At 44.8% G+C, this 72089-nt stretch overlaps 1 protein-coding gene across 1 annotated transcript; it reads right to left on the bottom strand.

The window, feature by feature from the left end:
* Window positions 1–32932: 32932 nt before the first annotated feature.
* Window positions 32933–41766, bottom strand: mul1 (mitochondrial E3 ubiquitin protein ligase 1; the record flags this gene model as incomplete). The annotated part of the gene is made up of 4 exons (XM_084339620.1): window positions 32933–34082; window positions 36099–36219; window positions 37947–38034; window positions 41647–41766. The coding sequence occupies 4 exons, from the start codon at window positions 41764–41766 to the stop codon at window positions 33326–33328; spliced, it is 1086 nt and encodes a 361-aa protein (XP_084195746.1). The 3' UTR covers window positions 32933–33325.
* Between the last annotated feature and the right edge of the window lie 30323 nt (window positions 41767–72089).

The following is a 72089-nucleotide window of genomic DNA, read 5'->3' as shown; positions in this document are numbered from 1 at the left end:
TAACGTTCCTTGTGTTCATCTAGCACCCTGTGTCCCTCAGTTCCACCCACCTTGCCCTGGAGGGCTGCTGCCCCGGCCTGGCTCCTGTGCTCCAGCATGGGTGAGATCACTGTCCACTGGTTGGTTTCAGGCTCGTAGCGCTCTGCGGTGTTCAGTTGCACGTGTCCGTCGTGCCCTCCCATGGCGTAGATACAGCCGTCCAACGCGACCACGCTGAGCCCACAGCGGCGTGAGTGCATGGGAGCCGCCTGCAGCCAGCTGTGAGTGACGGGGTTGAACCTGCGCACACTGTTCAAATACTGTATGCGGTTTCTGCCACCGACGCAGTAGACCAGACCGTGGAGATAAGCGGTGCCGTGGCAGGCCCGGGGACTCTCCGGCGTCTCCGCCTCAACGCTCACCTCCATCCATCCACCGGCTCGGATATCGTAAGCCTCCATGTCATTGTTCATACATACATTGTTCCAGCCTCCGATGGCCAATAGGACCTCCTGGGGCAGGCGTGGGCGCGTCAGGGGGTTTGGGAGCCTGTCGGAGCCAGGGGGGTTCAGGACGCTGAGGATGAGGGCCCTGCAGTCGTGGCTGTCCCTCACCACAGGGTTGTTCTGGACGTTGTTCAGCAAGTAGTCAGGCCTCATCAAGCCCATGCGAACCTGGGAAGAGACAAGCAGACAGCGGGTACAACTTAGACATCGGTTGTAGACGGTTTCTGTCGCTAGGGAACAGTTTGGACCCAAATGTTTGAGAACCACTGTACTAGGGAACCTAGTGTTGTTTTAATGTAATGCACAGTAATACAGTTACAGTTACCTTGGGCAGCAGCAAAGGGATGTGTGTTTTACGCTCCTCGCGGGAGTGGTCGATCCAACGGAGGACGGCCTCGAACACCGTCTCCTCGCTCTTCACGTTCAGGTCATCCCTCTCGATGATGTCCACCAGTTGCTGCAGGGACAGCTCCACAAACTCCTGTGAGACATGCAACATCTCCTCAAAGTGGCACACGGTGAAGAGATGGGCCTTGCGCCTCAGTTCAGGGCAGTAGTAGATGTCCGCAAACCTCCAGAAGCCGACACAGTTTTCCAGAGACAGCTGGCCTTCTAGGAAGTCAGAGCACGCTCGTACTATGCCAGTGACGCGAAGCTGGTCTGCAGCCACCAGAAGCTCTTCCACGTTCTCTGCTGTCACCAGCACAAAGCGTGTGTAGGAGTACTCTATGATGAGCTGCATCATACCCGGGGACACCCCAGGGATTGTGTAGACTGTTTTCTCTGAGTCGCTCCAGCGAGTGAAGAGGGCTCTGTGGGACGCAGAGTATAGAGATATCTGATGAGTAAACAGTAAGCAACATTCTGTCCTGTGTAGTAATATATTTTCACTGTAGAAGTATAGGGTCTTAGCACAGTAGAAGTATAGTGTCTTTTTACAGTAGAAGTACAGTATAGTATCTTTTTACAGTAGAAGTACAGTATAGTATATGTTTACATTAGAAGTACAGTATACGTACAGTATAGTATATGTTTACAGTAGAAGTACAGTATAGTATCTGTTTACAGTATAAGAACAGTATAGTATATCTTTACAGTAGAAGTACAGTATAGTATCTTTTTACAGTAGAAGTACAGTATAGTATCTGTTTACAGTAGAAGTACAGTATATTATCTGTTTACAGTAGAAGTACAGTATATGATCTGTTTACAGTAGAAGTACAGTATAGTATCTGTTTACAGTAGAAGTACAGTATAGTATCGTTTTACAGTAGAAGTACAGTATAGTATCTTTTTACAGTAGAAGTACAGTATAGTATCTGTTTACAGTAAAAGTACAGTATGGTATCTGTTTACTAACCAAGCTAACCTGAACCAAGCTAACCTGAACCAAGCTAAACTTACCTGAAATAGTCACTGCAGTCACACAGGAGGGCCTTGTGGGCATTCAACTCAGTGCTGTTGACTTTAATAACCACATCACAGAGCCTTCCCTCCAGACGCAGCTCATTAAGGATTGTACAGGACATTGTTTCCTTTTCCATGTGGGGATTTTTAAATTGTATCTACAGAATATATTCAAGCTTACAGACAAGTAGCCGGACACAATCTGAGAATTGTTGAATATATACTGTAGACAAATGTTCTAGAATGTTCTATTATGACGTCATATTGTGACATCACAAATGTTCTAGAATGTTTGATTATGACACCATACTGTGACATCACAAATGTTCTAGAATGTTTGATTATGACATCATACTGTGACATCACAAATGTTCTAGAATGTTTGATTATGACATCATACTGTGACATCACAAATGTTCTAGAATGTTTGATTATGACATCATACTGTGACATCACAACGGAACATGTTTGAGAGCCATTTGAATCATTTAAATAATATGTTGACATTAAAAAAGAACAAATAAAATGATAAAAAAAACTACATAAAACAATGATACAAATTATAATAAAATATCTAAGTAAAATGGATAAAAATAAAGAAAAATAAGACAATGAAATAAAGATAATAATTCATTTAAAAGCTATTTTAAAAAGGTAAGTTTTGAGCAGTGCCAACCGAGTCTGCTGTCCTAACAGAAAAGTGTCTTTCAAGGATAAGTGAGCTCCTGCACTGATTATTATAGTTCAATATTCAATTATTTGATCACCAAAAACCACTAAAAAGCATAAAAAGGCCCCTCCCCGCCCAAAAAGGGCCCCCAAAAATAGCACAGGCCCAGTGCCCTTTTCAGCCTTTGAGCACCTGCCCCTCTAAAGTCCTGTGCACGTCCCTGGCTGTGAGTGTGAGTCTTTCACCTTTTACATCCTGTATCTAGCGTTGGCATGGATCGATTGGTTAGATCGCTAGCATGGCTTAACAAATGCAAATATATTGCTGTAGTAGTCGGCCCCGTTGTTCTGACCAGGATTACGTTCCTTTCTGCTTCGGGTCTGCGTGTTTGTCATGAGGTCGTCGGCGAACAGGTCTATACAGGTGATTAAACTGGGAATCAAATATATAAATTAGTACTACTTAGCAGTGTTGCAGTCGAGTCACTACATCTCCAGTCGAGAGTCCCCCGTGTTCGAGTCCGAGTCACCAAAGAAGAGCCCGAGTCGAGTCCGAGTCGAGTCTCCATTACCCCTAGTCCAAGTCCGAGTCCGAGTCATGGAGGTTGAGTCCACTCCACTCTAGCGGTCAAAGAGCTGACCTACAAATAAAAAAGGTCCACGTTAAACATAAATGACACAGCGGTCACCGTTTCAAAGGGAGTTTATTTACTTTGTGACACAGCAGCCGAACAAACGCACCAGCCATCTATATCTTATGGTAAATGATTAGGGCCTATTACCAAAAACATTTAAAAATAAATAACAATAATTTATCAATGCTCAAGTCCAAGTCGAGTCACGAGTCCTGAAGACCAGTGGACTTGAGTCCTACACCACTGCTACTGAGTAATAGTGCTAATGAGATGTAAATGGTAAATGGCTGCTTTTTTATATAGCGATTTTATCCAAAGCGCTTTACAACTTGTTCCTCACATTTGACCCGTTCACTCACACGTTCACACACCGACGGCGGAGGCGACCATGCAAGGTGCCAACCTGCTCATCGGGAGCAATTAGGGGTTAAGTGTCTTGCTCAAGGACACACGCTGCCAGAGAGGAGCGGGAATCGAACCGGGAACCTCCGGATTGCCAGACGACTGCTCTAATCGTACAGAGTTGTAGTATTAATATGTACAGTGATACAGGTATAACGACACTATGGTGGTAAGTTGTACTGGCCAGCAGTGTAACTAACTACAGCATTATTGTACATGCTATCATATATATGGGTTATATGCAGGTTCATTGATTTTATTTTGGAATCTTAAAAGAAACCTTTCCCCAGCTCTCAGTATTGGTAATCACAAACAGTTTGTTATACATATAATTGTATAATAATAATAATAATAATAATAATAATAATAATAATAATAATAATAATAATAATAATAATAATAATAATAATAACAATATTGTTGTATTGAATTGTTTTTTGTAATATGTATTGTTGTTTTTACATATCTATACGGTCGAGGGGCCGGGAAAAACAAGCATCTCACGTTTTTTTCTGAATGTATGTACACTTGAAAAAGCTGTGACAATAAAATTATCTGAATCTGAATAATAGTAATATTAATAATAATAACATATAGTTTCAAATAAAGGCAGTGACTACAGGCCCCTAAAGTGGCCCATACTGGTGGTCGACTGACTGTTCATGAACCCACACAGGGAGATATCCGCCAAAACTAGAAACATTATGCCTTACTTAAGCAAAACATTAACGTTACTTTCAATTTCATTTCAGATGACCATTTTTGGTCAAACAAAATCAAAAAGCAGAAATCCCCAAACACACCCTCCCAGACACCGTAAGTTTCCACTAATAAAACGTTCATCCACACATAACTAATAATGACAAATACAAATGTCCTCCTCTCTCAACAAGAATGCTCGTTGGCTCACTGAACAACTCCCTCACACAGGTAACTGCCATCAGGAGTGTATTGCCCCCTAGTGCTGGAGTTGGGTGTTGCATCTGGTGTGTTTCATTTACAGCTCTCCAACTTGTACATTTCCATGTAATCTCTATTCATTGTCTCTGTGTGTGTGTGTGTGTGTGTGTGTGTGTGTGTGTGTGTGTGTGTGTGTGTGTGTGTGTGTGTGCGTGTGCGTGTGTGTGTGTGTATAGGCATAGATTCAGGGGGGGTTGCACGGGACTATTGATGCCCCCCTAATTATTGAGAAGAGGTACATTTGTCTCCCTCTTATTGGATAAAAATGAAGGGGGTCATAAATATTATCCTTCTTACCTGTAACTATATATTAACCAACAATTTCAGACACCCCTACAGGACCGTACCATCAGACAGACACCCCTACAGGACCGTACCATCAGACAGACACCCCTACAGGACCGTACCATCAGACAGACACCCCTACAGGACCGTACCATCAGACAAACACCCCTACAGGACCGTACCATCAGACAGACACCCCTACAGGACCGTACCATCAGACAGACACCCCTACAGGACCGTACCAACAGACAGACACCCCTACAGGACCGTACCATCAGACAGACACCCCTACAGGACCGTACCATCAGACAGACACCCCTACAGGACCGTACCATCAGACAGACACCCCTACAGGACCGTACCATCAGACAGACACCCCTACAGGACCGTACCATCAGACAGACACCCCTACAGGACCGTACCATCAGACAGACACCCCTACAGGACCGTACCATCAGACAAACACCCCTACAGGACCGTACCATCTCAGCCTGGCAGCCTGTCATAAAAGTGTACGAGAACGCAGGAAATAAAAGTATTTGTCGCTCAAAATGTCCTGGGGGAGTGTACCCCCCCCCCCCCCCCCCCCCCCCCTGTTGAAACCAAACCCACGCCCTCCACCACATTGAGTTGAATGGGATCAGTCATTTAATAACCCTTTCACTGCCACACGACAGCCGGTTAACCCTTTCACTGCGACAATACAGAAGGTTAGCCCTTTACTATCACACAACCGTCTGTCTGTCTGTCTGTCTGTCTGTCTGTCTGTCTGTCTGTCTGTCTGTCTGTCTGTGGGACGGGTTCGTTTCCCCGTCCCGGCGACCATTTGCCGCATGTCTTCCCTGCCTCTCCTCCCGTTCTCCCGCTCTCCCTCTATCGGTCCTGCGTGGCCAGAAAAAGCTGAAAATGCTATAAATAAAAAGTAAAAAAAAAAAAAAACTGTGTGTTTGTGTCAATCTGACATTAAAAAAAAAAAAATCCATCAAAATCAGTGTTTTTGCTAATCATTGACATATGCTAGCCTGTTTTTTTAACAATAATTTGTGATGCTATCACAAACACTGGCATTTAAAGGGTACAAATTCTAAAATGCCTCCACCCACCAGAATGCAGGAAATTAAGTCTTTGTAACACAAATTTTCCTGGTGGGGGACCCCCAGACCCCCCACTTAAAAAGTGGCCTGACTGGGGCTATATTTCGCACTATATTTCCTGGCCTGAATGATCTACCCAGTCCTATAATAGTGGGGGTCGCGGCTCTCTGACACCGTTATTTCGGGGGTCGCGGCCTGAAAACTTTGGGAACCCCTGGTCTAATCAACCCTTAGGAATCCCAGCATGTCAATATCATAATTATTCTCAGATGTCTCATGATATCCCATGTAACCCATTGTTTTTTTTTACACCACAAAAAATGAAAAGTCAGTGATACGTCACAACTCACAACTCGGGTATCATGGAACTAGCCAGAATTTACCACTCGTATTTAGGACTTGGCTGTCCCTTGGGTTTAGCCCAGGATGAGTGATAGTGTATTCTCCAGAATGAGTTAGCTTGTGGCTAGCAGGGCCGCTTGGCTTCAATCGTAGTTAGCTTGTGGCTAGCAGGGCCTCTTGGCTTCAATCGTAGTTAGCTTGTGGCTAGCAGGGCCGCTTGGCTTCAATCGTAGTTAGCTTGTGGCTAGCAGGGCCGCTTGGCTTCAATCGTAGTTAGCTTGTGGCTAGCAGGGCCGCTTGGCTTCAATCGTAGTTAGCTTGTGGCTAGCAGGGCCGCTTGGCTTCAATCGTAGTTAGCTTGTGGCTAGCAGGGCCGCTTGGCTTCAATCGTAGTTAGCTTGTGGCTAGCAGGGCTCCTTGGTTTCATTTGAAGTACTTAGCTTGTGGCTAGCAGGGCCCCTTCAAGTTTCATTATAACTCATTAGCTTGTGGCTAGCAGGGCTTCTTGGTTTCATTATAACTAATAATTAGCTTGTGGCTAGCAGGGCCCCATGGTTTCACTGAGAAATGCTAGCATTGCTAAGGCATCATTTTTATAGGACACATGTAGAAAATTTTTTTTTTTTTTTTTACAAGATATCACCGTAACTGTTAACTCTTGCATTACCCCTTGATGGTTTTCTTGACATAAATGATGAACCAGTGGTTGAGCAGAGAAGTGACTTTCTCCCAGAGGCTCCAACAGAAACCAGACGACCGCTCTACGTCCCACGCCGCTGTCGCCCCATGGATAAGACGTAGTGACGTTTGTTTTTGTTGTTTTAAACGCCTGCTATTTAACAGAAATAGCAATAATAACAAATCAATAAAATAAATGGTTTTGATTTGATGATTCAATTACAATTGGTGTCATCACTGTCAGAAGGGAAATAACAGCAGTCTGTCGCCCCCTTACTGTAACACGGGGGATCCCTACCACTTCTGTAGCCAGTGTGTGGAGAGCATCATTATGTCTGGAGACTTTTAAAGGCTCATTCACACAGGAGAGAGACCCTACCAGTGTGAGGAGAGCGTCATTATGTCTGGAGACTTTAAAGGCTCATTCACACAGGAGAGAGACCCTACCAGTGTGTGGAGAGGTTCATTATGTCTGAAGATTAAAGGCACACCCACACAATCACACAGGAGAGAGACCCTACCAGTGTCACCAGTGTGAGGAGAGCGTCATTATGTCTGGAGACTTTAAAGGCTCATTCACACAGGAGAGAGACCCTACCAGTGTGAGGAGAGCTTCATTATGTCTGGAGACTTTTAAAGTTCAGCACATTCACACATGAGAGAGACCCTACCAGTGTGAGGAGAGCGTCATTATGTCTGGAGACTTTAAAGGCTCACCCACACATTCACACAGGAGAGAGACCCTACCAGTGTGAGGAGAGCTTCATTATGTCTGGAGACTTTAAAGGCTCACCCACACATTCACACAGGAGAGAGACCCTACCAGTGTGAGGAGAGCGTCATTATGTCTGGAGGCTTTAAAGGCTCACCCACACATTCACACAGGAGAGAGACCCTACCAGTGTGAGGAGAGGTTCATTATGTCTGGAGGCTTTAAAGGCTCACCCACACATTCACACAGGAGAGAGACCCTACCAGTGTGAGGAGAGCGTCATTATGTCTGGAGGCTTTAAAGGCTCACCCACACATTCACACAGGAGAGAGACCCTACCAGTGTGAGGAGAGGTTCATTATGTCTGGAGGCTTTAAAGGCTCACCCACACATTCACACAGGAGAGAGACCCTACCAGTGTGAGGAGGTTCATTATGTCTGAAGATTAAAGGCTCACCCACACATTCACACAGGAGAGACCCTACCAGTGTCACCAGTGTGAGGAGAGCTTCAGTCAGTCTGGAGACTTGGAAACTTCACCGGCTCATTCACACAGGATGAAAGCCCTACTTTTGAGAATAATGTGATAAGCGCTTTAGGATGAAAGCAACCCTTGTTGAAGCAATATCAGTCAGTTACATTGTATATTTATTATCATTATTTATTGTATCCATAATGGTTACCTAAAAAATTGCACTTATCGTCTGACCCAGCGGCCGTGAAGTAATTTTTGTGAAGGAGTTACTACAAAACCCGAATCATGTCTTTTCAAGAATACCTGACCAGATAGTTTGCTATTATACATCGTATCAGCCCTTGTATTACGAACTCAGACAACATGTAATGTATAGAGTCGATACAGTACATATAGATGGAGCTTTAACAGCTTAGTAGGTGTAGGGGGGGGGGGGGGGGGCAACACTGGATTGTATCGGCATATTGGCAGATATTCAAGCTTGTGATATCGGTATCTGAAAGGACAGAGGAGATTGCGGTACCGTCGGGCCAGGCCCACCTCCGCCTGGAGGGAGGATCTGGAGAGACACGAGGGCCGATCTGACCGCTGACCGGAACCGCCGCGTTGGGGACCCCCCCCCCGGACCCCTGCTCCCAACGAACCAACCAGGTCAGAAGGTTCGGCTCTCGTCAAAAGAGACCTACCTCTTAAAACTACCTCCAAGAAACTCACACCCGGTTATCTCGGCCCGTATGAGATTCAGGATATAATAATCAATCCATCGGTGGTCGCTAGGCTCAAACTTCCCACCCATGTGCGGATTCATCCCTGGTTCCCCCGTCTCTTAATTAAACCCGGTGGCCACTAGCGCCTCATTCGGGAAGACACTCTGACGCCACGAGACCGCCGCCGCCATCGTCGTATATATAGGGGACAACAAACGGGTTTCTACGATCAAATGTATGCGTTGAGCTCCGTTTTTATCACATCATTTATCACATTCTTGTTCATTTCATAACCTTATATAAGACTTTCTATTTGGATTTTTGATTTTGTTATTAGTACAAAACGTAACGCGGCAGCTCTTTGGCATTGTGATGCACTGACTAAAATTACCCTCGATTGTGTTTAATTCACCGCTTTTCCGATCCATTTTCTGCACTAAATGAACCGTACACAATGTACCCGGGTGCATTTTCCCCCCAAGCCGTAGTTGCGTAGCAACAACAGACAGGAAGTTGACTTCGAGAATCCCTTCCCCAAGTCGCACGGAGTAGATCGGCTGCGATGTCTTCGACGGAGTTTCTGTTTGGGAACGAGACCGCACTGGTTCTCGAATCCCGAGTTAACTCGTGGACGGTCCACATAGTGTTAAAGTGAGTGCCCCATCAACACATCAAAACAATACCATGGGGAATTATGTCTCTATAGAACCCACTACAATATAAATATTATATTTATTAAGAAGGTTATTTATGTATTTGCATCTCAGATATTGATTGAAGAGGTGTGTTTCTATATGGGTGACATGTCCCCATACACAGGGCATACGAGGGCATTCGCATGCAGTCACCAGCTCTCCACCCAATCCAATGCCTATATGGGAGATTTCCCACAACCTGTTAAGACGGCACTCTCTTACGTTAAGACGGCACTCGCTTACGCCACCATCGCCAAAACACCAAAAGAGCATCAAATCACTGACCTCTAGGACCATCATTCAGGTCATAGTACCAGTTAGATTAGATTACATTGAAATGTATTGTCATCATACAGCATAAGTACATTACAATGAAAATAAGGGTGGCATCCAACCCCAGTGCAAATGTAACAGTAAACTGCAATAATAATATTAATATAGTGATTAAGCTGGGTATAAGATATATACATGTGTTCTACTGAGTATAATGCTAATCACATGTATGTACAGAGTTGTAATAGATTTAAATGTTTCAAAAATGTTCTTATGTACCCCAGTTGCTATTGCATGCACATATTTGTGTTTTATTACACGTATATGTACATACATACCAACTATTCGCCTGTTTTATTCTCCACCCATCCATAGCAACACTATTATCACCGACATCTAAGAAGGGGGATCCCCCCTTGAACGGCCCTTCTAAGGTTTCTCTCCTCCACATCGCCTGTGGTGCTTTTTTCCTATTGCTAGGTTTTACGTACCTTCGCTGGGGTATGTCTGGGAGTGTTGCATTTATTACTTTACATTTATTTTGGATTTCATGGTGGGTTTTTTGTTCTTGATTTATTGGGATGTTTCTTCTTGAATAGTTTAAAGAAGACTTGTCCGGCCCATGGGGACATTAACTTGTGATTTCGGGCTTTACAAATCAATTTGATTTGATTTAATATGCATTTATATGTCCAGTGATACAGGTATAAAGACACTATGGTCAGGCACTCTACTACTGGCCCCTGAGCAGCTAACACTGGAGCGGTTAAAGCTGAGGTGCCTTGCTCAAGGGCACAGCTAGCAGGCACGTGCACACATAGAGCCCAACGGGTGCACAAGCACCTGCCCTTTTGTGCCTCATAAAAAAGTGCCCTTTTTATGCCAATTATTTTTACCATATTTTCTTTTTTACCTCCATATAGAGAGAGTGATCTGCAATCTGCTTGGGTTGGGGGTGCAATTCCAGGCTCAACCATATGGATAAAAGTTCCCATATTATGAGCATTACACAAACTAAAAACGGATATTACATTACATTACACAAACTAAAAACTAGAAGAAAGAAATGCACCACCTTTGGCTGATAGTAATTTAATAATTTCTTAGGATTTCTTTTGGTCTAATAAATGTTTACGGTTCTTAGATGGATCCCCTGCTGCCTCCTCCTCCTCTTCCTCCTCTTCCTCCTCCTCCTCCTCCTCCTCCTACTCTTCCTCATCTTCCTCATCCTCCTCTTCCTCCTCTTCCCCTTCCTCCTACTCCTAATCCTCCTCTTCCTCCTCCTGCTCCTCCTCTTCCTCCTCCTCCTAATCCTCCTCTTCCTCCTCCTCCTCCTGCTCCTCCTGATCCTACTCCTGCTCCTGCTCCTCCTCCTCCTCCTCCTCCTGCTCCTCCTCCTCCTGCTCCTCCTCATCCTCCTCCTCCTGCTCCTCCTACTCCTCCTGCTCCTCCTCCTCCTCCACGGGGAGCAGCATACTGGCTCATGTTAGGCAGGCCATGTATTATGCAGCAGCTTAGGCCAATGCACTGGGTCTTCATGTCCTCGGCTACAGTCCACCTGTCGCTGCTCTGGTCGTAGCGCTCCACCTTGTTGGAGATGGCGGTGAAGTCCTTGAGGCCTCCGACCACGAAGAGCAGGTCGTCCAGCACCGCGATGCCAAAGTAGCAGCGGGGGGTGAGCATGTCGGGCAGGGCGCTCCAGGAGTCAGTCAAGGGGCTGTAGGCCTCCGCGCTACGCAGGGCGTTTACACCGTCCCGCCCTCCCACCTGAGGACAGGACACATGAGAGGAATGTTTTAGTGTGTGGTTAAGGCAGGCAGGCAGACAGACACTGTATTAATCCATTTAGGGAAATAAGGGCATCACAGAAGCATTGAAAGTCAAATGATACATATATGATGATACACTATAAAAATATCTAGTATAAAGCATTTGTCTCTGTGTGCACCTACCGCATAGACTTGACCTCCGTATGCAGCGACTCCCACTCCTCTACGCCTGCTGCTCATGGGGGCGATCAGAGTCCACTGGTCGGTGTCTGGGCTGTAGCACTCAGCTGTGCGCTGTGACCTCATCCTGTTCTCGCCACCACAGATGTAAACCTGTAATAAGAAAGAATATTCTAATTTAGTTTATATATTCCATTTGATTACATTCTACTTTAATTGTCTGTTAATGTTGATTCACCAAAGGACCCAGACACATCTTTTGTATGTGCAAGCTTACTTGGCAATAAAGACATTTATGATTTCTGATCTAACGTTCCTTGTGTTCATCTAGCACCCTGTGTCCCTCAGTTCCACCCACCTTGCCCTGGAGGGCTGCTGCCCCGGCCTGGCTCCTGTGCTCCAGCATGGGTGAGATCACTGTCCACTGGTTGGTTTCAGGCTCGTAGCGCTCTGCGGTGTTCAGTTGCACGTGTCCGTCGTGCCCTCCCATGGCGTAGATACAGCCGTCCAACGCGACCACGCTGAGCCCACAGCGGCGTGAGTGCATGGGAGCCGCCTGCAGCCAGCTGTGAGTGACGGGGTTGAACCTGCGCACACTGTTCAAATACTGTATGCGGTTTCTGCCACCGACGCAGTAGACCAGACCGTGGAGATAAGCGGTGCCGTGGCAGGCCCGGGGACTCTCCGGCGTCTCCGCCTCAACGCTCACCTCCATCCATCCACCGGCTCGGATATCGTAAGCCTCCATGTCATTGTTCATACATACATTGTTCCAGCCTCCGATGGCCAATAGGACCTCCTGGGGCAGGCGTGGGCGCGTCAGGGGGTTTGGGAGCCTGTCGGAGCCAGGGGGGTTCAGGACGCTGAGGATGAGGGCCCTGCAGTCGTGGCTGTCCCTCACCACAGGGTTGTTCTGGACGTTGTTCAGCAAGTAGTCAGGCCTCATCAAGCCCATGCGAACCTGGGAAGAGACAAGCAGACAGCGGGTACAACTTAGACATCGGTTGTAGACGGTTTCTGTCGCTAGGGAACAGTTTGGACCCAAATGTTTGAGAACCACTGTACTAGGGAACCTAGTGTTGTTTTAATGTAATGCACAGTAATACAGTTACAGTTACCTTGGGCAGCAGCAAAGGGATGTGTGTTTTACGCTCCTCGCGGGAGTGGTCGATCCAACGGAGGACGGCCTCGAACACCGTCTCCTCGCTCTTCACGTTCAGGTCATCCCTCTCGATGATGTCCACCAGTTGCTGCAGGGACAGCTCCACAAACTCCTGTGAGACATGCAACATCTCCTCAAAGTGGCACACGGTGAAGAGATGGGCCTTGCGCCTCAGTTCAGGGCAGTAGTAGATGTCCGCAAACCTCCAGAAGCCGACACAGTTTTCCAGAGACAGCTGGCCTTCTAGGAAGTCAGAGCACGCTCGTACTATGCCAGTGACGCGAAGCTGGTCTGCAGCCACCAGAAGCTCTTCCACGTTCTCTGCTGTCACCAGCACAAAGCGTGTGTAGGAGTACTCTATGATGAGCTGCATCATACCCGGGGACACCCCAGGGATTGTGTAGACTGTTTTCTCTGAGTCGCTCCAGCGAGTGAAGAGGGCTCTGTGGGACGCAGAGTATAGAGATATCTGATGAGTAAACAGTAAGCAACATTCTGTCCTGTGTAGTAATATATTTTCACTGTAGAAGTATAGGGTCTTAGCACAGTAGAAGTATAGTGTCTTTTTACAGTAGAAGTACAGTATAGTATCTTTTTACAGTAGAAGTACAGTATAGTATATGTTTACATTAGAAGTACAGTATACGTACAGTATAGTATATGTTTACAGTAGAAGTACAGTATAGTATCTGTTTACAGTATAAGAACAGTATAGTATATCTTTACTGTAGAAGTACAGTATAGTATCTTTTTACAGTAGAAGTACAGTATAGTATCTGTTTACAGTAGAAGTACAGTATATTATCTGTTTACAGTAGAAGTACAGTATATGATCTGTTTACAGTAGAAGTACAGTATAGTATCTGTTTACAGTAGAAGTACAGTATAGTATCGTTTTACAGTAGAAGTACAGTATAGTATCTTTTTACAGTAGAAGTACAGTATAGTATCTGTTTACAGTAAAAGTACAGTATGGTATCTGTTTACTAACCAAGCTAACCTGAACCAAGCTAACCTGAACCAAGCTAAACTTACCTGAAATAGTCACTGCAGTCACACAGGAGGGCCTTGTGGGCATTCAACTCAGTGCTGTTGACTTTAATAACCACATCACAGAGCCTTCCCTCCAGACGCAGCTCATTAAGGATTGTACAGGACATTGTTTCCTTTTCCATGTGGGGATTTTTAAATTGTATCTACAGAATATATTCAAGCTTACAGACAAGTAGCCGGACACAATCTGAGAATTGTTGAATATATACTGTAGACAAATGTTCTAGAATGTTCTATTATGACGTCATATTGTGACATCACAAATGTTCTAGAATGTTTGATTATGACACCATACTGTGACATCACAAATGTTCTAGAATGTTTGATTATGACATCATACTGTGACATCACAAATGTTCTAGAATGTTTGATTATGACATCATACTGTGACATCACAAATGTTCTAGAATGTTTGATTATGACATCATACTGTGACATCACAACGGAACATGTTTGAGAGCCATTTGAATCATTTAAATAATATGTTGACATTAAAAAAGAACAAATAAAATGATAAAAAAAACTACATAAAACAATGATACAAATTATAATAAAATATCTAAGTAAAATGGATAAAAATAAAGAAAAATAAGACAATGAAATAAAGATAATAATTCATTTAAAAGCTATTTTAAAAAGGTAAGTTTTGAGCAGTGCCAACCGAGTCTGCTGTCCTAACAGAAAAGTGTCTTTCAAGGATAAGTGAGCTCCTGCACTGATTATTATAGTTCAATATTCAATTATTTGATCACCAAAAACCACTAAAAAGCATAAAAAGGCCCCTCCCCGCCCAAAAAGGGCCCCCAAAAATAGCACAGGCCCAGTGCCCTTTTCAGCCTTTGAGCACCTGCCCCTCTAAAGTCCTGTGCACGTCCCTGGCTGTGAGTGTGAGTCTTTCACCTTTTACATCCTGTATCTAGCGTTGGCATGGATCGATTGGTTAGATCGCTAGCATGGCTTAACAAATGCAAATATATTGCTGTAGTAGTCGGCCCCGTTGTTCTGACCAGGATTACGTTCCTTTCTGCTTCGGGTCTGCGTGTTTGTCATGAGGTCGTCGGCGAACAGGTCTATACAGGTGATTAAACTGGGAATCAAATATATAAATTAGTACTACTTAGCAGTGTTGCAGTCGAGTCACTACATCTCCAGTCGAGAGTCCCCCGTGTTCGAGTCCGAGTCACCAAAGAAGAGCCCGAGTCGAGTCCGAGTCGAGTCTCCATTACCCCTAGTCCAAGTCCGAGTCCGAGTCATGGAGGTTGAGTCCACTCCACTCTGGCGGTCAAAGAGCTGACCTACAAATAAAAAAGGTCCACATTAAACATAAATGACACAGCGGTCACCGTTTCAAAGGGAGTTTATTTACTTTGTGACACAGCAGCCGAACAAACGCACCAGCCATCTATATCTTATGGTAAATGATTAGGGCCTATTACCAAAAACATTTAAAAATAAATAACAATAATTTATCAATGCTCAAGTCCAAGTCGAGTCACGAGTCCTGAAGACCAGTCCTGGACTTGAGTCCTACACCACTGCTACTGAGTAATAGTGCTAATGAGATGTAAATGGTAAATGGCTGCTTTTTTATATAGCGATTTTATCCAAAGCGCTTTACAACTTGTTCCTCACATTTGACCCGTTCACTCACACGTTCACACACCGACGGCGGAGGCGACCATGCAAGGTGGTGCCGACCTGCTCATCGGGAGCAATTAGGGGTTAAGTGTCTTGCTCAAGGACACACGCTGCCAGAGAGGAGCGGGAATCGAACCGGGAACCTCCGGATTGCCAGACGACTGCTCTAATCGTACAGAGTTGTAGTATTAATATGTACAGTGATACAGGTATAACGACACTATGGTGGTAAGTTGTACTGGCCAGCAGTGTAACTAACTACAGCATTATTGTACATGCTATCATATATATGGGTTATATGCAGGTTCATTGATTTTATTTTGGAATCTTAAAAGAAACCTTTCCCCAGCTCTCAGTATTGGTAATCACAAACAGTTTGTTATACATATAATTGTATAATAATAATACTAATAATACTAATAATAATAATTAATAATAATAATAATAATAATAATAATAATAATAATAATAATAATAATAATAATAATAATAATAATAATAATAATAATAATAATAATAATAATAATAATAATAATAATAATAATAATAATAATAATAATAATAATAATAATAATAATAATAATAATAATAATAATAATAATAATAATATTGTTGTATTGAATTGTTTTTTGTAATATGTATTGTTGTTTTTACATATCTATACGGTCGAGGGGCCGGGAAAAACAAGCATCTCACGTTTTTTCTGAATGTATGTACACTTGAAAAAGCTGTGACAATAAAATAATCTGAATCTGAATAACAGTAATATTAATAATAATAACATATAGTTTCAAATAAAGGCAGTGACTACAGGCCCCTAAAGTGGCCCATACTGGTGGTCGACTGACTGTTCATGAACCCACACAGGGAGATATCCGCCAAAACTAGAAACATTATGCCTTACTTAAGCAAAACATTAACGTTACTTTCAATTTCATTTCAGATGACCATTTTTGGTCAAACAAAATCAAAAAGCAGAAATCCCCAAACACACCCTCCCAGACACCGTAAGTTTCCACTAATAAAACGTTCATCCACACATAACTAATAATGACAAATACAAATGTCCTCCTCTCTCAACAAGAATGCTCGTTGGCTCACTGAACAACTCCCTCACACAGGTAACTGCCATCAGGAGTGTATTGCCCCCTAGTGCTGGAGATGGGTGTTGCATCTGGTGTGTTTCATTTACATCTCTCCAACTTGTACATTTCCATGTAATCTCTATTCATTGTCTCTCTGTGTGTGTGTGTGTGTGTGTGTGTGTGTGTGTGTGTGTGTGTGTGTGTGTGTGTGTGTGTGTGTGTGTGTGTGTGTGTGTGTGTGTGTGTGTGTGTGTGTGTGTGTGTGTGTGTGTATAGGCATAGATTCAGGGGGGGTTGCACGGGACTATTGATGCCCCCCTCATTATTGAGAAGAGGTACATTTGTCTCCTTCTTATTGGATAAAAATGAAGGGGGTCATAAATATTATCCTTCTTACCTGTAACTATATATTAACCAACAATTTCAGACACCCCTACAGGACCGTACCATCAGACAGACACCCCTACAGGACCGTACCATCAGACCTACACCCCTACAGGACCGTACCATCAGACAGACACCCCTACAGGACCGTACCATCAGACAGACACACCCCTACAGGACCGTACCATCAGACAGACACACCCCTACAGGACCGTACCATCAGACAGACACCCCTACAGGACCGTACCATCAGACAGACACCCCTACAGGACCGTACCATCAGACAGACACCCCTACAGGACCGTACCATCAGGCAGACACCCCTACAGGACCGTACCATCAGACAGACACCCCTACAGGACCGTACCATCAGACCTACACCCCTACAGGACCGTACCATCAGACAGACACCCCTACAGGACCGTACCATCAGACAGACACCCCTACAGGACCGTACCATCAGACAGACACCCCTACAGGACCGTACCATCAGACAAACACCCCTACAGGACCGTACCATCTCAGCCTGGCAGCCTGTCATAAAAGTGTACGAGAACGCAGGAAATAAAAGTATTTGTCGCTCAAAATGTCCTGGGGGAGTGTGCCCCCCCCCCCCTGTTGAAACCAAACCCACGCCCTCCACCACATTGAGTTGAATGGGATCAGTCATTTAATAACCCTTTCACTGCCACACGACAGCCGGTTAACCCTTTCACTGCGACAATACAGAAGGTTAGCCCTTTACTATCACACAACCGTCTGTCTGTCTGTCTGTCTGTCTGTCTGTCTGTCTGTCTGTCTGTCTGTCTGTCTGTCTGTCTGTCTGTCTGTCTGTCTGTCTGTCTGTGGGACGGGTTCGTTTCCTTGTCCCGGCGACCATTTGCCGCATGTCTTCCCTGCCTCTCCTCCCGTTCTCCCGCTCTCCCTCTATCGGTCCTGCGTGGCCAGAAAAAGCTGAAAAAAAAACTGTGTGTTTGTGTCAATCTGACATTACAAAAAAACAAAAAATCCATCAAAATCAGTGTTTTTGCTAATCATTGACATATGCTAGCCTGTTTTTTTAACAATAATTTGTGATGCCATCACAAACACTGGCATTTAAAGGGTACAAATTCTAAAATGCCTCCACCCACCAGAATGCAGGAAATTAAGTCTTTGTAACACAAATTTTCCTGGTGGGGGACCCCCAGACCCCCCACTTAAAAAGTGGCCTGACTGGGGCTATATTTCGCACTATATTTCCTGGCCTGAATGATCTCCCCAGTCCTATAATAGTGGGGGTCGCGGCTCTCTGACACCGTTATTTCGGGGGTCGCGGCCTGAAAACTTTGGGAACCCCTGGTCTAATCAACCCTTAGGAATCCCAGCATGTCAATATCATAATTATTCTCAGATGTCTCATGATATCCCATGTAACCCATTGTTTTTTTTTACACCACAAAAAATGAAAAGTCAGTGATACGTCACAACTCACAACTCGGGTATCATGGAACTAGCCAGAATTTACCACTCGTATTTAGGACTTGGCTGTCCCTTGGGTTTAGCCCAGGATGAGTGATAGTGTATTCTCCAGAATGAGTTAGCTTGTGGCTAGCAGGGCCGCTTGGCTTCAATCGTAGTTAGCTTGTGGCTAGCAGGGCCTCTTGGCTTCAATCGTAGTTAGCTTGTGGCTAGCAGGGCCGCTTGGCTTCAATCGTAGTTAGCTTGTGGCTAGCAGGGCCGCTTGGCTTCAAACGTAGTTAGCTTGTGGCTAGCAGGGCCGCTTGGCTTCAATCATAGTTAGCTTGTGGCTAGCAGGGCCGCTTGGCTTCAATCATAGTTAGCTTGTGGCTAGCAGGGCCGCTTGGCTTCAATCGTAGTTAGCTTGTGGCTAGCAGGGCCTTTTGGCTTCAATCATAGTTAGCTTGTGGCTAGCAGGGCCGCTTGGCTTCAATCGTAGTTAGCTTGTGGCTAGCAGGGCAGCTTGGCTTCAATCGTAGTTAGCTTGTGGCTAGCAGGGCCGCTTGGCTTCAATCGTAGTTAGCTTGTGGCTAGCAGGGCTCCTTGGTTTCATTTGAAGTACTTAGCTTGTGGCTAGCAGGGCCCCTTCAAGTTTCATTATAACTCATTAGCTTGTGGCTAGCAGGGCCTCTTGGCTTCAAACGTAGTTAGCTTGTGGCTAGCAGGGCCGCTTGGCTTCAATCGTAGTTAGCTTGTGGCTAGCAGGGCCGCTTGGCTTCAATCGTAGTTAGCTTGTGGCTAGCAGGGCCGCTTGGCTTCAAACGTAGTTAGCTTGTGGCTAGCAGGGCCGCTTGGCTTCAATCGTAGTTAGCTTGTGGCTAGCAGGGCCGCTTGGCTTCAATCGTAGTTAGCTTGTGGCTAGCAGGGCCGCTTCAAGTTTCATTATAACTCATTAGCTTGTGGCTAGCAGGGCTTCTTGGTTTCATTATAACTAATAATTAGCTTGTGGCTAGCAGGGCCCCATGGTTTCACTGAGAAATGCTAGCATTGCTAAGGCATCATTTTTATAGGACACATGTAGAAACGTTTTTTTTTTTTTTTACAAGATATCACCATAACTGTTAACTCTTGCATTACCCCTTGATGGTTTTCTTGACATAAATGATGAACCAGTGGTTGAGCAGAGAACGTGACTTTCTCTTAGAGGCTCCAACAGAAACCAGACGACCGCTCTACCTCCCAAGCCACTGTCGCCCCATAGATAAGACGTAGTGACTTTGTTTTTGTTGTTTTAAACGCCTGCTATTTAACAGAAATAGCAATAATAACAATCAATAAAATAAATGGTGTTGATTTGATGATTCAATTACAATTGGTGTCATCACTGTCAGAAGGGAAATAACAGCAGTCTGTCGCCCCCTTACTGTAACACGGGAGATAATCCCTACCACTCCTGTAGCCAGTGTGAGGAGAGCGTCATTATGTCTGGAGGCTTTTAAAGGCTCACCCACACAGGAGAGAGACCCTACCAGTGTGAGGAGAGGTTCATTATGTCTGAAGATTAAAGGCACACCCACACAATCAAACAGGAGAGAGACCCTACCAGTGTCACCAGTGTGAGGAGAGCGTCATTATGTCTGGAGACTTTAAAGGCTCATTCACACAGGAGAGAGACCCTACCAGTGTGAGGAGAGCTTCATTATGTCTGGAGACTTTAAAGGCTCACCCACACATTCACACAGGAGAGAGACCCTACCAGTGTGAGGAGAGGTTCATTATGTCTGGAGGCTTTAAAGGCTCACCCACACATTCACACAGGAGAGAGACCCTACCAGTGTCACCAGTGTGAGAAGAGCTTCAGTCAGTCTGGAGACTTGGAAACTTCACCAGCTCATTCACACAGGATGAAAGCCCTACTTTTGAGAATAATGTGATAAGCGCTTTAGGATGAAAGCAACCCTTGTTGAAGCAATATCAGTCAGTTACATTGTATATTTATTATCATTATTTATTGTATCCATAATGGTTACCTAAAAAAAATTGCACTTATCGTCTGACCCAGCGGCCGTGAAGTAATTTTTGTGAAGGAGTTACTACAAAACCCGAATCATGTCTTTTCAAGAATACCTGACCAGATAGTTTGCAGATATTATACATCGTATCAGCCCTTGTATTACGAACTCAGACAACATATAATGTATAGAGTCGATACAGTACATATAGATGGAGCTTTAACAGCTTAGTAGGTGAAGGTCGGGGGGGGGGCAACACTGGATTGTATCGGCATATTGGCAGATATTCAAGCTTGTGATATCGGTATCTGAAAGGACAGAGGAGATTGCGGTACCGTCGGGCCGGAGGGAGGATCTGGAGAGACACGAGGGCCGCTCTGACCGCTGACCGGAACCGCCGCGTTGGGGGCCGCTAACCGGACCCCTGCCCCCAACTAACCAACCAGGTCAGCAGGTTCGGCTCTCGGCAAAAGAGACCTACCTCTTAAAACTACCTCCAAGAAACTCACACCCGGTTATCTCGGCCCGTATGAGATATCAGGATATAATAATCAATCCGTCGGTGGTCGCTGGGCTCAAACTTCTTCCCACCCATGTGCGGATTCATCCCTGGTTCCCCCGTCTCTTAATTAAACCCGGTGGCCACTAGCGCCTCATTCGGGAAGACACTCTGACGCCACGAGACCGCCGCCGCCATCGTCGTATATATAGGAGACAACAAACGGGTTTCTACGATCAAATGTATGCGTTGAGCTCCGTTTTTATTACATCATTTATCACATTCTTGTTCATTTCATAACCTTATATAAGACTTTCTATTTGGATTTTTTGATTTTGTTATTAGTACAAAACGTAACACAGCAGCTCTTTGGCATTGTGATGCACTGACTTTATTGTGTTTAATTCACCGCTTTTCCAATCCATTTTCTGCACTAAATGAACCGTACACACAATGTACCCGGGTGCATTTTCCCCCCAAGCCGTAGTTGCGTAGCAACAACAGACAGGAAGTTAAGATAAGATAAGATAAGATATTCCTTTATTGATCCCCTTGGGGAAATTCAGGCATCATAGCAGCATGGGGGGGAGGGGGGGGTACAGGTAGTAAAAACAACACAGGCAGTGTAAACAATTTGGTCAATTTGGTCAATATAATTTACTATCTGACTAAAATGAAGAAAATATTCACATTATTCGCATAAGGTGCAGTATGCATAAGGTAGTGTTATAATTTACTATCTACTGAGTATACATTATTCACAGTATCACAGTATCACAGTATCGACATAGGGTGCAGTAAGCCTAAGGTAGTGTAGGTTGTCCTCCTTGGGTTCCTATAAGACCCAGGTCAATGTCTTGTAGCAGTCGCTGCCCCCTGTTGTGGAGCCTGGAGGCTGGTAGTCGCTGCCCACTGTTGTGGAGCCTGATGGCCGCTGGTATGAAGGACTGTCCGAGGCGGTTAGTTGAGTGTCGGGGGGGAATGAGTCTGTGGCTGAACGAGCTTCTCATCTTGACTAGCTCGTCGTAGAGGGGGTGGTAGGGGTTCTCCATGATGGCAGCCAGCTTCCTTATCATCCCCCTCTCTGCCATCACCTCAAGTCTAGGTAGCTCGACTCCCACCACGGAGCTAGCCTTCCTCACCAGCTTGTTCAGTTTGTTGGTGTCCCTTGAGTTGATGTAGCCTCCCCAGCATGCCACAGCATAGAAGAGGATGCTGGCCACAACAGACTGGTAAAAAGACTGCAGCAGTCTGTTGCACACATTGAAGGACCTGAGTCTCCTCAGGAAGAACAGCCTGCTCTGTCCCTTCCTGTAGAGGGCCTCTGTATTATCCGACCAGTCCAGTTTATTGTTCAGGTGTACCCCAAGGAACTTATATGAGTCCACCATCTCCACATCCACCCCTCGGATGGAGATGGGAATCGGGGGGGGGCCTGACTTCGAGAATCCCTTCCCCAAGTCGCATGGAGTAGATCGGCTGCGATGTCTTCGACGGAGTTTCTGTTTGGGGAACGAGACCGCACTGGTTTTCAGTACACTGCAGCGTTACCCATTCAGGCAGGTGGCATTAGGGAACGGCCATCCCTGTGTTCTGTGGGGTGTAGTGGTCAAGTCAAGTCAAGTCAAGAGTTTTATTTGTCACGGCATACAAGTATACAATGAAATGCGGGTGGTCTTGCCCGCAACGATGTGCAATACAGTGGTACAAGATATAATAGAATCCAATAAAAACAACATTGTGCAATAAACAGGTAACAGGTAACATGGTGTGACATCTCGGTATCTGTACATAAAAAATATTTACAGAGCATATAGGACATGCTAGGTAGCTTTGGTAGTGCAATGCACTGTTACTGTTGTTATACTAATTTAAAGTGGCCTTTCCTTTTGGCCATAAGTGGGCGTGTGCAGCATGAGTATGTGCTTGCTCATGTTAAAGTGGCTGCTAGTGTGTGAGCGTGCACAGCGTGCGTGTCGTGTGTGTGCTCATGTGTGCTTGTGTGTGGATAGTTCAGTGTTCTGTGGCACTCAATGTTCATTGTTCAAGGCTCTGATGGCCTGGGGGAAGAAGCTGAGCCGAAGCCTCTCTGTCCTAGTGGCTGGGGTTCGCAGGCGTCTGCCTGACCTCAGCAGCTGGAACAGGCTGTTATTGGGGTGGTGGGGGTCTTTCATTATTCTGCAGGCTCTGGATTAGCACATCTTGTTGTATAGAACCTGCAGGGGAGGTAGTGCCATACCCGTGGTACGCTCGGCTGAGCGCACCACTCTCTGTAGGGCCTTCTTGTCCTGTGCCGTGCTGTTTCCATACCAGGCAGTGATGTTTCCGGTCAAGATGCTCTCTACAGCTCCTGAGTAGAAGGACTGGAGTATCTTCCCCGATACTCTGAACTTCCTTAACTGTCTCAGGTGGTAGAGGCGCTGCTTCGCCTTCTTTACTACTGTGTCTATGTGTGTTGTCCATGTCAGATCCTCTGAGATGTGGACCCCCAGGTACTTAAAGCTGCTCACCCTGTCCACGGTAGCCCCGTTGATCATCAGTGGTGTGTGTGTCTCCTGCTGTCCTCTCCTATAATCCACGATCAGCTCCTTGGTTTTACCAATGTTCAGGAGCAGGCTGTTGTCCTGGCACCAGCGTTCCAGTACCTCAACCTCCTCCCGGTAGGCCTTCTCGTCGTTGTCCGAGATCAGCCCCACCACCACCGTGTCGTCTGCGAACTTCACTATGGAGTTGGAGCTGAACTTGGCCACACAGTCGTGTGTGTATAGTGAATACAGCAGGGGGCTCAGAACACAGCCCTGGGGGGACCCGATGCTCAGGGTGATGGTGTTGGAGGTCTGACCCCCCACCCTGACCGCCTGGGGTCTCTCACTCAGAAAGTCCAGTACCCAGGCGCTCAGGGCGGAGCTCAGACGCAGACCGATCAGCTTGTCCACCAGTCTGGTGGGGACTATGGTGTTGAACGCTGAGCTGTAGTCAATGAACAACAGTCTCACATAGCCCCCCTTCTGACGGTCCAGGTGAGAGAGGGTGCTGTGCAGTACTTGGGAGACCGCATCGTCAGTGGACCTGTTTGGCCTGTATGCAAATTGCATAGGGTCCATATCGCTGGGGAGGAAGGGAAAATAAATGTGATCCTTGACCAGCCTCTCGAAACATTTCATGGCCACAGAGGTGAGTGCCACCGGTCTGTAGTCATTGAGACCTGCTGGGGAGGGTTTCTTTGGTACCGGGATAATGGTAGACATCTTGAAGCAGGCAGGGACCACTGACTCCTTCGGGGATCGATTAAATATGGTGGTGAACACAGGGGCTAGCTGGTTAGCACAGGACTTGAGTATGCGTCCTGTTATTCCATCTGGGCCAGCCGCCTTCCTGGTGTTCACCTGCATAAATGCTCTTCTCACACTGTGTACCGTCAATGAGAGAGCGTCCCCGCCCCCCCCCGCGGATGCCCCCCCCCCTCCACAACAGCCGGCGCACCAGTGACGTCACTAGCCATTGGGCTAGCAGTGCCACTGTTTGCACCAAACCGCGCGTAGAAGGTGTTGAGCTGGTCCGCAAGGGAGGCGTTGTCGCTCCCCATTGAGGGGGCGCTGACTTTGTAGTCAGTTATAGCCCTCAGTCCCTGCCATAATCCTCTTGTGTCATTCTGTGCCATTTGTGCCTCCATCTTGTCGGCATACGTCCTCTTAGCAGTTTTAACAGCCTTGCGCAGAGTGTAGACTGTTGTCTTGTACTCTTCCATGTTTCCTGACTCTCTGCCCAGGTTATAAGCAGTGGTGCGAGAGTTCAGGGCTGCTCTGATAGTACTGTCCACCCATGGTTTCTGGTTTGGGAACACTGTCGCCTTCTTTGTGGGGACAATACTATCAGTATTGTTATGAATGACACCACAGCGTCTGTGAACTCGCTGACGTCACTGGTGCTCCTCTCGAACATTCCCCAGTCGGCGACGTCTAGTGCGTCCTGAAGCGTGGCCTCTGATTGGTTGTCCCATTTTTTTACCTCACGTGGTCCTGAGGGAACATGGGCCTGATGGGGGGGGGGGGATGTCTTAGAAATGGGCAGGGGTGTAAAGTACTTCAATTAGAATGTTAGAATTAATTTTAGAATGATGAAATCAGTGTGACTGTACTCCTATACTATACTATTTGTATTGGGAAAAGATACAGACACATTAGCTGTTTTTTTTTTTTTTTTTTTTTTATTAGCGATTTTAATTCATATTTCATCAATCTAGTCTCACGTAAGTGCTGCAAACTATCTCTGAGCTCCATTGGGAAAATACCGCCCCCTATCGTCTCTCCCTGTTGTACTGCACCCCATTGGATTAGACCGAATGAAAGACATGGGGGGGGGGATCCAGTTTCCTCATTTTACTTCTCCGGCAAGCCATCCGAAGAGATCCAAGTCATTGCCGAGCCGCAAAACAGCGTGGAATACATATTTCCAGTACCCAGCGCTGAATAAATAAACGCGATCGATATTTGGAATGGCGATCAGGAATTGGAATAATCTTTTTGGAAAACATCTGATCTGAGGTAACTAAGGAATCTATTTGACCAGTCTTAGGATAATCAGAGCTGTTTTCACAGAGATATCAACGTGTGCCATATGCGTGTGTGCGCTGATCAGGAAATGAGAGAATAGATTTTTCAGCCCGCTTCTCTAGCATGCATAATAAGTACACATATACTATCGATAATCTAGCGTTTATTTGAAAACGATTCATAAATAGGTCGAAAAATTACAACGTTTTTTTGTGTATGCCAGAATATTCCAGTAAAGGCCGTTTATCATAGAATCTTTATATTTTCCTGAAACTTTCAAGAAAACAAGGGTTTTTCAAAAATGGTATAAAACGGAAATGAACTGATTAAAAAACAATCCGTTTCGACAATGTTGACTGCAAACAAGTCATTGATAAGCGACGGCCAGATTAGACACATAGCCATAATTTAAGACATAGTTTATGCGTTCACAACGCTATCATTGAAGTGGGTGCTGGCATTCAACCATGTTTTGAGACAGGGACCCGTGGCATCCAAAGTGTTAACATGGGAGCGAAAGGGAAGCGCTGATCGGCCCTAACGTTAGTTCGGCCAGAGAAACATACTAATAAAAATTGTTGGACCTGCGAGATTTGTACTTTGTAGGTCTGCATTTTAAATGTAAGGAGTAAAAAGTATGTTTTTTTTTTCTGAAATGTACTTAATACTTAAGTACTGTTTTTGGGGATTTGTACTTTACTCAAGTATTATTAGGTTTGTATACTTGTACTTTTACTCAATTACATTTTAGAGAAAAAAAACATACTTTTTACTCCTTACATTTAAAATGCAGACCTACAAAGTACAAAGTACAAATTTCGCAGGTCCAACTATTTTAATTAGTACATTTGTTTCTCTGGCCGAACTAAGGTTAACGCTATTAATCCTGCGGCCGTGCTTTATTTAAGACTAGAAAGCGGGGATCATTGATTGAAGCGCTGATCGCCCCTAACGTTAGTTCGGCCAGAGAAACATACTAATAAAAATTGTTGGACCTGCGAGATTTGTACTTTGTATTGTAGGTCTGCATTTTAAATGTAAGGAGTAAAAAGTATGTATTTTTTATGGAAGCAAATGAGTGACAAGTATTTGAATTTTATCAGACACCGAATTTATAGCATTGAAAATAATTACTTTGAAAACATGTATCTGAATTTTTTCAGACACCGAATTTATAGCATTGAAAATAATTACTTTGAAAATCATGTATCTGAATTGTTTTGCTCCAAATGTACCTATGTGAAATACAAATTCAGTGTTTAAAATTCAATGTAAAAAATTCGAATGCATATATAAGAGAATATATACATACGGTGGGGAGGAGACTGTCTATTATATGTATATTTCTCTCCCACCCACCCACCCCCTCCTAATGTACAGTCTCCTCCCCACTGTATGTATATATTCTCTCCCCACCGTATGTATATATTCTCTCCCCACTGTATGTATATTTCTCAGAAGTATATTGAACCTCTGTTAATATTTGAATACTTAAATATGTGTATCTGTGATATACACAATCAAATTAAGTGTTTTATATTTTATCTATATATGGTTCCCCCTTATTTTTACTTGTATTCCCCTTTTATACTCGGTATCTCTCTTTAGTACTCTGTTTAGTACTCTCTTTATTACTCTGTTTAGTCATTGTTTAGTACTATTTGTAGTACTCTGTTTAGTTCTCTGTATAGTACTTGTTTTATATTGTTTAATACTCCATTTAGTATTCTGTATAGTATTATGTATAGTACTTAGTACTCTGTTTAGTACTGTCTAGTCATCTGTATAGCGCCGTGCTCTGTGGCTCTGCAGCTGGAGGGGTGTAGAATGCAGGGGGGGAGGGGGCTGTAAGCTGAGTGGGCGTGTTCTTTGTCATTCGCCACCAATCCTCGCAGGCGGACGCAGCCTCATCTACATATGTCCCAGACTTCCTCTCCAGTCCTTCAGCGTGAAGCTCGTGGTTGACGGTATATCTTCATGGTCTCTTTGTCGAAGCTTCGGCTAGACATATACTAAAATTGGAACGACACACATCAGCATGGCCGCCCCCCCCCGTTTATTTAACAGATTGCAGAATGGGTACAATACAGTACGGCTCAATACACACAATTGTTAAGGGGATGCAGACCAGAGAAAGACTTTCGTCTTGTTTACATCAGGGTCCCCCATTTTCAATTCATCAGGACATTTATGACATACTCAATATACAGATATAAAAATCTAATCTAAACTAATTATGACATACATATATGCAGTACTGTTACATTTATTGCATTGTATTTGTACAGCCAGTGAATGAATGAATGAATGAAAACTTTATTTAACAGATTGCAGAATGGGTACAATACAGTACGGCTCAATACATACAATTGTTAAGGGGATGCAGACCTGAGAAAGACGTTTGTCTTGTTTCCATCAGGGTCCCCCATTTTCAATTCATATAGACATATATGACATACATGACATACAGATAGTCAGTACTGCTACATCTATACATTTATGACATACCAGATTTGCAAATACAGTACTGTTTGTGATACAGAAGGAGTCAAGAAAAGGGAGTATATACATTTGACGTAGAAACTGTACATTGGAGGTTGGGTGGGGGGGGTTGGGTACATTGGGATATTGACAACCATACTGGGTAATTTACATTGGAGGTGGTTGGGGGGGGGGGGGGGGCGGGGGGCATACTGTATAAACAAGTAACACTGTACATTGAGGGGGGGGGGGAGGAGACACTGTTCAAACAAACACAATTGTACATTGAACTATTGACAAAACCATACTAGGTAAATGACTGTACATTGGAGGGGGTTGGAATGATTGGGTTAGGATATTTACAGGGGCCAGTGTTGAATTGCAGTCTCCCGTAGGTGTCCCTTGAGAGAGGTTTTGAAAGTGGGTAGTGATCCACATTCCTTTACAGCTTTGGGTAGGGCGTTCCACATTGATGTGGCATAATTGCGAAACGTGTTTAGTCCCTTATTTGAGCCGAATCTGGGTTTGACATGATTTGTGGAGCTCCCTCTGGTGTTGTGATCGTGGTATTCACTGACCTTTGGGAAGTATTTTGACATGTACATGGGTACCTTGGTCGTGTAGTGTATCTTGTAGACCAGGCCCATTGCAAGTTGTTGTACTCTGTCGTCTACTCTAAGCCATCCTAGGTTGTCGAAGTGGGCAGGGGTGAGGTGGGTTCTAGGAGTAAGGTCAAGCAGTAGTCTGACCAGTTTGTTTTGAGATGTTTGTAATTTTGTTTTTAGCGCCTTTGAGGTGCTTTGGTACCATGAGGTGCAAGCATAGTCGTAGTACCCCTGAATGAGTGCTCCTGCCAGAGTCTTCAGGGTGTTCTTGTTTACCAGAGAGGAGATCCGGTACAAGAATCGAGTTCGTTGGTTGACTTTTTTTATTACATTGGTAATAAACAGTAACTATACTTTTGCTCACACAATATCTTGAATGAATGAGTTTATTTATTTCGAACATAAATTGAAAATAAATAATAATAAAAAACATATTTGCATATCTTGTATGTCACAAATGTAACAGTACTGCATATATGTATCTCATAAATGTCATGATTAGTTTAGATTAGATTATTGAGTATGTCATAAATGTCATTATGAATTGAAAATGGGGGACCCTGAATGAACCCGCCCATACCCATGCTGATTGGTCCTTAAATCCCCATCAATGGAAAATGAACCCGCCCATACCCATGCTGATTGGTCCTTGTGCAAGACTAGAAAGCGGGGATCTTTGATTAAACACCTGCTATCAGAAGAACAGACGGTCAGAGTGACGAGCTACAGAAGATGGCCACAAACGATAGTATGAGTGATGAAGAGGACGGAACGGAACATGTCATTGCCCCAGAATAAAAATAATGACTTTTTAGTACTTAAGTACATTTAAAAGTAGAAACTTTTTAAATTTGACTCAAGTGTGTTTTTAGCCAGATACTCTGACTTTTACTTGAGTAGGATTTTGAGACGGTACCCGTACTTTCACTTAAGTATAATTTCTGGGTACTTCTTACACCCCTGGAAATGAGGGTACATAGGACTGTGGGAACAGGGATGACCCCATTTGCAGTAAGGTAGGGGTGGACGGTATAAACGGTATTAATTTGCTCTACGGTATGGATTTTGACTATACCGTGTAACCGGTAGGGCAGCTCTAAAATAGCAATGACGTCATGTAACCACAGCGCGACTATTTCAATCGCATTTGCCCCTAAAAATAGATAGAATTAGTCATAGATAATAGATATGTGCAAACTGGAAAAAGTTATTTAGGAGGCTTCGCGCAGTGGGCGTGTCAACACGCAATTGTCATTTCATAATAAACACATATCACCGCGGCGCACAGCAAGTTTCAATTTCAGTTCCTGGCATTTTTAACCAGTGGAGAAAGGTAAGATATTTCCCTATCGTTTTTCTTATATGAATTATTCTACGTTAATAAAACATACCTGGTGATCAACTACAGTTTGCTGTAAACATTACGATATGTGTGTAGTGTTCTGATAACGACGGCAGCAGCGGGAGGACGGCTGCAGCAGTGGATTTGCGAATAGCATGCAGCTGCAGAGCCGCAGAGCCAGGGGCTCTGTCAGGTCTGGTCACAGGCCCGTCAAACAGCGCCCCCCCACCCTTGCGCCGTTCTGACCCCCATCGTCTCTAAGCATTTTGTGTGTCAATTTGTTGACACATGTGTCAATTTGTTGACACAATTGTCAATTCTTAAAGCTGAGGATGAGTGGCACCTTTGTCTCAATTCTTATTCAATTCAATTCGCTCTGCGGCTCTGCAGCTACATATGCTTCTAGCAAAATCCAGCCCCGCTGTTTGCAATGGGAGCAGGAGTCTGGACTCGGGACTTATTTTATTTGGAATATAATGACTTTATACGCAAAAGTAGCCTAGTTTTAAGTTAAAATATTATAAATCTACATGCCTTGAGGATGTCATTCTTTATATAGCCTGCCTATCAGGCAAAAAAAATTATTCTAACAGAAACACTGATACCGTGATATATACCGTTACCGTCTATGCTTCAAATTATACCGTGATATAATTTTTAGACCATACCGTCCACCCCGCAAGGCAAGTTTATTTTAGGATATCACAAAACGGCACATTTCAAATGTCATCGTGACCGAGTAGCAGGTTAACCGTCTGTAGTGTGGTAGTAAAAGGGTTAACCTTCTGTCGTGTGGCAGTGAAAGGGGTTAACGTGCTGTCGTGTGGCAGTGAAATTGTTAACCTTCTGTCATGTGGCAGTGAAAGGGTTAACGTGCTGTCGTGTGGCAGTGAAAGGGTTAACCTTCTGCATTGTCACAGTGAAAGGGTTAACCCTTTGGTAGTGTGGTAGTGAAAGGGTTAAAGCAGTATTGAGGCCAGCTTAGAAACCAACACATCATTGTCTAACATGCGATTTCTCTGCTCCTGTTCCACTGTGTGTGTGTGTGTGTGCGTGTGCGTGCGTGTGCGTGCGTGACTGACCTGCGTGATCACATGGCTTTGTTTAGAAAGCTTGGTATTTATTTATTTTACATTTATTTTGGATTTCATGGTGGGCGTTTGTTCTTGATTTATTGTTTAAAGAAGACTTGTCCGGCCCATGGGGACATTACCGTGTGATTTTGGGCTTTTTACAAATACATTGATTTTTTTTTATCCACTTTTTCTCCCATTTTCTATATTTTCTCCCATCCCAATTTTCGTATCATCCAATTCAACCCTCCCCTGTCACGGACGCTGTTTCTTGCCTCCCACAAGCCGGCTGCAATGTGGACTAAGTCATACATAGCACAAGTCCCCTCCGGTACTCGAGGTAACAGCAGTCGCATCTTTTCACCTGCGCAGCTCGATCTCAGTGGCGAGGAGTAACGCGTGGGAGGCTCACGCTGCCCCCGACACTTCCTGATTCTACTGCGCAGGCGCACCAACCGACCTGTAGGAGTCGCTGTCCACAACGCCCGATCCCCACCCATCAGTTTCCCACCCCCTAATACGGCCAATGTGTATTAGTGCGGACGACCAGCTAAACTGAAAGCAAATGTGGAGCGCTGGGCTCGAACAGCCGAGCCCAGCGTCTCCAGATTTCGTGGCGAGCGCCTTGCCCACTACGCCACGTAGCCGCCCCTTTACAAATACATTGATTTGATTTAGTTCATTTGTGAATTGGCAACGTCGTGAACCATAACTGATCCTGAAAATACAAACTGCAACAAAAGCAACAATCTCACTTTCGATTTGGACGGTTTCAAATGAGCGTAAAAGTGCTGTAGAGAAAAAGTGCTGTAGAGAAAAAGTGCTGTAGAGAAAGAGTGCTGTAGAGAAAAAGTGCTGTAGAGAAAAAGTGCTGTAGAGAAAGAGTGCTGTAGAGAGAGTGCTGTAGAGAAAGAGTGCTGTAGAGAAAGAGTGCTGTAGAGAAAGAGTGCTGTAGAGAAAGAGTGCTGTAGAGAAAGAGTGCTGTAGAGAGAGTGCTGTAGAGAGAGTGCTGTAGAGAAAGAGTGCTGTAGAGAGAGTGCTGTAGAGAAAGAGTGCTGTAGAGAGAGTGCTGTAGAGAAAGAGTGCTGTAGAGAGAGTGCTGTAGAGAAAGAGTGCTGTAGAGAGAGTGCTGTAGAGAAAGAGTGCTGTAGAGAAAGAGTGCTGTAGAGAAAGAGTGCTGTAGAGAAAGAGCAAACGTTGGGACGTTGGTGCAGCAAGAAAAGTGTATTTGGGTCGTAAAGGTTTCGAGCTGAACACTGAAAATCAAAAAACACCAAATTGCAAAGGGAAATGATAGACTTATGTTTCAACTGGACAACATGATCATCCTGAACGGACCCACGTTTGTTTTCTGTCGCAGTGTTTTATTGATTTTTTATTTTTTTCCCTCCTTTTTTCCTCCGATTTTCTCCCATCCCAATGTTAGTCGTTATGCCAATTCCCAATCCCCTTCCTGGTCGCTGCGCACTCTACCCCCCACAGTCGGTCTGGGAGAGTGGAGGCTATCACGTGCTTCCTCCGACACACGTCCAGCCAATCAACCGCTTCTTTTCACCTGGCAGCGCGGACTCTCACTGAGAGGGCGTAGCGTGTGGAAGGATCACACTATCCCACTTAGATCCTATCCGCGCTGAGCAGGCGCCCCGACCGAACTGTAGGAGTCGCTGTTTACAACGACCCGGACCCACCCCGCCAGCTTCTCCCACCCTCTAATACAGCCAATTGTATTAGTGTGAACGGCCAACCAAGCTGGTGACAACGCCGGAGCTGTGAGCTGGATTCGAACAGGCGAATCCAGCCGCTCCGGGGTTGGTGACGAACGCAATCTCTGCTACGCCACCTGACCGCCCCTCTGTCGCAGACAGTGTTTTGATAATATCTATATATTTGTAGTTTTGTCAGCGAAGGGAATCGTTTCTAAGGTTATCATTTCATAATAAGAAGAAAAAAAACTGTCCTCAGGGAGAAATTGGATTCCTGGAAGCTAGAAAGCGACCTGAAAAGTTACTATATAATATATAATTAAATACATATAATAGAACTGACAGGAAATAATAAACTTGAGTCCAAGCTGTCGCCCCTAGCAACACAAATTCCCGGGAAGCCGTCTCTAGATACACATCACGGCTTTTCCGGCTTTTTCCAGTGACTGTAGAAAATAACGGTAACATCTCGTCCGTTTCCATAACGACTGTCCGTTCGCTGAAGACCAGTGACGCCACACGGCACGTCAGCTGTTATAAAGCGGCACCATCCGGTCTATAACCGCCCTGCAGATGGGGCACCTCTTGGGCTCCGGCAGGGCGTGGTAGCACCCGGCGCAGGTGACCACGTGGCCGCACTCCAGGAAGACGCAGGAGCGCTCGCGGCTCAGGCACACGGCGCAGGCGCCCGGGGCCACGCCGCCCTCCTCCTCCTCCTCCTCCTCCTCCTCCACGCCCAGCCGTCTCCTCCGCTGCTCCTTGAACTCCTCCAGCACGCCCCGCTCCCTCCTCTTCTCCCGCCTCCACACGTAGCGCCTCCACAGGACGAAGAGGAGCGCCGAGCAGGCGGCCAGGCCGAAGAGGGCGGTGAGCAGGCGCCACGTCCGCACGGCGCGCTCCTGCCTCTCCAGCAGCGCCTCGTGGTCCAGCCGGCTGAGGAAGTAGCGGAGGCCCGGCTGCCTGGGCGGCTGCAGCTTCACCAGGCCGCCGGTGTCCAGGACCAGCTCCCCGACGCCGGTGACGCCCGCGCCCAGCCGCAGCATCTCCTCCGTCTCGCGGACGCCCTTGGGCCGCTCGCCGCTGAGGAAGTGGCCGATGACGTGGGTCAGCGACGACTGGACGTTGGGGTGGAAGCGCTCGTACGTGGTCTCCAGGTCCAGCTCCGCCGCCGCCTCCAGGGGGCGCACCACCCGCACGGAGGCCCCCGCCGTGGGGTCGTCGGGGGACGCGAGGTCGAAGGGCACGGCGTTGGTGCGCTGGTGGATGATCTTCTCCGTGTCGTTCCTGTTGTTTTTACAGACAACATGAATGAATGAATGAAAAGTTTATTTCTTGGACATGTTATTCTTCTTATTTCTTCAACGAACTCACAGTGTCTTGATCCGTCAGACCAAACAATCATAACAACAAATTAAAAAAATCCTTAACACTTACCATTCATCTAATGTGGGTCATATGTTCATCATAGCAGTTTATATCGAACACGGTAATACTACACGCTAAAACTCACCCCAGTCTCCTCGGGCCGTTGGGCGATCAGCGTGGAGTAGACAGTTTTCGATTATGGGATGTTGAAATGCCCGATCTATTTCCAGGTTGTATAATAGTATATACGTCCAAATCATGTTGTTTTTTCGAGTTATTTCCACCGATCGATGTTCACTGTGTCAAGACGGAGTCTCTCTAGCATTAGCGAGTGCCCGGACCACATATGGAGTGAGTCCTGCCGGTTCAAAGGTTGATATCCGGTTTCGATCTGCCGATCGGCCACCAGATGGCGCTCTTGAACTGCTAGAGGGTTGAGAGGAGATCAGCACTGTGTGTCAAGGCCCCGGAACGGAAATATGATTTCGATCACAGATTTTTGTATATCAAAGCAGGGTAGCCGGACCAGCACTCACAGGTTCAATGTTTTTTAATGGCAGCCTGTATCAAAAGCAGACATGTTTCGGACTCATGTCTTCCAGTGGTATGGCTAGCACTGGAAATACATTCAACGTTTTAACTTGTTTCCTTTAACCTCCTTACTCCTACATTGTTATTTCTGGTCTGATTTTAAGTTGTTGTTTGTTGCCAAACTAGAGGCATGCTTCACAAAGATGCCCAATGGATAATCTGAAATTAATTAATTACGTAAAGTGGCTCAATTAGCCCTATAAATTAATGGGCATGTTATATGTTATCAAGTTTCTGGTAATTTTGTTTTGTTTTGTTTTGTATTGTATTGTATTGTATTGTTTATAATATTGTTTGGTGTTAGATATAGATATATCTATATATATGTATAAATTATGATTGGACTCTATTTTGATAAGTCATTCATTTAGTCATATTGCACAGGCACACCTGCGTAGTGATGTCATTTCCTGTCATTTCCTGCCGTGTCAATTACCTGCCAGGTGTATTTAACCATCACCTTGAATGTATTTCCAGTGCTAGCCATACCACTGAAGAAGGACATTAGTCCGAAACATGTCTGCTTTTGATACAGGCTGCCATTAAAAAACATTGAACCTGTGAGTGCTGGTCCGGCTACCCTGCTTTGATATACTGAACTTTATGGGATTACAGCACCCAGTTTGAGAACTTGTGAGCGCGGTCTAACTTGACTATATTGATCACAGATTTTTTTTAAATTGATATCAAAGACGAGTTACAGGGTCCTCGGCAACTTGAGCATGGTGGGGAAGTTTTCGGCAGTTAAAGTGTTAAAGAAAAAAAAAACATTTAAAAAAAAGAACAAAGAAAAAACAGGAATTATAAACAAAAGAGCATTGTGTTTGGTTAGCAGACATGTCCAAAAAAAGGAGTAGAGGGAAGCTTAGCTTATTGATCCCTACCCCCTTACATTTGTATTTGTTCTTCCATTACTATGACTAGAATTTACATAATTTAGTAAATTACAATATAGAATATTATTTTTTACTTATATTAAAAGTTTACAATAAAAAACATGATTCACTTGACAGCATGACATGACATGTTAGTTTTGGGACCGGGGTTAGAGGCCCATCATCACTTCAGCTTTACAGACACCATGTTAGTTTTGGGACCGGGGTTAAAGGCTCATCATCACTTCAGCTTTACATTTAATATTATTTCATGTCCCGACAGCCGGGCTGCACTAACAAAAAGTGCAAATTAAATATAAGACTTCTAAGGCCTTTTAAATTGAGAATTAGGAATTTAATACTTTTTAACACCCTGCAGATACCCGGCCTTGTGGTGATTAATCAACTTATCAACTTATCTTTACAACAATTTCATTGTGCCGTTGAAATGGAACGCTCTCTCACTTACCACAGGTGGGTGGTGCGATTCCACACCATCTTCTTCTCCTTCAGGGTGAGTCTCTCAATAACCCCTCTGCAGTTCTCCACAAACTGGCTGTTCAGGGTCTCCTTCACAGATCTCACAACACCTGCACGGAGTAAACAAGCTGTTCAGGGTCTCGTTCACAGATCTCACAACACCTGCACGGAGTAAACAAGCTGTTCAGGGTCTCCTTCACAGATCTCACAACACCTGCATGGAGTAAACAAGCTGTTCAGGGTCTCCTTCACAGATCTCACAACACCTGCATGGAGTAAACAAGCTGTTCAGGGTCTCGTTCACAGATCTCACAACACCTGCACGGAGTAAACAAGCTGTTCAGGGTCTCCTTCACAGATCTCACAACACCTGCATGGAGTAAACAAGCTGTTCAGGGTCTCGTTCACAGATCTCACAACACCTGCATGGAGTAAACAAGCTGTTCAGGGTCTCGTTCACAGATCTCACAACACCTGCATGGAGTAAACAAGCTGTTCAGGGTCTCGTTCACAGATCTCACAACACCTGCGTGGAGTAAACAAGCTGTTCAGGGTCTCGTTCACAGATCTCACAACACCTGCATGGAGTAAACAAGCTGTTCAGGGTCTCGTTCACAGATCTCACAACACCTGCGTGGAGTAAACAAGCTGTTCAGGGTCTCGTTCACAGATCTCACAACACCTGCATGGAGTAAACAAGCTGTTCAGGGTCTCGTTCACAGATCTCACAACACCTGCATGGAGTAAACAAGCTGTTCAGGGTCTCGTTCACAGATCTCACAACACCTGCACGGAGTAAACAAGCTGTTCAGGGTGTCCTTCACAGATCTCACAACACCTGCATGGAGTAAACAAGCTGTTCAGGGTCTCGTTCACAGATCTCACAACACCTGCACGGAGTAAACAAGCTGTTCAGGGTCTCATTCACAGATCTCACAACACCTGCACGGAGTAAACAAGCTGTTCAGGGGTCTTGTTCACAGATCTCACAACACCTGCGTGGAGTAAACAAGCTGTTCAGGGTCTCGTTCACAGATCTCACAACACCTGCATGGAGTAAACAAGCTGTTCAGGGTCTCGTTCACAGATCTCACAACACCTGGATGGAGTAAACCAGACAGACACCAGGTCAAACGACTACTAAACCACCACTGAGGCCTTGCACACAATGTCTGTGTCGATCTCCGTCTTCCAACATGGCTGCCGGTAAATACAGACTTTCATTTTACATTTATATAGCGATTCAGAACTTATGCCTCACATTCACCCACACATGTCTGGGAGTGCTGCATTTATTTATTTTACATTCATTATTTGGGATTTCATGGTTTTTTTTTTTTGTTCTTGATTTATTGTGACGTTTCTCCTTGACTCGTTTAAAGAAGACGTGTCCGGCCCATTAACTTGTGATTTTGGGCTTAGGGGTGTAAAGGCACACGTATACGTACTGAACCGAACCGTTTCAGTGTGTACCGTACCGCACCGTACCGAACGGCTGTGTAGTGTACCGAACGGATACAACGGTATGTTAACCACTAACGACCGCTCACCGCGGGCTGTTTTTTTCACAATCTAATATTATTATTATTAAAAAAAAATATTACAAGTCGATTATTAATTTCAATATAGAATATTCGTTGACAGCCCTACAAGTACAGTTAGTTACTGCACACTACATCACCCCTGAGTGGAACATGGAAAGCCAAACTTTCCCCCCCACTGTACCGAAAACCCGTACCGAACCTTGACTTCAAAACCGAGGTACGTACCGAACCGTGGTTTTTGTGTACCGCTACACCCCTAAGCTTTACAAATAAATTTGATTTGACTACCGCACCTTCTATCACAGCATACGGGACACATCTTCCAGGAGCCTCGGACAAGATCTTTATCAGATCCTGGTCAATGGAGATCTTTTTGGCTTCCTGTGGAAAACACATATTTCAAGTTAACAACTGAAGAAAGAAAAAAAAGAAATAAAGTGACAAGGTGTGTCAAACTTCCACCAAATACCGAGGCTCCGTTCACACTGGACGCCTTAGAGCTCAATTCTGATTTATTGCTCAGATCAGATTTTTTGTTTTGTTTGGCTTTATTTCAGATCCCCATTAGTCACGGCCTCAGCAGCGACTATTCTCCCTGGGGTCTGGATACAAACACATAAAAAGTAAACAAGAATAATCAATAAAACATAAAAACAAAACAAATATCAATAAAACACCAATAAAATATACAAACAATTATAGAACATTAAACCAATCAAAATCAGACATACAAACAAATATGTATGAATTTTTTTTTTTTTTTTTTGATCTTTTTCCCCCTCCATTTTCCTCCGATTTTCTCCCATCCCAATGTTAGTCGTTATGCCAATTCCCAATCCCCTTCCTGGTCGCTGCACACTTACCCCCCACAGTCGGTCTGGGAGAGTGGAGGCTATCACGTGCTTCCTCCGACACATGTGTAGCCAATCAACCGCTTCTTTTCACGCGGACTCTCACTGAGAGGGCGTAGCGTGTGGAAGGATCACACTATCCCACTCAGGTCCTATCCGCGCTTAGCAGGCGCCCCGACCGAACTGTAGGAGTCGCTGTTTACAACGACCCGGACCCACCCCTCCAGCTTCTCCCACCCTCTAATACAGCCAATTGTATTAGTGTGAACGGCCAGCCAAGCTGGTGACAACCCCGGAGCTGTGAGCTGGATTCGAACAGGCGAATCTAGCCGCTCCGGGGTTTGGTGACGAACGCAATCTCCGTTACGCCACCTGACCGCCCGGTATGAAACATCTTCTAATATAGAACAATAACAAATATACAAACATATAGAACAAATCAAATATCAATAAAACAACAAATATCAATAAAACAACAAACGGAGACATCTCAGAGAAAACTAAAACGTGCTCAAAAACAGCACGACATTCCAAACACTAATACTCTAATACTCATAACCACTAGACAAAGACATTCCAAATCAACACATAACCCAACACAAGAACCCATTCATCAGACACAGATTAGACCCAACCTAAATCAATCTCTTTCTGCATTACAGCCACTCGTAGTCTCCTCTTGAATCCCACCTTACTGGTAATTGAAACCAAATACTGTGGAAGTCTATTCCAGTAGGACATTGCCCTGTACATTACAGTTTTCTTTAAGGCTTCAGTTCTGGGTCTCGGCAGGGCGAACCTACCCTTCAAGGCTTGTCTAGTGCCGTAGCCATGACCATCACTAATAAGCACCAGCTGCAAAAAGAGGCACACAGGTTTGTGTAAAGTATAAATATTTCTCATAAACAATATAAGACTACACACTAGTCTCTCATTGACTCTCATCCATGACAGTTCCTTGTGCATTCTTTTCAACACTGTTTCTAATTGAGCTATGCAATGCAAGTCTTGCAGCTCTATTTTGAGTAAGCTGTATTTTATTTAAGTCTTGTTTGGATGCATTTGACCAGATTGCTGGACAGTAGTCCAGATGTGACAAAACTAGTGATTGTATGACTTGCTTGGTAGCTGTGTCAGTTAAAAAAATAGGCATTCCGTCTAATAATTGAAATACTTCTGCTCATTTTTTGTTACAATATTGTTAATGTGAGTTGACCAAGAGAGTGTTTCATCTATTATAACGCCAAGCAATCTGGCCTCCTTAACTTGCTCAATATCTGCACCCTGCAAAGAAATATTTTTATCTGCGATTCTCTCTCGGAGCATGCTTTGAACAAATAATTATTTTGTTTTGGATGCATTTAGTTTCAGCTTATTTACCGTGACCCATTCAGAAATCTGCATTAACTCACTTTGAAGAAGACTGCTGAGGTCTTTGGCATTGCTTGCCGAAGCATATATTGTAGTGTCATCTGCATAAATGGAACTGCTTGCATTTTTTAAACTATGTGGCATATCATTTACAAATATTGAATATAATATTGGTCCAAGGCAACTTCCTTGAGGAATGCCACATTGTAGCGTTTTAACGCTTGATAAAGTTCCATTAAACAGGACACATTGTTGTCTCATGAATAAATAACTTTTCATCCAGTTAGTAGCCGAGTGTTTGAAAACATAATCAGCTAGTTTTGTAAGCAGCAGTTCATGATCAATGAGATCAAAAGCTGCGCTAAAATCTAACAGTACTGTACCAACTAATCATTTTCAGTCAATATTTCTTAGCCAATCATCAGCCAATTGTGTAAGTGCTGTGCATGTTGAATAGCCAGGTTTATAAGCATGTATAAGCATGGCTATTCATGTTATTATTTGATTGAATACTTTATTGACACAACAGTAGGACAACATTTTAACAACAATAACAGTGTCATCACGCTGGTGAAATGGATAAAACACAATAAAGCCAAGGCTTGTTTCCATTGTGGTCCATACATGGAACATAAAAAGGCACAAAAACACGAATGGACATGTACACGAGACAGGACACCCTAAAACTAGTATTGGATATCTAATAGTATATCTAAAAGTATATGTAAAAGTAAGTACAATAACACCTAACCTGAAAGCTCATACAGTCAACTAATGTTAAAGGAATTTTTTTTTAAATCCACAAACACTTAAAAGCAACTCACGATAAAGAGATAACAACCAAGTTTATGATAAAAGAGATACAAACCATATTAAGACCAATTTGAGTTGCTGCTGAGCCATGATTTTAGGGCGGATTTAAATCCGAGAGGGGAGTTCAGGAGTTTTATTAATGTTGGCAGGGCATTCCACATAACAGTAGCAGAGTAAAAAAAATTGTCTTTCCCCATGCATGTCCTGACTTTATTAATAATAATAATAATTAATTATTTTGGCCAATATCAGATTCCAGTGTGAACGGAACTTCACGTTCCTGAACTTGACCCACATGTGCAAGTGAACAATAAAGAAGACAAATGTAAAGAATTGTGACAAATGTCAATCTAGAGAGTGATGTAAAAGTCACATGAAAGTCGCTCGACGGTTCATACTGAGGTCACGTTGCAAAAGATCAGACCTGGTATCCGATTTTGGACCAGATATGAAAGTGGCCCAAATCAGAATTGAAAAGATCAGATTCCATGTTATTTGTGCCGTCGTTCACATTGTTGTGGAAAACAGACCTGAGTCACAACAATCTGATTTGGGCCATCAGCTCAATGACTCTATGCTATCGCTAACCCATCCATCTACACTCATTGCACACACATCCACACACTCTCACTTTAAACATTCACCTCAACACCACACCCTGTTGTATCTATGCATTACTAAAATAGTTACACTACATCCCTACCTCATTTCTGATTTAAAAAAAAGTTTGCATTTGTACTTCATATTTGCATTTTGTACTTTAGTTTGTATATTGTATATTTTGTATAGTGTTTGGTCTTTATTGTTTTTACTGTATGAAGCACAATCTCAGGAGGCTCATACAGAACCAAGCATTTCACTGTAATGTACATGTACCAGTACCTTGTATGTGACAAACAAAACAAAAAACGTTGAACGTGACAGAAATAGCACATGCATGTAATGTGGTGGACTGGACCTTTAATCTGGCCGCGGTCGTCGCTCTCCTCCGGTAGATGGAGTAGAAGACGGCGGTCAGGGCTGAGCTGGAGGCCAACACCACCAGCTGTGCTGTGGAGGGCTTCCCGCCGGAGTCCATCTGTCACCCTGCAGTAGTGATGCACCGATGGGAAAATTGGGACCGATAACCAATATTAATATTGCTGTTCTGGCCGACACCGATATTTACCGATGTCGATATCTATGGTAAATGGCTGCTTTTTTATATAGCAGCTTTTATCCAAAGCGCTTTACAATTTGCTCCTCACATTTTACCCGTTCACTCACACACCGACGGCGGAGGCGACCATGCGAGGTGCCAACCTGCTCATCGGGAGCAGTTGATTGATTGAAAATTGTTTAACAGATTGCAGAATGGGTACATAATACAGTACGGCTCAATACACACAATTGTTAAGGGGATGCAGACCAGAGAAAGACTTTCGTCTTGTTTACATCAGGGTCCCCCATTTTCAATTCATCATAATTAGGGGTTAAGTGTCTCTTGCTCAAGGACACATCGACACGCTGCCCGGGAGGAGCGGGAATCGATTGCCAGACGACTGCTCTACCTCCCTCCCCACTGTTGGCCTGTGTGTGTACTACATTTAAAAAAAGTTACAGATAGCATAATATGGACAAATAAACACACAGCATTAGTTCATCACTACACAGTAAATTTAAATTTTACTCTGCGAAATTTACTGTGTAGTATCTAGAAGCGAATACTAATTAACGTAATTCCCGACCATAAATAGGCTTGCATTGACTGTAACGTTATATCGGATCAGAGCATGTGTGGGTGTGTCACCATGACGTGGCATGATAGTGATACGACTATCAAATGTTCCAAAGGTTCTTGTTTGGCATTATTACAGTACAGGTTTACTAGCCCCTTTCGTGACTTTCGGTTTGCAAGCCTGTGGCTTTTGTGACCGGAGTCACTTGCCCACCCGCCCCGATCACCCAGTAGAGAAACGACCAAGCGTCGTCAAGGGGCTCGCGGTGTGTCAAGAATACATCAGATCTGAATTTCAAAGATACCCAGCGTACAATATGGGTCCAACACAGCTCCACGATGGGGTCTGGAAGCTCGCAGTTGCCAATAAACAGTTTAAAACATTGTTACTCGACGAGTGGTATTTACAGACCGAACGTCCATCTCCGCCGTTGGTGTCACAGCGCATGCGCACCATGCCGCGTTCACGTTACTGGGAAGAAGCGGAAGAACCAGCTTCCGACTGGGAAAAACCATTCACGTCAGCCTCCTAGTGGTAATTCCTACTAGGACATATGGGATTCTTTTATAGACCCCATATCTCCCACTTCGCGTCACGAATTGCGGAAGTATGGATGTGGGCGTTTCATCCATAGATATATATAGAGTCAAAGCGTGAAGCTTCCTAGTTGTAGCAACGAGATGTCCTCTGGTTCTTCCGCTTCTTCCCAGTAACGTGAACGCGGCATGGTGCGCATGCGCTGTGACACCAACGGCGGAGATGGACGTTCGGTCTGTAAATACCACTCGTCGAGTAACAATGTTTTAAACTGTTTATTGGCAACTGCGAGCTTCCAGACCCCATCGTGGAGCTGTGTTGGACCCATATTGTACGCTGGGTATCTTTGAAATTCAGATCTGATGTATTCTTGACACACCGCGAGCCCCTTGACGGCGCTTGGTCGTTTCTCTACTGGGTGATCGGGGCGGGTGGGCAAGTGACTCCGGTCACAAAAGCCACAGGCTTGCAAACCGAAAGTCACGAAAGGGGCTACAGGTTTACATGAGAGGTGACCTTCTTGGCGATGCACAGAAAGAAGATCATTTGCTTTTGTACAACGTTGAAGAAAGCATTTGGATAAGGCAAAAAATAATGGTTTTACAAACACTTAAGACTTAACCCTTTCACCGCTGCACTACCAAACCGGTTAACCCTTTCACTGCGACAATACACAGAAGGTTAACCCTTTCACTGCCACACGACAGCCGGTTAACCCTTTCACTGCCACACGACAGAAGGTTAACCCTTTACTCGTCGATAATCCAATGTACAGTTACCCCCCCCCCCCCCAACCCACCCACCTCCAATGTACAGTTCCCCCACCTCCTCCAATGTACAGTTTATTCGTCAAATGTATATATACTCTCTTTTTTAGACTCTTTGTATCACAAACAGTACTGTATTTGTTAATCTGGTATGTCATAAATGTCATGAAAGTCTTTTTCTGGTCTGCATCCCCCTTAACAATTGTGTGTATTGAGCCGTACTGTATTGTACCCATTCTGTAATCTGTTAATAAAGTTTTCAATCAATCAATACTATCACACAACCGACGGTCGATAGTAAAGGGTTAACCTTCTGTCGTGTGGCAGTGAAAGGGTTAACAGTCATAAAGCAAAAGGTCTGCAGCTAGATTGGCATTATAGTGACCACTGCACTTCCGCGTTACATGGAGGTCATGCCAAGCACACGCGTCATCACTCTCTCCTATGAGCTCCGAATCCCGGAAGTGTCGCGGACCGGTGCTCTATCAACGGGCAGTTACATTTACAGTAGCTAGATTAGCTGCATTTTAACGCTACCAGTTATTAACCACCAGACCTGTCAAAACAAAGCACCGTTGTTGTTGTTGTTGCCAAAGGCTTCATGCATGACTATCTGTCTGTCTGCAGTGCACCGAAGAATAATAACAAATTGATAAGAAGGTATCAGCTCACTCACCTCCTCGAACAGCAGAGCCTAAACTACACTTCCGGGTCATCCCCGAGGACACTATAAAAGAAGGAAGGGTCACCCCCCCGAGAAGACTATAAAAGAAGGAAGGGTCACACGTGACGTCAGAATCATATATTTTATTATTAATAATATTAATATAATATTATCAGCGTTTGCTTGGAGCCAGACTTTGGTGCCACCAGTTCTATTGAAGCCAATATTACACAATTGTGTCGAAAATGTCATGATATATATCTGTATATCTATCTGTATGTTGTGTATGTCATAAATGTCACTATGAATTGAAAATGGGGGACCCTGATGTAAACAAGACGAAAGTCTTTCTCTGGTCTGCATCCCCTTAACAATTGTGTGTATTGAGCCGTACTGTATTGTACCCATTCTGCAATCTGTTAATACAGTTTTCAATCATTCAAACAATCAATCAATCAATCAATCAATCAATCAATCAATCAATCAATCTGAGGAAATATACACCAACCAATATATCAAACGTTAGCTAGCTGACATCCAAGGTAATAACCAGTTTAAATGACGAGGAGATGACTGATCCGAACTGAACATCTTCACACTACACAGTGACGTGATGACCCTTCCTTTTTTTTTTTTTAATCGTTTCCTTGGTCATCCCCCTTCAAAATAAACGTCGTTGGAAATAAAGGCATGGCTATTTCCCTCTTCGCCAGCAGATGTCGGTATATAATAATTTATGGATATGAATATGATTGGAAGACTGACATAGCTGTCTCTACACAACAACGGGTTTTTTTTGCCAGACATGAGCACGTTTATTCACGGAGAGAGAGTGAATGAATGAATGAATGAATGAATGAATGAATGAATGAATGAATGAATGAATGAATGAATGAATGAATGAATGAATGAATGAAAACTTTATTTAACAGATTGCAGAATGGGTACAATACAGTACGGCTCAATACATACAATTGTTAAGGGGATGCAGACCTGAGAAAGACGTTTGTCTTGTTTCCATCAGGGCAGTGGCGGCCGGTGGGTTTTCGCCACTAGGGGCGCTATACCAAATATTTTGTACAGTACAGTACAGTACCACGCAACACTCGTGATTCGACTCACGCTCACGGCAATGAATCGGCTCTTATGAACGAGTCGCTCAGCTGTTACTACAACAACACACAACCAGTCAAATAAAGTATAGTCTAGACTCTAATTCACAACTTGAAACACAATATATAAATAGAAAAGTTAGAAACAAAACTCGCCCGTCTACAAACACAGGCAGATCTCTCCCTCTCTCCTTCTCTCTCTCACACACAGCGCGACGTGGAATCGATTCGTTACACAATCAGACCTATTATATACCAAGAATAACTTCAGTATGAGTACAGGGCTGTACACATATTTTGCATATTGTTAAACGAGCCAAGGCTAGCTATTAAACTATCGATATGAATCGAAAATCTGGGACCCTGATGTAAACAAGACAAACGTCTTTCTCTGGTCTGCATCCCCTTAACAATTGTGTGTATTGAGCCGTACTGTATTGTACCCATTCTGCAATCTGTTAATAAAGTTCTCATTCATTCATTCAAACATAGACGATCTCTCTGTCTCTCGGATCAATCAAATCAAATAATTAACACATGTATGTTGTCATTTTAAACAACTCACCATTCATTCATTATGCATCAGCAGCACCAGAGAGCATTTTAGTAGTTACATTTTCAACAAGATTGCTGCTATTTAAACACTTCATGGAAACGGGGTAACGTTAACCTTATGTCGACTGTAGTATTGTATGACCTCGACATAACGTTTAAACGTTAACCTTACTCCGTTCCTTGCACTAAGTGGCCAGCTAAGCTAACGGAGCTAACAGCTAGCAGTAGCTGTAACGTTATGCGGCATCAGTAGACAACGTATCATGTATTAAACTAGAGTTAAGATCGCTAATCTACCTTGTTGTTGGCTTGTTGATAAAGTATATCCACTCCATGGCATTGTCCATCCAGCCTGTGTTGATGTCCATCCATTGTCCATCCACACTGCCTCCATAATATAGCTTGTTGTTAGTTAGCCAAGAGCTGTGTCTTTGTCCATTTTCGCCTCGAACAGCCTGCAAACTACCTGGCGTTCTATCGCCATGCTCTAAGACAAACTCTAACCTTAACCAACTTTGAAAGAGTGCCTAAGCTCAGTGTAGTAACAGTTGCTGTTGTTGTTGACGAGTCGAGTACTGAGTTGCATTCTCTCTAACCAACCCGAGAAATGCGGCAATGGAAAAAAACTGGCATCGCGTCGGCCAATCAGAGAGCGTCTCCGCGAAATGCGGCTATGGAAAATTCTTCACGGAAGTTCACGCTTGCTGCCTAGACCGCTTCAAATCGCGCTCGGATTCCAACATAATAGTCATATTTCAACGCACAACGCCGTATGCACTGATTGGCTGTGACGGAGACAGCGATCAAACTGTGACGCGCAGTCAGAGCGTTATCGCTTCTTGCCCGGGCGAGAAATACGAAAAAATAAAAAAAAACGTCACTTCCTGCCCATGAAAACGGTGTTTTTTTTATTTAGATAATAACGTTATATTGTGCATTGGAAATACAAACATACTTAAAATGAGTAAATATTATTCATTTTAAACATGTTTATATTATTTATAGGGCTATAAAACAAAAAACAAACATTTTTTTTTCTTCTTCTCTCATTTAACAGGTGGGTCGGCGCCCTAGCGCCACCAGTGGCGAGCCGCCACTGCATCAGGGTCCCCCATTTTCAATTCATATAGACATTTATGACATACACAACATACATGACATTTATGGCATAGGGACATATAGGTATTTAGTACTGATACATTTGTGACATAAACGGTATTCCAATATACAGTACTGTTACCCCTAGATCCTGATGGAGTATATACATAATGATGGGGAGGAGACTGTACATTAGGAGGGGGTGGGTGGGTGGGTGGGAGGGAAATATACATACGGCGGGGAGGGAATATATACATGCGGTGGGGAGGAGACTGCGTGATGCACATACTGTATGTTGGACACATAGATGAGGAACATGTTCAGCCACAGACTCATACACCCCCCCCCCCGACACCTCACTACCCGCCTCAGTCAGTCCTTCATGCCAGCGGCCATCAGGCTGCTCCACAACCGTGGGCACTGGGCAGGGGCCGCTGCCAGCAGCTGTGTCTGACTCTTAACCACCAGAACCTGTCTGACCACTAAGTGTGTCGGACTCTTAACCACCAGAACCTGTCTGACCACTAAGTGTGTCTGACTCTTAACCACCAGAACCAGTCTGACCACTAAGTGTGTCTGACTCTTAACCACCAGAACCTGTCTGACCACTAAGTGTGTCTGACTCTTAACCACCAGAACCTGTCTGACCACTAAGTGTGTCGGACTCTTAACCACCAAAACCTGCCTGACCACTAAGTGTGTCTGACTCTTGACCACCAGAACCTGCACAGACTCTACAACGTATGACGCAGGGACGTGCACAGGACTTTAGAGGGGCAGGTGCTCAAAGGCTGAAAAGGGCACTGGGCCTGTGCTATTTTTGGGGGCTCTTTTTGGGCGGGGAGGGGCCTTTTTATGCTTTTTAGTGGTTTTTGGTGATCAAATAATTGAATATTGAACTATAATAATCAGTGCAGGAGCTCACTTATCCTTGAAAGACACTTTTATGTTAGGACAGCAGACTCGGTTGGCACTGCTCAAAACTTACCTTTTTAAAATAGCTTTTAAATGAATTATTATCTTTATTTCATTGTCTTATTTTTCTTTATTTCTATACATTTTACTTAAATATTTTATTATAATTGGTATCATTGTTTTATGTAGTTTTTTTTATCATTTTATTTGTTCTTTTTTAATGTCAACATATTATTTAAATGATTCAAATGGCTCTCAAACATATTCCGTTGTGATGTCACAGTATGATGTCATAATCAAACATTCTAGAACATTTGCGATGTCACAGTATGATGTCATAATCAAACATTCTAGAACATTTGTGATATCACAGTATGATGTCATAATCAAACATTCTAGAACATTTGTGATGTCACAGTATGATGTCATAATCAAACATTCTAGAACATATGCGATGCCACAGTATGATGTCATAATAGACATTCTAGAACATTTGTGTACAGTATATATTCAACAATTCTCTCAGAAGTTCTCAGATCTCAGAAGACAAGTGAAGATCTCACTTGTTGTTTCCGGCTATTTGTCTGTAAGCTTGAATATATTCTGTAGATACAATTTAAAATCCCCACATGGAAAAGGAAACAATGTCCTGTACAATCCTTAATGAGCTGCGTCTGGAGGGAAGGGCCTGTGATGTGGTTATTAAAGTCAACAGCACTGAGTTTAATGCCCACAAGGCCATCCTGTGTGACTGCAGTGACTATTTCAGGTAAGTTTAGCTTGGTTCAGGTTAGCTTGGTTCAGGTTAGCTTGGTTCAGGTTAACTTGGTTAGTAAACAGATACCATACTGTACTTTTACTGTAAACAGATACTATACTGTACTTCTACTGTAAACAGATACTATACTGTATGTCTACTGTAAAAAGATACTATACTGCACTTCTACTGTAAAAAGATACTATACTGTACTTCTACTGTGTACTTCTACTGTAAAAAGATACTATACTGTACTTCTACTCTAAACAGATCATATACTGTACTTCTACTGTAAACAGATAATATACTGTACTTATACTGTAAAAGATACAATACTGTACTTCTACTGTAAAAAGATAATATACTGTACTTCTACTGTAAAATATACTATACTGTACTTATACTGTAAACAGATACTATACTGTACTTCTACTGTAAACATATACTATACTGTACATATACTGTACTTCTACTGTAAACAGATACTATACTGTACTTCTACTGTAAAAAGACACTATACTTCTACTGTGCTAAGACCCTATACTTCTACAGTGAAAATATGACTACACAGGACAGAATGTTGCTTACTGTTTACTCATCAGATATCTCTATACTCTGCGTCCCACAGAGCCCTCTTCACTCGCTGGAGCGACTCAGAGAAAACAGTCTACACTATCCCTGGGGTGTCCCCGGGTATGATGCAGCTCATCATAGAGTACTCCTACACACGCTTTGTGCTGGTGACAGCAGAGAACGTGGAAGAGCTTCTGGTGGCTGCAGACCAGCTTCGCGTCACTGGCATAGTACGAGCGTGCTCTGACTTCCTAGAAGGCCAGCTGTCTCTGGAAAACTGTGTCAGCTTCTGGAGGTTTGCGGACATCTACTACTGCCCTGACCTGAGGCGCAAGGCCCATCTCTTCATCGTGTGCCACTTTGAGGAGATGTTGCACGTCTCACAGGAGTTTGTGGAGCTGTCCCTGCAGCAGCTGGTGGACATCATCGAGAGGGATGACCTGAACGTGAAGAGTGAGGAGACGGTGTTCGAGGCCGTCCTCCGTTGGATCGACCACTCCCGTGAGGAGCGTAAAACACACATCCCTTTGCTGCTGCCCAAGGTAACTAATTGTATTACTGTGCATTGCAATACATTAAAACAACACTAGGTTCCCTAGTACAGTGGTTCTCAAACATTTGGGTCCAAACTGTTCCCTAGCAACAGAAACCATCTACAACCGATGTCTAAGTTGTACCCGCTGTCTGCTTGTCTCTTCCCAGGTTCGCATGGGCTTGATGAGGCCTGACTACTTGCTGAACAACGTCCAGAACAACCCTGTGGTGAGGGACAGCCACGACTGCAGGGCCCTCATCCTCAGCGTCCTGAACCCCTCTGGCTCCGACAGGCTCCCAAACCCCCTGACCCGCCCACGCCTGCCCCAGGAAGTCCTATTGGCCATCGGAGGCCGGAGTCAGTCATGTATGAACAATGGCATGGAGGCTTACGATATCCGAGCCGGTGGATGGATGGACGTGAGCGTTGAGGGGGAGACGCCGGAGAGTCCCCGGGCCTACCACGGCACCGCTTATCTCCACGGTCTGGTCTACTGCGTCGGTGGCAGAAACGGCGTACAGTATTTGAACAGTGTGCGCAGGTTCAACCCTGTCACTCGCAGCTGGCTGCAGGCGGCTCCCATGCACTCACGCCGCTGTTACGTCAGCGTGGTCGTGTTGGACGGCTGTATCTACGCCATGGGAGGGTACGACAGACACGTGGTACTGAACACCGCAGAGCGCTACAAGCCTGAAACCAACCAGTGGACAGTGATCTCACCCATGCTGGAGCGCAGGAGCTCCGCCGGGGCAGCAGCCCTCCAGGGCAAGGTGGGTGGAACTGAGGGACACAGGGTGCTAGATGAACACAAGGAATGTTAGATCAGAAATCATAAATGTCTTTATTGCCAAGTAAGCTTGCACATACAAAAGATGTGTCTGGGTCGCGTGAATACTTTCCCCAAGGCAGTTGTCCTTCCGCGTTCGGCTTATGCGGCCTGATTGGCCACTGACGCTTCTCTCAACGCCCAATCGCGTTACTCCTAACGCTCGCTCCTAACGCTCGCTCCTAACTTTCAGAACTTCTCTCATTTCCACAAGTCCATCACATCAGCTACCTACCTGCATCAATATACTACTAACTATCAACTAACTCGCTACCGCCGTGCATCAATATACTAACTAACTAGCACATCAATGCACTAACTACTACCGCCGTGCATCGCTATACTGCTACCGCCGTGTGTGCATCAATATACTAACTAGCATATCAATGCACTAACTACTACCGCCGTGCATCGCTATACTGCTACCGCCGTGCATCAATATACTAACTATTGATGTGATGTCGATTGATATGAATAGCTAGTTACGTTAATATAGAGCAGACCTGGGCATTGTACGGCCCACGGGCCAAATACGGCCCGCGGGATGATTCTGACCGGCCCGCAAAAGATTACATGATAAATAAAAAATTAAATAAAAAATGTAATTTAAAAAAAATATAAATGTTTTAACTCTTTTCTTTTCATGTCAACGTTCACACACACAATATGCGCTTACCTAGGATTTGACTTGATTCAACAACAAAGCAGTCGGGGCAATGGCAAGCCGAAAACGGTCGAAAGTGTGGTTATTTGAAGTTTGGATTTTTTTTTTCACAACTGAGGTAGGTAGATTACATTTTTAGAGACTAAAGTACCGAAAAAAGGTACCGTTGGTTACCGGTATCGATTCACAGGTACCGGTACCGGTACCGTATCGGTTCAAATGTGAACGGTACCCATCCCTACTGAACACACAACTGCAGGGCAAGGGCATTTTTGCTCATGAAATGCATAGGCATGTGAAAGCCTTCATGACAAAGTTGCAATTAATTTCAAGGCAACAATCTCGAACACATGAAAACCCTGAAAGAAGTCAAACCATCAGCTGATCACCGGCACAGGTACTCATCCATGTTGGGAGCACTGCATGATGAATTTTCAAGGCGTTTTCAAGATTTCAAAAAGGTTGAGGATGAAATGCAGCTGGTTTCCTCTCCCTTTACCTGCAGTGTTGATAGTGTACCCACTGATGTTCAGCTTGAACTCATTGACCTGCAGTCTGATTCACTACTGAAAGAGCACTTTAAGTCAGCATCACTGCTAGAGTTCTACTCTGCTCTCAAGGAGGAGAACTTTCCAAACATGAGGAGACATGCTCAGAAGATGTTGGTTCTCTTTGGATCCACCTACATATGTGAACAGACATTCTCAGTCATGACGTTTACCAAATCCAGGTACAGATCCTCTCTCACTGATGAACATCTGTCAGCTGTGCTTCGCATCTCCACCTCAGACATTCAACCTGACTTTGATGGACTTGTTAAAGCTCAAAAGAGACTAGATTTCTCACACTGAATGAAAAAAAAGAACTGAAGAACACTAAAATGTGGGAATATAACAAGTGAAATGGGACACTTGATCCTTTTCTTTTTTTCTGCAGAGTAAAAAAAAAGAACTGAAGAACACTCAAATGTGGAAATATAACAAGTGAAATGGGACACATGATATAGATATTTTTTTTGCACAGTTCTGAAAACATTAAATGTTTAATATAGGCATGTAAAGTCAAAAAGGCTACAAAACTGGGACACATTTCTTTACACAGTTACACAGTTCAGTCACATGTATTGTTTATTTTGGCTACAAAGATGATGTGATGTCTTTAGAAAGCTAAGAAAATCCTTGTTTCAATAGTATATGAAACTCAAAATGCCCTTTCTTATTAATGTGACTGAAAATGAGTTCAATGTTTCACATTTTGTTTATCATTTTGGAAATTCTATTTGAATAAATTATATTTTTGAAAGCTAACCTCACCTTTTAATTGCCAAATAATAACATACACTCTTACCAGCGGTCAAAACAATGCCATTTACTGCTTTTTATATGGAAATAAAATGTATATTATGCATAATTGAGTTCGGAATTTTGGCCCGGCCCTCCAAAATATTTTCAGTTGCTCATTTGGCCCCCTGGGAAAAATAATTGCCCACCCCTGATATAGAGAGATGAAAACAATATGTTATTTATATTGATGTGATGTCGATTGATAAGAATAGCGCGTTACGTTAATATAGAGAGATAAAAACAATACGTTATTTATATTGATGTGACGTCGATTGATATGGTAGCAGTATAGCGATGCACGGCGGTAGTAGTGCATTGATGTGATACGTCAAATGTATATACACTCTTTTTCTGGACACTTTTTGTATCACAAACAGTACTGTATTTGCAAATCTGGTATGTCATAAATGTATAGATGTAGCAGTACTGTCTATCTGTATGTCGTGTGTGTCATATATGTTATGATGAATTGAAAATGGGGGACCCTGATGTAAACAAGACGAAAGTCTTTCTCTGGTCTGCATCCCCTTAACAATTGTATGTATTGAGCTGTACTGTACTTTACTGTACCCATTCTGCAATCTGTTAATACACTTTTCAATCAATCAATCAATCAATAGTTAGCATATTGTTGCACGCACGGCGGTAGCAGTATAGTGATGCACGGCGGTAGCAGTATAGCGATGCACAGCGCTATACTTAGTGCATTGATGTGCTAGTTAGTTAGTATATTGATGCACGGCGGTAGCGAGTTAGTTGATAGTTAGTAGTATATTGATGCAGGTAGGTAGCTGATGTGATGGACTTGTGGAAATGAGAGAAGTTCTGAAAGTTAGGAGCGAGCGTTAGGAGTAAAGCGATTGGGTGTTGAGAGAAGCGTCAGTGGCCAATCAGGCCGCGTAAACCGAACGCGGAAGGAAAACTGCCTTGGGGAAAGTATTCACGCGTCTGGGTCCTTTGGTGCATCAACATTAACAGACAATTAAAGTAGAATGAAATCAAATGGAATATATAAACTAAATTAGAATATTCTTTCATATTACAGGTTTACATCTGTGGTGGAGTGTGTCTGAACAGGGGGGAGTGTCTGCTCACAGCTGAGTGCTACAGCCCAGACACCAACCAGTGGACTCTGATCGCCCCCATGAGCAGCAGGCGTAGCGGACTGGGAGTCGCTGCTTACCGAGGAAAAGTCTATGCGGTAGGTGCACACAGAGACAAATGCTTTATACTAGATATTTCTATAGATATGTATCATTAGACTTGCAATGCTGCTGTGATGCCCTCATTTCCCTAAATGGATTAATACAGTGTCTGCCTGCCTGCCTGAGCCACACACTAAAACATTCCTCTCATGTGTCCTGTCCTCAGGTGGGAGGGGAGGACCGTGAAGTCCTGCATAGCGCGGAGGCCTACAGCCCCTTGACTGACTCCTGGAGCGCCCTGCCCGACATGCTCACCCCCCGCTGCTACTTTGGCATCGTGGTGCTGGACGACCTGCTCTTCGTGGTCGGAGGCAACAGTGGCTTCACCGCCATCTCCAACGTGGAGCGCTACGACCAGAGCACCGACAGGTGGACTGTAGCCGAGGACATGAAGACCCAGCGCTGGGGCCTAAGCTGCTGCATAATTCATGGCCTGCCTAACATGAGCCAGTACGCTGCTCCCCGTGGAGGAGGAGGAGGAGCAGGAGGAGGAGGAGGAGGAGGAGGAGGAGGAGGAGGAGGAGGAGGAGCAGGAGCAGCAGCAGGAGGAGGAGGATGAGGAGGAGGAGGAGGAGGAGGAGGAGGAGGAGGAGGATGAGGAGGAGGAGGATGAGGAGGAGGAGGAGGAGGAGGAGCAGGAGGAGGAGGAGGAGGATGAGGAGGAGGAGGATGAGGAGCAGGAGGAGGAGGGGGAGGAGGATAACTACACGAAGAAATTTGAAACATAGGGGAATTCGGACGTGAACCCAAACGTCATATTTCCATTCCATTTACCATCGTTTGTAAGCTGTACATTGCTCGTATGCAGCCCACAACGTCCCGATAACTATATTCCCATTCCTCCCCGAGTCACACTTACCCCTGTTCTGAGCAAAATGCAAAGCAGGGTCAAAAACACTATCATACGCACCACTCGGTTCAAGTTCAAGTTTCAAGTTTCTTTAATAGTTGTCATACAGAAGTACAGAATACTTTTATACAAAATGCTTCTTTCTGTTACGCTCCAGAGACTGTGCTAGACAAAAGTATAAAATAAAATAAAATAAAATAGTATAGCATGTAAAAATAGAAGTAAAAATAGAAGTCACGTACGTAGACACAGTGTTCAGTATATACATATGTACAATGTTCGATGCAGAATAGAGTAACTGAGTTACCGTACAATATACAATATACTATGCAATATACTAATATACAATACTATATAGTGCAAAGCAGAAATGGGATGAGGTACAATTTACAGTAAGGTGTACTGAGGTATGAGTTGTAGTGCAAATCCTTTACCAATAAATATAAAGTGTGTCTAGGTGTTCTAAAGTGTGGAGAGTGGGTGCTGCAGTGTGTTGTTTGTTTAAGTGAGTGTGTGCGTGTGGATGTGTGTGTTGTGAGTGCATTTGATGGTTGTTGCATAGTGTTATTGTTCGTTGAGCAACCTGATGGCCTGGGGATAGAAGCTTCTTCTGAGTCTTTCTGTGCTCGCCTTGAGACTCCGGTATCGCTTGCCTGACCGCAGCAGTTCAAAGAGGAAGTTGTTTGGGTGGCTGGAGTCCTTAATAATTCTCTTAGCCTTACCCCTGCACCGCTTGTTGTAAATGTCTTGGAGAGTGGGAAGCCCCCCTCCAATTGTGCGTTCGGCTGAACGTGCCACTCTCTGAATGAGGTGACTTGCATAATAGCAAACCGCTTACCTGATTCTTAATGTCAGACATTTCCGTCGCTGTCTCATACGCTCGGCGGCACTCGATTAACCCAAAAATTGTAACTCCCTCGGCACCAATCTATTTCGTCTCGTCGCTACTGACCATTGTCCAACAGAAGGCATGTAACAAACACACTATTGCACCATTTCCTCCACATCTCTCAACCCGCCTGAGCTCGGCAGGAGACAGATAACGAGGATCCGGCCAAATCAAGCCCCTTCCATTAACACAACAACCATTAGGTACGAGCCCGTCCGCCTCCTTCTCCAGGAGTTCGGACAGCCATACTCATCAATATGTTTTCGCCATCATTCTTGATCCAAACGCAAGCTTGATTTTGAACTCATCAACATCTAAATGTACTCTTTATAGCCCGTATTGATTCACGACACGTTCAACGGCAGCGATTATCAAACAGTACTATAATCCCACACTATTTGCATGATCCTTCCCTGATCCATACTGTAGCATTTCCACACAATATTGGGTTGTATCTAATGAAAGCACCTATCCCTCCTCTCTTTCATCGGCGCTTCCAACATCCTCTTAGAAGCACGTTCCTGGTCACTTTAATATCTACTCTCCTATCTAGAAACACGGTCCTGAGCTTAAACTTCTGTGCTCCTATTTAGCAGCACGGTACTGAACTTAACTTCTGTGCTTCTGTCCAGGATCACGGTTTTGAGCTTAACTTAAACATCTGCGCTCCATTTAGATTCCGTCTTCACCGCCAAAATCAGAGTCAATGTTGTGATTTTGACTTTCTAATTTTTGCTGATACAGACTTGATCATTTCGGAAGCGCGGTACGAACGTAATATAACTCATCTCAGCTCTACCGCTCCACCCCCCTGCACGCAAAAACAACACCCACCCCGGGCCCCAACTGGTGGCTACACGACCAAATACACAACCCCGTTCTCCCCTTCCAGACAGCAAAACTCTGCACTGCAACACCTTATTGAACATCTTATCAACCCCGGTCCTTTCTACTGCTTACTCACAATATGGGAATAATGCAGAACGGGTTTAACATGGCACCATTTCTGTCATATATTCTAATCAATATCTAAGGTTATTCACAGTGCATTGAGGTTGCTAACTGGAAGGAAGAAAGAGAGATAGTGATGGTCCTCATCTGACTTCAAATATAGCCAGTAGAGAAATAAAAATCTAACCCTGACTAACCTTACTGTCATGCACTTGTCCTAATAAACTAACCTACACTGTAACACGCAACACTTTGATGAAAATTTTTACTCAGCTGATAGAGTTGTACCCTTCCTGATGACTTGTCGTACAGAACTTGTAAGTCGCTTTGGATAAAAGCGTCAGCTAAATGACTAAATGTAAATGTAAATGTAACCTGTGCAGCCAGACAATAGAGCTATAGTTCAACTCAAAGCGTTTATTTTGCCTCGGGGCTCAGAGTGAATTAAAGGATTGTTTACATACAGGGATCATTTCATAGTAAAACATGTTGTACAAAAGGCTTGATAAGGTTTGCACATACAACCCAGTCTGTACCTAAAACAGTAGTCATGTTTATCAAATGAAGAGAGGATCTACTGAGCATTACACATGAGTAAACCTGGTCAACAGATATGGATTACACTAAACTAAACAACAGTGGTTTTTCCATGATTTACTCACATGCAAGACAACAGCATTCTCTGGATGGGCGGTGGTAGAGAGACGCAGAACCCCCTGGGGGGTCTGGCCTGCTCTCTCTAACAATGCGTTTGTCATTTATACTCAAAATGATGTCATAAATTGACTTGGTCCATAGCCAATCAGTTATTCTATATATATGGCGTTCTGTTCCAATTGGTTCTTGATTCTTTGGGGGCCGTCTGTCCCAAGATCTCCTCGTCGTGTATTCTTCCTGTTGCAACAGCGGGGGTCTGCTGGTGGCCCCATCCTTTGCTGATAAGGAGGGAGAGGCTCATTTTCTCCCCTCTGGGATGAATCAGACATTTTAACATTCCCTTTATATTATTTGATTTTTCCATATACATGGTTTGTGTAATGAATCTATGGACTATCTAGCATTAACCCAGTACAGTCACTGGGTCTCATTCCCGAACGAAGTTACGACAAAATATTTCGTCTTAGCCAGATTTCGGCCCATTTAAGACATATTAGGGCTGGGAGTGGGAGTCCCCAAATTTTCCTGAGATCTTATTTGATCGTGGCTGAGAGCAGATCTAAGAGTGCTGAGGAGCACACTTAAATATGCTCTCAGCCCACGATCAAATCTCATGATTGATTGACTAATTTAAAATTATATTATAACTTGACAGACTGTGTTCTCATAGTGATTCCTTCACGTCAACGCTACAGGCCTCCTTGGAATTAATTACTTAATCATAATTAAAATAAATATGACAAATTTGTATGATAAGAAATTACGCATTTGATGTCGGAAAAATAAATAATATGGATTCATCTGATCACAGGGCAGCTGCTTGACCATATCTGAACCAGCTATTTTGGACAAATGTATAATTACTTTAATTACTCAGATATTCAAACACAATTATGCAATTATTGTGAAATGATTGAAAATAATAATTATTTAATGCCTTCTGTGGAATTTGTATTTCTTATTTGTTACACATCTGTTTGAATGATTAATTATATACATTTGAAAGAATGCAGGTCAACATGCAATGTATCCCATTGATTGGTATACAATGGGACAGACCTTTGTTTGATTGATTGATTGATTGAAAACTTTATTAACAGATTGCAGAATGGGTACAGTACAGTACAGCTCAATTACATAAGGGGATGCAGACCAGAGAAAGACTTTCGTCTTGTTTACATCAGGGTCCCCCATTTTCAATTCATCATAACATATATGACATACATGACATACAGATAGACAGTACTGCTACATCTATACATTTATGACATACCAGATTTGCAAATACAGTACTGTTTGTGATACAAAAAGAATCCAGAAAAGAGAGTACATTTGACGTAGAAACTGTTGGAGGAGGTTGGGTATAGGAGGAGTGGGTGGGGGATAGACTTACACTGTAGAAGCAAAACTGTACATTGGAATATTGACAAAACCATACTTGGTCATTTACTGTTGCCTGCCTGTGTCTATTTTATGTCTTCTTTGCTGTTGTGAAGCACTTTTGGGCTGCAATTCTTCTATGAAAGGCGCTATACAAAATAAAGTGTATTATAATTATCATTATTATTAGCCAAATCCAGACGCGCCGCAAAGTCTGCTCTCTTTGAATGTTCATCTTTTCAAGTTCAAGTTTCAAGTTTGTTTATTAATTGTCATAGACTATGGTTGACTCATAGTAAAATACTGAATACTTTTCCATGAAATGCTTTTTTCCTGTATGAGCCCCTGGGAGTGTGCTGTAGATAAAAATAGATACAAAGTATAAAATAGAAAAAGTCAAAAGTACGTAAACAAAAAGTGTCAATATACATAAATACAATATACAATACAGAGTAAAAATAGTAACAGTGAGGTACAATGCAGCAATGGGATGAGGTACAAACTTAGGGTAAGGTGCAATGAGGTGTGAATTGTAGTGCAAATCTCTTTACTAATAAATATAAATTGTTGTAACTGAGGGGTACAATTCCCTGACTGTATTGATAAGTATGGTATCATTAAACCACTACCGCTTTATGTACTTTAATTACTGGCCATACAGTACATGATATATAAATATGATGAACACTTCCCACAATGAATCGGTTCCACACAAAGGTGTAATCAAGTATTTATTGCAGCAAAAGGTACATAATATACTTCTCTATTTTACTTTGGATGCGCTTATAAGGCAAAGGAATGTGCGTAGGCAAATCAATAATGAATGTCCATTCTCTGGTTACGCAGGAGGTAATTATACAACCTGAATCTTAGGGAATTATATCTATGGTACACTAGTAATATATAGCGGGAGATACTGGAAGGGTCCCCCCGGTTGTAAGCCAGCAGGGGTAGAGGATCTGTCGGTAGTAGAGAGTCTGGTCAACGATGACTAAGGAGACTCCAAGTACAGGAGACGGTACAATAGTCTCTTGATCCACAGACGAATACAGCTGTTCTCCGTAGACTGTAGCTCCACAGTGAAGAAAGCTAGCCGGCCTCAGGCTCTCTGAGGCGCAGACTCGACGTGGCTCCTCACAGGGTAAATCCCACACATGTAGGCGTCGGCGATTCTCCGCTCCATAAATCACAGGACCAAAACAAATATAATCCAGCCGCAAAGGGCTATGTAGTCGTCGGGTAGATTAATCCAGTGTACATGTCCACACGGTTCTCGTCTAGGTCTCCTCGGGTGAAAGCGCCATGAAAGCAGCCCAGCCTGGATAAGCACTCTAGCTGGTACGAGGAAGCGTTGGTGATGCTGGTCACTGTAGAACTTTAGCCGCACGATACACTATACACAAATAGACTATTACTGACTTAATAGAAATATGTCGCACTCGACGGTATAGCGCCAAACTCTGACAATTCAGTTATTAATTCGCACGCGGTCTCAATGCTCTATTTGGGGCCAAACAGGCCATACTTCACCGCACGTTGTATCGTGGGTGAGGCTTCAACTTATTGGGTAACTCTACTTCTGTATTCACCTGCGCCATATTTATATGCACAGCGAACAATCTAGTGCCAACCTCATTTCTGTCTCGTATTCCTGGGCAAGGCCGGGCATGTACAGACATGTCTTGACGGTGGCTTTGAACCTGACTCCGGAGGCATGGCCCTGGCGCCTGTGGACCGCTGTCCAATAGGAGAACGAAACATCATGGTCCGTACTAGGCTAAAGGGATATTCCGTGTATATGTACAAGGAATATACAAGGGATATCGAACGATATACAAATACTATGCAATATATATCAATCAATAAATATATATATTCGGTTTAATCTGATCCTTTGTAACAGCCGCCTCCTAATTAGTCCCACCTAATTAGCTAAGCAGAGACAGATTAACCGCACTGTCCACTACTCAATGTCTGTTGTGAGGGGTCGGGCAGTTCACAAAGTCATGGGGTCATGGTCGTCATCGATAGTATCGGGGAGCCTTGGCAGTTCTATTAGCCTCGCCACGGGTCGGGTGTAGATCCGTCCTTGGCCGAGCACTTCGGCTGCTCGGACCTTTCCGTCGGCACCGGTGATCACTTTGCTTACGCGGCCAGCCGGCCACATAGCTCGGGGTAGTGACTGGTCGATAATCATGACGACTGTTCCTTCTGTCAAATTGTCATGTCTAAAGTGAGTAGAGTGGGTGTTAAGGTGAGTAAAAAAATGTAAAGTGAGTAAAATAAAATAAAAAGAGTAACAGTGCGGTAGCTTCACCCTGGGTGACATACAGCAGTTCTCCAGCTAATCACCCGCTGTCGCGCGGCAGCATGGTCACGACCCAGCGGCTGGCGACGGGGGGACTTGACCCCACTTCACCCCTCCCTCCCTCCCTGGGTGGCTAACGTGAGCTAACGTTAGCTACCTACCGTAGCTACCTAGCTACCAGACCCTGTTAGCTCAGAGCTCCTCTTTCAACATAACAAGCATTAAACAAAATGGCCCAGTCATCTATTCACCTTTGTTTAATACATGAGGCGTTGTCTAATGTTATCTAGCTACTGATAGCTCCTGATATCAATGTCTGATATCATCAGTTTGGCTGGCTCGTCGCTCGTGAGCTAACGTTAGCTACCTAGCTAACGTTCATTTCAGACCCTGTTAGCTGCGGCTACCGTGTTGTCAAGTTATTGTTATAAGGAGCCCAGTCCAAGCTACAACTTTTGTTTAATACATGAGGCGTTGTCTAATGTTATCTAGCTACTGATAGCTCCTGATATCAATGTCTGATCTCATCAGTTTGGCTGGCTCGTCGCTCGTGAGCTAACGTTAGCTACCTAGCTAACGTTAATTTCAGACCCTGTTAGCTGCGGCTACCGTGTTGTCAAGTTATTGTTATAAGGAGCCCAGTCCAAGCTACAACTTTTGTTTAATACATGAGGCGTTGTCTAATGTTATCTAGCTACTGATAGCTCCTGATATCATCAGTTTGGTGCTGGCTGGCTGACGCTAACGTTACTTCCAAACCCTGTTAGTTGTTATAAGGAGCCCAGTCCAAGCTACAAGGGTAGCATACCCTTAACAATTGTGTGTATTTAGCCGTATTGTATTGTACCCATTCTGCAATCTGTTAAATAAAGTTTACATCCATTCATTCTGCTAGCATTAACGTTACCAAGTTGCTAGCCACAATGCTATAGGCCTACTGTTGTACTGGCATATTCCATTCACGTTAGCATGTAGCTAACAACATCGGAGATCTTTTTGTGAGAATAAACGATCCGCTCTTGGTGGTCAATTGTGTTGATGTTAGTTTTGTTTCATCAACAAATGAGGCAGAACACACAGTGAATGTATCCGTTTTGTTTATTGCACTTTTATTGCACTTGAAAAATAAATGCTACGTTGGCTAAATGGCTCACGCGAGGCATTTAAAGATGGTGGTTGTTGTTTTTTTTGCAGGAAGTGTATTGGCACATTCAACTTCTGATTGGTTGAAAATTGCCTTCATGTTCGCCACCTACTGCCACCTACTGCCACCTACTGCTTTGGCATTGTACTACATCACTGTGCTCAGGAGGCAAAACCAATGTCTAACTTGCCTGCCATTACGTTGCGTTCTGGAAAGCGAAACTGACCCTGAAAACGAAACGGAAATAGCCCTGTGTGCAGGGCCGCCTGGGAGAAATGCGAGGCCCTGTGCGAGATTTAAACGCGAGCCCCCCCCCCCCCCCCCCCCCTAAAAGGTAAAAAAAATATATATATATATAAATAATTTTTTTTCTTTTTTATACAGTCAACATATTCTTAAATAATAGCGCTGCCCGAGGCTGGGCATGATACAGTCAACATATAGCAAGAGAGAGAGCGAGAGAGCGAGAGAGAGCTCCCGTTCTACAGTCAATATACAGTGTTATCGCTGCACAGACCCGGCAATGCCCCTGACCCTCCACCAGAGCAAGGCCAGTGAGAGAGAGAGAGAGAGAGAGAGAGACACATTGGAAAGAAACAACCCAAAACCAGAGCAAATTGAAATGCTATTTGGCCCTAAACAGAGAGTACACAGTGGCAGAATACCTGAGCACTGTGACTGACCCAATACTAAGAAGGTCCTTGACTAGGTACAGACTCAGAGAGCACAGCCTAGCCATCGAGAAAGGTCGCCATAGGCAGACCTGGATCCCAAGCGAAGACAGACCCACTGCACACAAGATGAGGTGGAAACCGAGCTCCACTTCTTAACAACCTGCCCACTATACCAAGATATATACTTCCCACAAATTGCAAACACCCAAAGAGACTTTGAAAACATGGACAATAACTCAAAACTCCCATACCTACTGGGAGAAATACAAGAATGTGAAATAAAGCCCATTTGAATTGAAGAGAGAGAGATAGAGAGAGAGCATGTCTGTTTGTGTGTGTGTGTTAGAGAGAGAGCATGTATATGTGTGTTAGAAAGAGAGAGAAATATATAGAGAGAGAGCATGTCATTTTGTGTGTTAGAGAGAGATATAGAGCATGTCTGTGTGTGTTAGAAAGAGAGAGAGAGAGAGAGAGAGAGAGAGAGAGAGAGAGAGAGCATGTGTGTTTGTGTGTTAGAGAGAGAGAGCATGTCTGTGTGTGTGTGTGTTAGAGAGAGAGCATGTATGAGCTAGCTACGTTAGCTAGCCGGCCCGCTTGGCTCAATATAACGTTAGCTACGTTAGCTAGCCGGTCCGCTTTGGCTCAATATAACATTAGCTACAACAGAGAGAGAGAGATATATCCATGGCGGGAATAGAATAGAGTGCATTAAAAACTCACCAAACGTCCAAGAGGATGGAGACAACCGCGTGTTGTCTCCAGTTGACGAAGTTCATCTGCCGAATGACCGTCCTCTTCATCTTGGCATAACAATGCTGCACGCGCTCTCTCTAGGTTAGCTAACGCTAGTTAGCCTTTAGCTAAGCTAGCTACTAGCCGACATCATCATGGCTATCCCGACTGAACCACACGTTAGCACTCGATATTATAACGTAGCTAAAGCTAACTAGCTGTCCCTGCCTTTAGCTAAGCCGACATGGCTAGCCTGACTGAACTGTCTAACATGCAACAACTTTCATCTTCAGTCCACCTGCCGAATGACCGTCCTCTTCGTCTTGGCTGGCATAACTAAGCATAACCTCCAAAGCTGCACGCGCGAAATAGTCAAACGCAGCTGACGCACGCCGGCGTACACATGATGTAACCCCTCCCTTCGTTGAAACCAATAGTATGTCTGCTGCAGAGCCCCAGAGCTCCAATAGTGAGTATGTCTGCTGCAGAGCCGCAGAGCCAGGAACAAGTCAGACACATTCTACAAACGTGTCTAATGTGAAATATATAAGCATATAAGCAAAACTAGATTTTAGGTCTGTGATGAAAAAGGGCCTCGCGGGAAGGGGGGCCTCGCGAAAAAAAATAAAAAAAATAAAAAAAAATAATAAAAAAATAATAAATAAAAAATATTATTTTTAAATTTTTTTTAATTTCTTTTTGTGCAAGGCCCCCCTTCCCGCGAGGCCCTGTGCGACCGCACTGCTCGCACACCCCCTGAGGCGGCCCTGCCTGTGTGTAACCGCAGCCTAAAGGAGAGACCTGCTAAAAGCAGTGGCGTAGCGGAGGCCCCCGCACCCCCCGTGGTGCGGGGGGGCCCCGAAGCTTAGGGGGCCCCGCCCCCACTGTAGGCTATCCTCTTAGATTTCGTACCGCGCGGGAACAGGGCGCAGTGTGGCAGTGGGAGGAGCCCAGTATGGTTCTGCGGGGCTGCAGCTGGATGCATTTTGCGCAGAGGGTGGGGCGCGTGTATGCTTTTACCAACGCAGTTGTGTTTCCGGGTTCCCGTTTTGCGCTCTGATTGGCCACTGACGCACACGCGTACTCCCCCCTCGCTATCGCCTTTGGGGCGTGAGATATGAAGACAGATTTAACTCAGAGCCGTATAATTGAGAGTTCAGACGCCTCATGGGCGCTACGTAGTTCAAGTCTAAGAAAGCCATGCATTTTCATTGCTGCCGAGGCGCCACTCGCTGGTAAGTTTACTTTACTTTACTTTTACTGCATTTCTTTTTTACATTTTAACGCATTAGCAGACCACTCATGGATGTAGTCAGTAGTGGTATTTTATGTAGCAATCTTTAGTTAATGTTTATCATAAGTTAATAGCTTGTTCGATTCTAAATGCTGTTCTGCAGCATTTGGGAAGTGGGAAGCACTGTTATTGTACACTACAGTAATATGGGTCACTGTGAAGCATGTATATCTCATGTTTACTGTACATTACTGTAATTGTACTCTGCAGTGCAGGCTAGTGGAGGGATGGAGAGACTGGTGGAGGGATGGAGAGACTAGTGGAGGGATGGAGAGGCTAGTGGAGGGATGGAGAGACTGGTGGAGGGATGGAGAGACTGGTGGAGGGATGGAGAGACTGGTGGAGGGATGGAGAGGCTGGTGGAGGGATGGAGAGACTGGTGGAGGGATGGAGAGGCTAGTGGAGGGATGGAGAGACTGGTGGAGGGATGGAGAGACTAGTGGAGGGATGGAGAGGCTAGTGGAGGGATGGAGAGACTGGTGGAGGGATGGAGAGACTGGTGGAGGGATGGAGAGACTGGTGGAGGGATGGAGAGGCTGGTGGAGGGATGGAGAGACTGGTGGAGGGATGGAGAGACTGGTGGAGGGATGGAGAGACTGGTGGAGGGATGGAGAGGCTGGTGGAGCGATGGAGAGCCTGGTGGAGGGATGGAGAGACTGGTGGAGGGATGGAGAGACTGGTGGAGGGATGGAGAGGCTGGTGGAGCGATGGAGAGCCTGGTGGAGGGATGGAGAGACTGGTGGAGGGATGGAGAGACTGGTGGAGGGATGGAGAGACTGGTGGAGGGATGGAGAGACTGGTGGAGGGATGGAGAGACTGGTGGAGGGATGGAGAGGCTGGTGGAGGGATGGAGAGACTGGTGGAGGGATGGAGAGACTGGTGGAGGGATGGAGAGGCTGGTGGAGGGATGGAGAGACTGGTGGAGGGATGGAGAGACTGGTGGAGGGATGGAGAGACTGGTGGAGGGATGGAGAGACTAGTGGAGGGATGGAGAGACTAGTGGAGGGATGGAGAGACTAGTGGAGGGATGGAGAGACTGGTGGAGGGATGGAGAGGCTGGTGGAGGGATGGAGAGACTGGTGGAGGGATGGAGAGACTGGTGGAGGGATGGAGAGACTGGTGGAGGGATGGAGAGACTAGTGGAGGGATGGAGAGGCTGGTGGAGGGATGGAGAGACTGGTGGAGGGATGGAGAGACTGGTGGAGGGATGGAGAGGCTGGTGGAGGGATGGAGAGACTGGTGGAGGGATGGAGAGACTGGTGGAGGGATGGAGAGACTGGTGGAGGGATGGAGAGACTGGTGGAGGGATGGAGAGACTGGTGGAGGGATGGAGAGGCTGGTGGAGGGATGGAGAGCCTGGTGGAGGGATGGAGAGACTGGTGGAGGGATGGAGAGGCTGGTGGAGGGATGGAGAGACTGGTGGAGGGATGGAGAGACTGGTGGAGGGATGGAGAGACTGGTGGAGGGATGGAGAGGCTGGTGGAGGGATGGAGAGACTGGTGGAGGGATGGAGAGGCTGGTGGAGGGATGGAGAGACTGGTGGAGGGATGGAGAGACTGGTGGAGGGATGGAGAGACTGGTGGGACGATGGAGAGACTAGTGGAGGGATGGAGAGACTAGTGGAGGGATGGAGAGACTGGTGGGACGATGGAGAGACTAGTGGAGGGATGGAGAGACTAGTGGAGGGATGGAGAGACTGGTGGGACGATGGAGAGACTAGTGGAGGGATGGAGAGACTGGTGGAGGGATGGAGAGACTGGTGGAGGGATGGAGAGGCTGGTGGAGGGATGGAGAGACTGGTGGAGGGATGGAGAGGCTGGTGGAGGGATGGAGAGACTGGTGGAGGGATGGAGAGACTGGTGGAGGGATGGAGAGGCTGGTGGGACGATGGAGAGACTAGTGGAGGGATGGAGAGACTAGTGGAGGGATGGAGAGACTGGTGGGACGATGGAGAGACTAGTGGAGGGATGGAGAGACTGGTGGAGGGATGGAGAGGCTGGTGGGACGATGGAGAGACTAGTGGAGGGATGGAGAGACTGGTGGAGGGATGGAGAGACTGGTGGAGGGATGGAGAGGCTGGTGGGACGATGGAGAGACTAGTGGAGGGATGGAGAGACTGGTGGAGGGATGGAGAGACTGGTGGAGGGATGGAGAGGCTGGTGGGACGATGGAGAGACTAGTGGAGGGATGGAGAGACTGGTGGAGGGATGGAGAGACTGGTGGGACGATGGAGAGACTAGTGGAGGGATGGAGAGCCTGGTGGGACGATGGAGAGACTGGTGGAGGGATGGAGAGACTGGTGGAGGGATGGAGAGACTAGTGGAGGGATGGAGAGACTGGTGGAGGGATGGAGAGACTGGTGGGACGATGGAGAGACTAGTGGAGGGATGGAGAGCCTGGTGGGACGATGGAGAGACTGGTGGAGGGATGGAGAGACTGGTGGGACGATGGAGAGACTGGTGGGACGATGGAGAGACTAGTGGAGGGATGGAGAGCCTGGTGGGACGATGGAGAGACTAGTGGAGGGATGGAGAGCCTGGTGGGACGATGGAGAGACTAGTGGAGGGATGGAGAGACTAGTGGAGGGATGGAGAGACTAGTGGGACGATGGAGAGACTAGTGGAGGGATGGAGAGACTAGTGGAGGGATGGAGAGACTAGTGGGACGATGGAGAGACTGGTGGAGGGATGGAGAGACTGGTGGAGGGATGGAGAGCCTGGTGGGACGATGGAGAGACTAGTGGAGGGATGGAGAGCCTGGTGGGACGATGGAGAGACTGGTGGGACGATGGAGAGACTAGTGGGACGATGGAGAGACTAGTGGAGGGATGGAGAGCCTGGTGGGACGATGGAGAGACTAGTGGAGGGATGGAGAGCCTGGTGGGACGATGGAGAGACTAGTGGAGGGATGGAGAGACTAGTGGAGGGATGGAGAGACTAGTGGGACGATGGAGAGACTAGTGGAGGGATGGAGAGACTAGTGGGACGATGGAGAGACTGGTGGAGGGATGGAGAGACTGGTGGAGGGATGGAGAGCCTGGTGGGACGATGGAGAGACTAGTGGAGGGATGGAGAGCCTGGTGGGACGATGGAGAGACTGGTGGGACGATGGAGAGACTAGTGGAGGGATGGAGAGACTGGTGGAGGGATGGAGAGCCTGGTGGGACGATGGAGAGCCTGGTGGGACGATGGAGAGCCTGGTGGGACGATGGAGAGACTAGTGGGACGATGGAGAGACTAGTGGAGGGATGGAAAGCCTGGTGGGACGATGGAGAGCCTGGTGGGACGATGGAGAGCCTGGTGGGACGATGGAGAGCCTGGTGGGACGATGGAGAGACTAGTGGAGGGATGGAAAGCCTGGTGGGACGATGGAGAGCCTGGTGGGACGATGGAGAGCCTGGTGGGACGATGGAGAGACTAGTGGAGGGATGGAAAGCCTGGTGGGACGATGGAGAGCCTGGTGGGACGATGGAGAGACTAGTGGAGGGATGGAGAGCCTGGTGGGACGATGGAGAGCCTGGTGGGACGATGGAGAGCCTGGTGGGACGATGGAGAGACTAGTGGAGGGATGGAGAGCCTGGTGGGACGATGGAGAGCCTGGTGGGACGATGGAGAGCCTGGTGGGACGATGGAGAGACTAGTGGAGGGATGGAGAGCCTGGTGGGACGATGGAGAGCCTGGTGGGACGATGGAGAGCCTGGTGGGACGATGGAGAGGCTGGTGGGACGATGGAGAGCCACGCTAGGCGGGACATTTGTAGGAGCAACGGTCAGACCAAACACGTCCATGGCAACGATCAAGGTGTTTGCATCAGCATCAGTCTTCAATTTCAGATGGCCTTTTCTGTTTGCTGTGAACTGGTCTCCCTCAAAATGTGCCTGCAGAATAATTCCAGACTTTACCCCATAATTGCTAATCACAATTTCATTGTAGTCATGTACATATTACAGTCAAATAAATGTAACCTTAATCCACAAGTGAAATGTCCAAATGTGGAGTAGAAATGTAACTTACCGCACACAGTTTTCTACTATTGTAATTTCTTGTGACGGTCAGGTTGCTTTCTGCTGACTTTGGCCAACCATGTTCTCCTCCTGCCTGTGTCCTTTGGGAACCCATACATACGGGTCCCTTTCTCTGACCGATCGGTGCACCCGAATGCTGCACAGCCGACCATGGTAACACGTTGATCTATAAAAGTTAGATGTTATGATTAAGGCGAGATGCGCCAGATGAATAGGCAAAACAAAATATTTGAATAGATATCACTATGAAACTTTACCCAGTTTGTTATGTACATAACAACTAAGAAAAAATTGATTGCAAGTTTTCTGAGATCTTATGTTTATATATGCAAAATAAGCGTTACCTAATTAAATATGCACTAATTTGCATATAACGTTAGGGTATAAATACCAACATTGGATGCTGCCAGATTAAAAAAAAATTGTTTCATTATGTTGACACATAACGCAGTGAACTTTGTCCAGAAGGGATTGTGTCTATGTCTTTTTATCAGCATTTTCTGAAACTGGTGGGTGAACTCAAAACCCTCAAAGATTCAAATCAAATTTTATTGTCACATACACAAATGATACACCTATTGAAGCAGGACGCTTGCATGCTGTGGAATGGAAATGTTAGATGGAGAAGAGCTACAAGATGTGTGTTGTTGTAGAGTGCATGAGCAACTCCTTAACTCGCTATCTCCCTGTTTTGTTTTCTAGGATAATATTTGTAATATATTTCAACCACTATAATGACGTGCGTCCAGTCTGAGGTGTGTGAGCAGCAGTCGTGACCGCAAGGCCCGAATCTAGCACTACGAACAACATGAGTGGAAGACTGGACCTTTACCCTCTACCTGGACATATTATAGGCCTATAATAAAAATAAATGTGTGGAATGCAATTGGTTGCCTTGTATATTTAAAACTGTTGACCAAACTTCTTTCTTGGCTTAATTGAGTAGTATCTGGCATGATTGATATTTAGATTGTGCAAATGACAATACAGTTGAATCTAGACTACAAGTTCTGAAACAACGAAAGACATTTAATCCAGTTTAGCATTGAACCAGAAGTGCAAAAGAAGCGGTAAAGTGCAGTGCAGTGTAATTTTACTTGCATATTATGTATGATATATAAATAGAATAAACGGTAAAGGTAGGTAAGAATGTGCTAAGATATACAGTATGAACAGCGTTTAAGTTAGTCATGGATGTATTATAAGAGCTTTTATAATACATCAATGGTTACAGTATGAAATGTAAATGCTAAGAAATGCAGAGTAAACAGCTTGAGGTATGATATTCACTGCATTTCCATATTCACTTTGTGCATGTATGAATGTCTTATAGATAGCATTAAGATGTGTGTATTTATGACCATAGAAGCACAAAAAAAATATGAATGCATACTGTAAATGGTACAGTATGTAACGTTAGCCTATGCATTAATATTTTTCGTAACTTATCCTAGGTTATGGGACAGTCGACAGATAGAGCGGCTGGTCGCAGAGACGCGAGTTGAACGAACACATCGGGAGGAGAATGAATGAATGAATGAAAACTTTATTTAACAGATTGCAGAATGGGTACAATACAGTACGGCTCAATACACACAATTGTTAAGGGGATGCAGACCAGAGAAAGACTTTCGTCTTGTTTACATCAGGTTCATTCATTCATTCATTCTCCTCCCGATGTGTTCGTTCAACTCGCGTCTCTGCGACCAGCCGCTCTATCGGAGATAGGATCACATTGTGTCATGTTTTGCTAGAGGGTGTATATGTTTATTATTCCGAATAGATCTACACAGGCTTATAGCCTATAATACGTGACATTTGAAGCAGGCACCACTGCTGTTGTAATTGTCTGGTAATAGCTGTTTCGAGTGTTTATTATTGGGTTGTTGTCGCAGACTCACTGCATGTTCAATTTGCGGCTCGTATGGTACGTCCTTCCTATACCCAGTTAAATCTGTCTTCATATCTCACGCCCCAAAGGCGATAGCGAGGGGGGGCGTACGCGTGTAGGTCAGTGGCCAATCAGAGCGCAAAACAGGAACCCGGAAACACAACTGCGTTGGTAAAAGCATACACGCGGGTGGGGCCCCCCCCTCCCTGCTATGTTGTGTCACTGACTCTGGAAAGCAGAGTTGCGAGAGGCCAGTGTTAGTGTAGTTATTCTGGCTAGGACCTCGGTCCAAAACCCCAACCCAGAAAAAATAAAAGATAGAAACAGAGTCTGTCAAGTCAATCATTAAACATTTTAAATAATTAAAAACAACCGCAGACTGTGGTGAAGTTGTTTGCTATAACTGATCAATGGATACTAAAGTATTGAGTTTGAGTTTTAAGTTTAGTTTAGTTTTAGCTTGAGTTTTAGAAGCTAAAAGTAGATCTTCCTAATTCAGTGCAAACTCTAGGAACTGTAAGTTTTAAAAGCCAATCACCAGAGCGAGTAGGATAATAAGGTCCAGAGCTCTGATCCAGAGATTAGATCCTTATATAGAAACAGATGCCAGTGAAAGTCACGTCTCTCTGCCAGAGAGGACCACCGTACCTGTATTATAGGCAGTGTTGTAGTCGAGTCACTACATCTCCAGTCGAGAGTCCCCAGTGTTCGAGTCCGAGTCCGAGTCACCAAAGAAGAGCCCGAGTCGAGTCCGAGTCGAGTCTCCATTACCCCTAGTCCAAGTCCGAGTCCGAGTCATGGAGGTTGAGTCCACTCCACTCTGACGGTCAAAGAGCTGACCTGCAAATAACAAAAGGTCTACGCTAAACATAAATGACACAGCGGTCACCGTTTCAAAGGGAGTTTATTTTCTTTGTGACACTATAGCCAAACAAATGCACTATAGCCATCGGTATCTTATGGTAAATGATTAGGGCCAATTACATTTCTTTAGATTTTTTTTTAATAAATAACTGTATTTATCAATGAACAAGTCCGAGTCCTCGTCTGCACCTTCCGAGTCCGAATGCAGTCAATGCTCGAGTCCAAGTCCAAGTCCGAGTCATCAGTGCTCACGTCCAAGTCGTGTCACGAGTCCTACACCACTGCATATAGGATACAATGATGGGGACCATAACTGTCACCTGGGCTGAATCTAAGGGCAGGGTGATATACAGAGTCCAGGGGCTGTAGAGTGGAAGCAGCAGCATGTCTATAAACTACATCTCCGTGATCCAAAGCAGGCGGATTCATCTGTATCGAGCCAAAGCAGTAGAGCCTCTCAAACCAGGATCTCAT

The sequence above is a fragment of the Notolepis coatsorum genome (assembly GCF_963971535.1).
Source record: "Notolepis coatsorum genome assembly, contig: SCAFFOLD_499, whole genome shotgun sequence".
NCBI lineage: Eukaryota > Metazoa > Chordata > Actinopteri > Aulopiformes > Paralepididae > Notolepis > Notolepis coatsorum.
Note: the sequence above shows the minus strand (reverse complement) of the source record. Positions and strands in the feature narration are given on the sequence as shown.